The sequence below is a fragment of the Melanostigma gelatinosum genome (assembly GCF_949748355.1).
Source record: "Melanostigma gelatinosum genome assembly, chromosome: 1".
Taxonomy (NCBI): Eukaryota; Metazoa; Chordata; class Actinopteri; order Perciformes; family Zoarcidae; genus Melanostigma; species Melanostigma gelatinosum.
The window spans coordinates 30,417,973-30,489,531 of record NC_136634.1 but is presented as its reverse complement, the minus strand read 5'-3'; the positions used below and the strand labels follow the sequence as shown (position 1 = coordinate 30,489,531).

Below are 71,559 nucleotides of genomic sequence, written 5' to 3'. Positions count from 1 at the left end.
GAACGGGAGCCAAATCAAAATGCAGAGTCATGATGAACTAGAGATCGAGAGAGGGGTCACTATATAGACAATGATGAAGACCAACAGAGGAGCACATCTGTAATCACTTAGACATTGACATGGAGATACATTTTCTCTCTGCAAATTATAAAACCACTGAAAATGAATATTATGAATGCTTTGAAAAAGGTTTTCCAGGCTTTCAGGCCCTGCCTGATAATGAAAAGAAACCCTATTGACAGAGAAATAACAAATCAACATTTATCTCTAAAGACATAAACATGTATTATGTAGCAGTAGCCTATGCAATATATAATGTAAAGTAACCTTGCCTGCTACATTTTACTTCAACATAACAATCAAACATGGATTATGATCAAGTGCACTGTTAACAATTCTATACCTATAGCCAGATGGTAACATTAACACCTGAGTCATTGGCACTGCTTTGCAAGGAACAGGTGGGGTGTGATGGGTTGTTGGTGGACCAGCAGGTGGCGGGGTGATGCAGCAACAGACAACCCAGAGCGCAGAGCTCAGGTAGGTGGTGGCCGTCCAGGGTCAGTCATCAGAGAGCATGTGGAGCTGGTGGAATCAGTAGGCTTCTTCCAGGAGGAGTTAAGACGGGTTTAGCCTCTGTGCTGTCTGACTGCTGTACTGGCCGATACCATACACTTCATGTAGTACTTCTTATAATCCACATACACATGCAACCCCTGCCCTGCTGACAGATACACTGTATCGTGTAGTTGTGTCTAGCTTGTATTGTATTTAAGTGTGGAGTTGCCACACTGTGCGGTAGGCCTACACTGTTAATAATGTTGTAATGAATAGCATATTGCAATATTTGATGTAGTACAGTACTGTACAGTTATGTTCTGCATAACATAGAATATGCGGGTGCTTGTATTTCAAATGAATTGACCCTCGAGGACAAAACCTTATACCTGAAATGAAACTATTGAAACACAATTGGTGGATTTCAATACCCATACCGCCGCACTAGGCAAGTTAAACCATTTAGCCCAAATGAAACCGGAGGTTTACTGTTTTACCTTCAGAATAAAGCAGAGACGTGTCTCACTAAAAAAGAATAATCAAGTGTTATGCATTTTCTTGCGTTTCTTGATTATTTTTTTTTACCTTTACCTTTCCTCTTGTTTCCTGAAAGCACAACTGACATCCCCTCTGTCTTTCCCCATTTCCCTGCCTTTTCTCTGTTCAATGGATAGAGAAAATAATCAATACAATGAAGACCATTCAGTGTAACCAGCCGCAAAGGAAGATCAAATTGCATGTTGTTAATAGTGAGTATGTTTGTTTTTATGTTGTTTGTATTGGCTAATTCTACTGGGTGTTTTCTGTCTGAAAACAGATCACTGTAGCTGTAGTACATTCATGAAACAAAACTGGATCACAATATCATGTAAAACAAATCATTTCTCCACTTTCATCTCCCTAACAGATCAAATATATAGCAAATGTAACAAAATTAGAAATGGCTTGTGAGGATAATACGCTGTTTAAGTCATGAGAAGCCCTATTTTTAAAAGGAAATTGAAAGTCACTGCTGGTGAAGAAAATAATGACATACATGTCTGACTACGAAATGTATCCTTGGATTTATATACATTTTTGTGAATAAATATGATATCACAACATTGTTTTAGCTGCAGCCGTTCCCTTCAATACGTGTTTTACTTTATTTTGAAAGTCCTTACCGGAAAATGTAGTCGTTCGCTGTGTGTGCCTTGACAGAGGCCCTCATACCATTGACCATTGACAGGGAGAAGGTGAATCCAGCGTTTGAGGGACTACTCTGCTGGCAACCTGATCGACGAGCATCACCAACGCCCATAAAGTAGCGATATACAGGAAATAAACCTCGCTGCTAGAAGAAGAGCCGTCTCTCTCCGCTACATCCTACCGGCTCAGTCGTTCCAGGGGGTGGTCGTGATTTTGGAGTGAAGGCTATCGTATACCGTTATCAGTTATAGTACTCTGATGTTCAGCATCAACTGCACAAGTTAGCTGCTTTTTAATCCTGTGCTAGCTAGCTCTCCCTGGTTTGGACTGATACAACGGCGACTTCGACTGTTTTGACTCCTGTTTAACACTATACGAAAAATGGCAACCCAAATCGATAAAGAGGCTTGCAGAGAGGCTTACAACCAAGTCAGAGACGATAACTCGGACACCATTTGGTGAGTGCGCGGACATGGATACTTCTCCATACTCCGTTAAATAATGGGACTATTCTTAATTTCCTTGCTTTAAAAAAAAACAGTCACTCACTAGCGATTAGTTACTTCGGCAGACATTCAATACAATAATTAATCCGTTTAAAAAAAATCTAATCTCCGTTAGAATTTTAATTCGCACAGCCTGCTACCGCCCACTGCGCCTTCTTTTCGGTGGCGAAGGGTGCTGAAATAAGACGCGGATCTTTTTTTAAAATATTACTTTACATTATATGCTGAATAAGCACAGACTGGCGAGCCAAATACGCGCCGAATGGACGATAGATTCACAAAGACATAGAAAATGCAGTGCGCTGTTTTTTTGTCGTGTGAACGTTTGCATTTAACCAATGTAACTTAAAATTGCTCGATATTTTAAAGCAGTTCCACCCGCTCACTCCGCGGTAGAACGGCTCATCGGAGGGGGTTTGCCCCGCAACTCAAGCCTTCGCGAATTGTTTCAAACTGGAATCGACGCCATAATTCAAAACGGCTTAGGCTTGTAACAATATGTGGCTCAAACAGCATACAGTCAGCAATTATGGTCCCGTACTATATCGCTGATCCGATCTAGCTGATCTGTATTCAGTACTAGCGGCCACACACTGCACAGTTATCAGGCCCGGCGGGGCAGAAGTCATTTCCTTTGTCCTGTATTCTGAGAGGATAACGTTATAGTCGTGACACATGCACATGGCTGACACACAGCCCCCTCCACCACCACTACCCTGCATTGAGTGTATTTGGGGCAATCTGTGTGCATTGCTCCAGTCTGCAAAGAAAATGGGCCCCAATGTGCGCAACAATGTTGAGAATGAATAGATCGTGAGGCTGGATGGTGATAAATAACGCACGGTGTGTTGTGCATCCTCCAGGGCCGTGTTTAAATACGAGGGCACCAGGATCCTGCCTGCAGGACAAGGGACGGACTATGAGGACTTCAAGAGCATGTGCACAGGTAAGGAGGGGATCCTATTATCAATGGCCCACCCTAGTTGTCAACCAAGCATTGCCGGTGTAATGCGTCCTCCCTGCTGCTGGCTAGTGTTGTGGTGTGTGTGTGTGTGTGTGTGTGCGCGCGCGGCTTTGTCTCCGGACGGGTTAAACGGCCTGCTGGATGGGCCACACAGCTTGGCAGGACACTAATCTTTTAAGACTCTCTGTGCTCTGTCACCCATTGGCCTAACGACACTGTCAAAGCACTTAGCACTGTATGCGTTGCGTAATCTCTTCCATAATATCCTGCAGCTTTTTTTTTTTTTTTTTACAAGGTGAAACACTTAAGGTCATCTTTTTTACATTGTTTTCCTGAATTACTACAGAAAGACTTAGAAACTTTAAGTTTTCTAACTCGTCAGCGTTCATGTTCACCTGTCGCTGCTTTTGAGTTCAATAATGCTCCAAAATCATCTACATGCAGCTGAATGTAAAACAATGCATGATACAAAGTCGTTTTGAGTTATTTTCTGATTGTGTGTGTGCTTTGAATGAATGCTCAGTTATTACTAGTACCTCTGTCTGCATGGAGCCCATTTCTGTTCGTCACAAAAAAGCCTCTGGAGTAAAGCATCTGCTCTGATGTTGGGTGTGGCTGTTTCTGATGCTTGCTCGGGTTGTCTTTTAAAGATTACTGCTTCGGGGCTGTACTCCTTTTATTTATTGATTTATTTAGCTTCCTGGCATTTCAGAGCTAACATTCCTATGTTGAAATAACTAATTTATCACCACGCTTTACGACCGCTCCGCGTGTGCTGTCGGTTCCTGTTCGGAGATGACACACACACACACACACACACACACACACACACACACACACACACACACACACACACACACACACACACACATTATCAGACATCTTTCTGTCCGTGGGCTTGTTTTCCTTATTTAGCAGTGAAGTTGTAACTCTGCAGAAGAAAAAACAAAACAAGGCTCTGAGTGTAGGAGGAGCCGATGCCGAGGCTTGAAGAGGAGGGTCACTTTTGCATAGTGATCTTCAAGTCATCCAACTGCAGAAGGGAGAGGGAGGTGAATTCTGTTGTGCACAAGTTGAGTCAATGCAAGAAGACGGATAGGACTGCATGCAGGGCAGGGGAAGTTCTGAATCCTTACATTACATTAGAATTGCCACCAGGACTTTTAAAACACAATTTCTGCTGATAAAATGGAGCAACAACCAACAACTTCTTTAGTCACTGTCATGAATTATTCATTGTTGTCACGGGAGTTCACAGATAGGACCCAAACGCAAGACCACAGGAGACAGAAGTGAATGTTAAACAGGCTTTATTTATAGACAGGTGGGTGCAGGTGTGGAGCCCGTGGTCCGACACCCGAGTGGCAGATCGACAGTGTGATGTCCCGTGGCTCGACACTGGAGAGTTGACAGATCGATGGTGTGAGTCCCGTGGCTCGACACTGGAGGGCTGGTGAGTTGACGGCGTGAAGTCCCGTGGCTCGATACTGGAGTCGACAGAGTGTAATCCGTAGACCACAACGAGAGCAGAGCGGCAGAGCGCATCCACAAAACACAAGGAGGGCAGAGCGGCGAAGTGTAATCCACAGACACAAGGAGGGCAGAGGAGCGGAGTGTAATCCACAGACACAAGGCGGGCAGAGGAACCACGGGGTTTCAGCGGGAGAAGACGGTACGACCTGACACTCCCAGACTGCAGGGCCAGAGCTTATATAGTGGCAGGATACTCATTAAGGGGCCCTGAGTCTGGTGTGTCAGGCTGCAGGAGGTGATCAGCTTGAGTGTCCTCAGCCGTGCACGATTAAGGGTGCGGCCATGGGAGGTGTCTGGAGGCAGAGGACAAACACAGAGCACATGGCACACAATAACAGACAGGGGAATCCTGGATCCTGACAGTACCCCCCCCTTAAGGCACGGATTCCAGACGTAACACAAGACCCAACACAGGGCGGGCGGAGGGGGTCCGGAGGAGGGATGTCCCCACAGCTATAAGGCCGACTAGGGTGGGCGGCGGGGGTCCGGAGGAGGGGTGACAGGATCTGACCCGCCACGGGGCCGCCGAAGAGCGTCGGCCCCCGGTGCTCCGGCGGACGGCCGGGAGGGCAGAAGGCCTCCGGACACGGGTGCTCCGGCGGACGGCCGGGAGGGCAGAAGGGCTCCGGCCACGGGTGCTCCGGCGGACGGCCGGGCGGGCGGACGGGTTCTGGAGAATAGGATGCTGGTGCAGCAGGGGCAGGTCCTGGAGGTCTCTGCTGCTCCGCGACGGCAGCGGGCACTGGAGGTCGCTGCTGCTCAGAGACGGCAGCGGGCACTGGAGGTCGCTGCCGCTCAGAGACGGCAACTGGAGGTCGTTGCGCCTCTGGGACGGCGGCCGGGTGTGGGAGAGGCTGCGGCACGGAGGCGGCGACAGGAACTGGAGCGGACTGCGGCGCTGAGGCGGCAGGAACTGGAGCGGGCTGCGGCGCTGAGGCGGCAGGAACTGAAGCGGGCTGCGGCGTAGAGGCGGCAGTGGCAGGAACTGGCGTAGAGGTGGCAGCGGCAGGAACTGGAGCTGGCGCTGCGGCGGCAGGAACTGGAGCGGGCTGCGGCGTAGAGGCGGCAGCAACTGGAGCTGGCGCTGCGGCGGCAGGAACTGGCGTAGAGGCGGCCGCGGCAGGAACTGGAGCTGGCGCTGCGGCGGGAACTGGGACTGCGGCGGCAGGAACTGGAGCTGCGGCGGCAGGAACTGGAGCTGCGGCGGTAGGAACTGGAGCTGGCCCTGCGGCGGCAGGAACTGGAGCTGCGGCGGCAGGAACTGGAGGTTGCTGCTGCTCCGGGATGACAGCGGCGGGAACTGGAGGTCGCTGCTGCTCCGGGATGACAGCGGCGGGAACTGGAGGTCGCTGCTGCTCCGGGACGGCAGCGGCGGGAACTGGCGGTCGCTGCTCTGGGACGGCAGCGGCGGGAGCTGGAGGTCGCTGCTGATCTGGGACGGCAGCGGCGGGAACTGGAGGTCGCTGCTGCTCCGGGATGACAGCGGCGGGAACTGGAGGTCGCTGCTGCTCCGGGACGGCAGCGGCGGGAACTGGCGGTCGCTGCTGCTCCGGGATGACAGCGGCGGGAACTGGAGGTCGCTGCTGCACTGCGACTGCCGGGACTGGAGGTCGCCACGGTATGGAGACAGCGGCGGCCGGGACTGGAGGTCGCCGCGGTACGGAGACGGCGGCGGCCGGGACTGGCGAAAGCTGTGCCGCAGAGGCGGTAGGAACCGGAGCTAGCTGCGGCGAAGAGGTGACAGGAACAGGAGCCGGCTGCAATACAGTCTGACTACGGGGAGCCGGAGTCGACCGGGCCACTGAGTGTTCCGCTACCCTTGCATGGCTCAGTCTCCGGCTGAGAAGGCGCTTGACCATATACTCAGAGTTCCCCAGAGGGTCAAAAACTCTCATCAGAGCAGTCACAAAGTCCACATACCCCACAGTATTAGGCTGGTCGCTGCTCACTGTGTACATGGCCCAGTCCAAAGCCCTTCCCCGCAGTAAGCAGACCACGTAAGACACCTTGGACCTGTCTGAGGCGAAAGTCAGGGGCTGTCGGTCAAACACCCGTTGGCATAGCAACAGGAAGCCTTGACACCTCCCCAGTGTTCCATCATAGGGACTCGGAGCCGGCACGGGGGATTCCCAGACCGGCGGAGCGAGGACAGGAGAGGGGAGTGCAGGTGATGGGTCCGGTGCTGGAGCCGGCTGAAGCTGGCCTGTCCGAACCAGTCCCTGCAAGATGCGGCCAACCCCAGAGACCTCAGCTTCCATGGATTGCAGGGCTTGACGCATCTCCATGAGCATCTGCTGGGGTGCCTCCAGCTGCGTGCTATGTCCGGCCAGCGTAGCTGCTCCTGTGGTTGCTGGGTCCATTATGGTGTCAGGTCGTTCTGTCACGGGAGTTCACAGATAGGACCCAAACGCAAGACCACAGGAGACAGAAGTGAATGTTAAACAGGCTTTATTTATAGACAGGTGGGTGCAGGTGTGGAGCCCGTGGTCCGACACCCGAGTGGCAGATCGACAGTGTGATGTCCCGTGGCTCGACACTGGAGAGTTGACAGATCGATGGTGTGAGTCCCGTGGCTCGACACTGGAGGGCTGGTGAGTTGACGGCGTGAAGTCCCGTGGCTCGATACTGGAGTCGACAGAGTGTAATCCGTAGACCACAACGAGAGCAGAGCGGCAGAGCGCATCCACAAAACACAAGGAGGGCAGAGCGGCGAAGTGTAATCCACAGACACAAGGAGGGCAGAGGAGCGGAGTGTAATCCACAGACACAAGGCGGGCAGAGGAACCACGGGGTTTCAGCGGGAGAAGACGGTACGACCTGACACTCCCAGACTGCAGGGCCAGAGCTTATATAGTGGCAGGATACTCATTAAGGGGCCCTGAGTCTGGTGTGTCAGGCTGCAGGAGGTGATCAGCTTGAGTGTCCTCAGCCGTGCACGATTAAGGGTGCGGCCATGGGAGGTGTCTGGAGGCAGAGGACAAACACAGAGCACATGGCACACAATAACAGACAGGGGAATCCTGGATCCTGACAATTGTAGGTCACCAAACTATCAGCTTATGGGAAATCCCGTCCTGAATGTCTCCTGACGGGACGGCACGGCTCTAGGGACGGCAGTGTTCGGTCCGTTTGTCGAGGCTGAATTTGCTCGACAAATATTGGATGTGCTGTCACTACTGAATTTGTTTCATTATCCTCATAGGATGAATCCTAATTACTTCGATGAGCCCCTGACTTTTCCTCTAGCGCCACCAGCAGGTAGAGGTTCCCACTAATATCCAGTGGATGGATTGGGGCAGAATCTGATTCGTAGATGTCTTGTGTACAGATTTGACATTTTGTCCTGAGGTTGGCTAAAAAGAGAAGCTGGTGAAGTGTTCAAAATACAAATTCTCTATTCTCTGGGGAGCATGAATCGCTCTGTAGCTTTAATGGTTATATCTGGTTGTTAGAATTTTTTTGTGTACAAGTGAAAATCTTGGCCCAATGGTGTAACTACAGGAACGGTCAGAAGGTCACCCAAAACAGTGGAACTCCTCTACTAAGGACCCTAGATATAAAAGAGCTGGGCGTCAACAAAGTGATTAGGATTCATCCTTTGGGAACTCTGCACCAAATGATGACTGGCTTCACCGTCCTCGGGCGCTGCTCTTAAGCGAAGATCAAAAGCAAGACCAAATTTGGACTCAGTTGACATGTTGGTAACACCACTCCTCTCCGTACCCACCTGACACTGTCCACAGGAGACAGCTCTAGTTTCCTGGCTGTGTCGCAGAGGGACCGAGCGTGGGCTCAGAGAGCGAACACAGGAAGACACGGTGTCACCCGCCCAACCTTCGGTGTGCCAAAATGAGGTCATTTTATGCAGCGCAACGTGTCTGCCGACAAGTCTTTTTTTGCTGTCTCGTTATTGTTCTCGTTTCAGTGCAGTTTTCTCTGCAGCAGGAGGTGGGGGGGGGGGGGTGGGAGAAGCTGACTGCAGAGAAAACTGCAGAGTCAGCATGGCTTCGAAGGAAAGACAAACCAGGAAACAAGAGTGAGGAAGTGTATGTTTGCATCTCAAATGGTGACAATGACAGTTAAGACAAAGGGTCACGGAATTGACTTAGCTGAATCAGGTGTGTGTGTGTGTGTGTGTGTGTGTGTGTGTGTGTGTGTGTGTGTGTGTGTGTGTGTGTGTGTGTGTGTGTGTGTGTGTGTGTGTGTGTGTGTGTGTGTGTGTGTGTGTGTGTGTGTGTGTGTGTGTTGCTCTGGGCAAGGTGTGGAAACTAGCGGCATCCTTTGTGGCCGCACTGATACGACTCTTTTATAGCGGCTGCTCCTGTTAATGTGCAGCCGGTCCGATCACAACAGTGCGACTGAGGCTCTGCCAAGAAAGTCTCAAATCAGCGGCTTCAATCGGGACATAAAGACAGTACAGGTCGCACTGTGTCAACTCTGTGTGGCATCCATGTAAAATCAACTGAGCGTTTTAGTGGAACTTCATTTCAAATCAAATCTTGGCCTTTCGTTGCCATCAGTGGCAACCACTTTTTTATTTGTTGCATGCGATATTTCAATATTGCTGGTACAGTCAGAACCAGATAACGCTGCACAATGGTGAATTGAGTTGTTTCAATCAATTGAACAATCAATCAAGTTTTATTTATATAGCACCTTTCAAACTATTGAAATGCAATTCAAAGTGCTTTACACATGATTGACAAGAGGAAAACAAGATACTGACAAGACTACATACCACACCAAATTAAGGATGATTTGTGAAGTCTTGGGAGGTGAAGTTTCCCTCCATCTTAGAGATGGGCGGAGAATTATACTACAAAGCATGTTCAACACCTCGATAAGCCATGCATTGACAGGCCGATGAACACCGCCATTAGCAAGACTTTCATTATAACAGACGTATAACTGTATAGTGTTTTAATAACTGAAAATAGAAGATGACTGAAAATTGTAACCATACTTTCAGTTTCAGCAACTAAAAGCTAAGGAGAAGTTAAGTTGAGCCCTGCCTCCAGCTGATGTGTGATGCTGACTGTCCCAGTCCGGGGGATGGGACGCTCTTCACTGTTGCTGCTCCAGGATGATGTTTCATAAATGCTGCCTGGTGGGACCACAGACGATGTAAGAAGTGGACGTCGTCATCGTGACGTCACCCTTTGGTTTGTGGACTGATGTTTTCAAGCTTCGAATTCTGCGTTTTTCGCCGTCGGAATCTTGGATTACGGCCGGCGCCATGTTGTATTTTTGTACCAATGAACAGAAGTGACCATATTTGGGCTGTGGAGGGGTGACTTGGAGACGCCGTATACGTCTCTGATAGCGACAGCGACCTGTCATTCACAGTAAGCCCGCCCCTAAAACATAACTCTAAATTGGACCATCATTTAATAAATGAACATCATAATGTATTGAAGAAGACTCAAAACTAGCAGTTGAGATTACATTTCCTCATTGGCTTCACTCTGAAGAACCGGAGGGTGGGACGACCAAGTGAACAGTTTCTGCTTGTTTTCTGTCAGCCAGCGGTGCACTACAGAGGGGTAAGTGCAGGGAAGTCAACGTTTGGTAATTTATTGATAAAGGCACATGCTTGTATCAGTCATTGGCCTTTATAGATCTTCAGTGCATCATAAATCGATTCACTTCCAGAATTTGTGTGTTGTTTATCCAGTAAGGATGTTAATTCCAGATGGAAACTGTCATGGCTGATGCAGGCGGCACGAGCAGGGAGCTTCAGAGCGGCAGATTCAATGAAGATACCCTGAATCAAACAGAAGTCTTCCAGCTTTCTACCAGGCAGGTAGATAATGGATGAACGAAACTCCGTTCGGCAACCCAGCTGAGCCCCTCTAGTCTGAGTCCTGTTAACTTACTGATGATGAAAACCCAACATTTCTTGATTTTGTTGCTTCAAAATAATAGCTTTTTAAATAACGACATAACGGGGGACTTTTATTGCGAAGAATTTGTAGGAAAATGCGTTCATCATCAAATTAGCTGAGCTTTGTTAGCGGCTATCTCACCTCGAACGAATTTCTTCAAATTTGGCACACATGTGCACCTGGACTCAGGGAATAAACCATTAGAATTTGATGGTCAAAGGTCACTGTGTCCCCACAAAACACCCTTCTGGACAAACATGGATGTAAACTGCAACTTGACTGGTTGACGGAGGCATTTGTACCTCTGTGTTTAGACCGTGTCCGACACAGTGGAAGTTTTTCATTTGAACTTAGACTGTCGGACGTGGAACTTGCTGCCTCAGCAATTATCTGCCAGCAGGACAGAGTAGTGCGTTCTCTGCCTCTGTTAGATCATGGGACGTCGAATGCAGGACCTAAATAGAGGGCTTATTCCATGTACGTCGTTAGCCATTATGCAGAAAGCAACTGTGCCCTGCTGGTTACTGCTGCGGAATGTTTTTTTCCGGAATCGTTGGAATGTTGAATTTGTTGGCAATTTGTTGCCAGCAGCATAGATTAGTGGCTTCACAAACACGGGGAAAGCCAGCATCACTACTAATAGAACGTAAAGTGCTGTTTGTTAGCATTGAAGATGTTTTTTATTACTTGGTATAAAACACTACTAATGACGGATGTAAAGAGTCCCAGAGGTAACTGTAGGCAAATGTTATAACAGATATTTAGGCTTTCTCTTTGTTCTGGGGGCCATTGCCTTGACATGAAGACCACTTTTTTATTGTATGAACCAATGTTCAATATTTTCAAAAACCTCTTAAAACACAAAAGTTTAATTTGTCTTCAAATACCGGGACATTATTAATATTTGTTCCTTAAGTGTACTGAAGGAGCATATCACATGACATTGTTAGGATACTTTTGAGACTGAGAACATGACCACAAATATACTGATATACTAAATATCTTGTAAACCAATTTAATCCCATTTGAAAATATCTTTTACACAACAGGTAGATTTCCTCATGTTTGTGATGCATTTACAAATTAATTTAAAAAAAAGAATTGTATTTTAAGTAGTCTCCCCTCACATTTTTACAGCCGATCCTTTTTGTATAATTATTTAGTTTATTTCACTTCCCAATTTAAATGATTTGCTTTTATCAGTGTGCCTTTTTGTGGCATGTCATGTTCTTAGATGTATTACAATAAGCTTTTATAAATATCGTCCAGCCATAAACAGACAGGCTCTTTTCTTCCTCTTTGACAGTTCTGCTTCACTGTTCTGATTGTACAAATGACCGAAATCCACGAGTGCAACTCTTGTTAAAAATATCTTTTCTGTCAAGACACCCGTCAGAGTTTTGCCGAGAGCTGAAAGGCGGGACAAGGTTTGATCACCTCTCAATTCTGTGTGCAGGAATCATAACACATACAGGGAATACAGTCTTTGCAGTTTGAGATGTTCATATTGATATGCAGCAGAAAGAATGCAATGATTTAATGCAAAACAGCTGACAAGCTTGATTCCAAAAAAAAGCAACATAACTCAGGATAACTGAGGACAAACTGACAAAGAACAAAAGAAGTGTGCATGTATTAATAAGGACTGAGTTAATGGGGAAGTGGGAACAGGTGAGCAGAGCACAGGTGACCACAGGCCTGACGAGAGACAGGTGAACCTAATGGGACAATGAGTTAACTTCAAAATAAAAGCAGGAAACACTAAACCTGAAGGAAACCAGGCGGCAACCTCCGGTTCTGCCAAGTGAAGCCCACGTGGAAGTGTCTTAAAACCTGCGTTCTCTCTAGTGTCCACCAGGGGGCGACTCCTCTGGTTGTATAGAAGTCTATGAGAAAATGACTCTACTTCTCTCTTGATTTATTACCTCAGTAAACATTGTAAACATGAGTTTATGTCTCAATCTCTAGTTTCAAGTCTTCTTCAAAACAGCATGATGTTCATTTAGTACATTATGGTCCATTTAGAGTCACACAGACCATAAAGCAGGGGATGCTTTAGGGCGGGCTTACTGTGATTGACAGGTCGCTGCCGCTACCAGAGCCGTATACTGTGTCTCTACGTCACTCCTCCGCATTCCAAATATGGTCACGTCTGTTCATTGGCTGCAAAAAACACAACATGGCGACGGCCGTAATCCAAGATGGCGACGGCAAAATCGCCGAACTCAAGGCTTCATAACATCAGTCCACAAACCAATGAGTGACGTCACGATGACTACGTCCACTTCTTATATAGAGTTAACTTCAAGATAGAGGAAGGAAACACAAGAAACAAGGGAGACCAAAACACAAATTTCTCTGAAAAACAGAAAGATGCAACACAGTCCAGTCTCCACATATAAAGTGTGACAACAGACTGTGACAACAGTAGCATCAACAGCCAAATTAAATCAGTGCTGATATAAATCTGGGCTGAATGTGGCTCAGTTATAATCTGAGGCTCCGCTAGTCCTTGTTGATGCGTCCTTGGGCAAGACACTTAACCCCAAGTTGCTCCTGTAGCTGTGCCTACGTTGTGTAAATGTTGTGTGACTGTTAGTCCTGATGGGCAGGTGGCACCTTGAATGGTAGCTCCTGTCAGTAATGGGTGTGAATGGGTGAATGATGACATGTAGGGTCGTGTTAAAACACTTTTCAAGTCCATTCACCATTATTAGGCTGTATAAATATATTTAAAATCATATTCTATCTATCAAATAAGATCATTTCAACATAATTATGAACTGTCATTTATTTTTGCTTCAAAGTTCTGAAATATACAATCCATTATTGAAAACTTAGGTTTGGATAATAGCTGGACCAATCGTAAAATGTGTTTGTACCCAAGACAAAATCCCAAATAAAAGGAAATTGGGGAACGTGGCAAGTTTTCCTAAATCACTCGTACAAGCCCCTTAAGAACCAATCCTTTCGTAGCAGTGCTTCTTGCATAAGGCCCATTGTTTCGGTTGAATAGGATTTAGAGGCCCGAAGAGGTACAAGTCGGGAAGAGAAAGCAGCACAAATGTGTTCGCGTTTGCTGCACGTTCTTCACGTGCTTCTGCAGTGGACCACCGTGACAGTGACGGCCGTGGTCACTGGGACACAACTGCAAGGCTCACAAAAGATTTTACTCATTTAGTCTGTTGACCTGAATATTTCCTCAGTGCATACACACACACACACACACACACACACACTTCACTCAGTTTGGGGCTGTTGGGACTCCGCCAGTGCAGTGGAATTACAAAAAAGCAGAACCTTTGTATTCATCTGCACTGCAACACTGCAACTCTTTTTGCTCACTCTCTTTGTCTGTCCTACACACACACACACACACACACAGGACGTACAAACACTGTCCCACTGGGGTGTGATGAGAGTGTGTCACATTTTAAAAATATCAATTGTAATGTTGAGTGTTAACACGGCCCTGTTCCATCTCCTCCCTCAGATGACGCCCGTCTGTTCGCCTTCGTCCGGATCACGATGGGGGACGCCATGAGCAAACGGGCCAAGTTCACCCTCATCACCTGGATCGGGGAGAACATCGGCGGGCTGCAGCGCGCCAAGATCAGCACCGACAAGGCGCTGGTCAAAGAGATCGTGCAGGTCAGAGACTCCGCGGGTGTCGCATGTGGAGGAAGTGGCAATTACAGTAATGGCTGTTATCATGAGAGGAGCTGTAATGGTTCCCTTTTGGTAAACCGGTCGGTTACAGAGGCAAAATGACAACAGAGGGCTGCATAAAGTTGCAAAAAATATATTTTTTTTAATTGAAACTCTAGATAATAGTGAAAAGTCCAAAATATTGAGAAACATTTTGCAGCTATGTGCGCTTTATATTTACTTGTTAAAGCTACACATTGACATTGGAGGGGAAAAAAGTGAGAGTCAATGTTGTCCTTGCAGTCATCAGGTGGAAACCCGATTCCAAATGAATGCTAATGTTGCTCTGTGTCAGCTGGACATGTAAACAACATGAAAAGATGCAGCACAATGCAGCTCTACCCTGTGGAGGACTGCTGCGTCGTGCTGCCAGTGCTCAAACGCTCCACGTGGTTCCTTTAATGTGTTGACTTGTGCTCAACTAAGCAGCCATGCTGTTATACCCTGGCCTGGAGGACAAGGAACAGTTTCTTTGTCCTCCGGAATTTATTGCCAAAGAATTGTCTCAAGAAGATCAGATCCTTTTAATAATAATAATATATGTGAAGAGACTGTCTGATCACATGTTTATGTTAATTATTCCTAACAATAATTATTAACAATTATTTCCACAACAATGATGGGAGGAAACAGATATATTTAAACATGCAACATGTATTTGTTAATCTCTTTCAACATTTGAAAGTCAGACTGTAACATTTTTGAACAAATCATGAACTCCCATGTTTATACAAATGATCAGTTATGTAAGATAAAAACTCTTTCACATTTTTAAATGAATCCTATTACATGAGTACTAATGCAATTACATTCGTATTAATCACCAAATCTGTAGCATTTTTAACAAATAAAAGATTTTGAACACTTTTTGAACATATTTGTTTTCACATTTTTGTACAATATTTGAGTTTAATGTTGTCATGGTGTTTTCAATGAAAACATTGTTATATATATATATAACATAATGTATAATATAATATATATATATATATATATATAAGCCTGGCACTGCATACCGTTTACCAACGTCATCTGGTGTATAATGAGACACGGCAGCTGTGAGTGAGTCTTGTAGATGTGCATCAGTGAGGCGTGTTCTGTGTTTGTTCTTGATGAAGTTCATGTCAGAAAAGGCTGATTCCAGAGAGGTTGAACCAAAAAGGCAGCAACTTTCATAGCTGCTGTGCATACACCTTTGTATTTGTCTGTGTCCACAAGGCACCAACAGTTTGGTGCAGACTGATGGGCTTTGAGGTGGAGGTCATTTTGAAACGTTATGATTTCAATCTCCACCTGTCCAGCCCCCAAGTTGAAAGTAGCACTTAGTTGCTCAGCAATGCATGTCATGTCCACTTGCATGAAAGGATTTGAAACGAATGACACACATGGCTCAAGTTGATCAAAGTCACAAAACCTGTTCTCAAACTCTTGCCCGAGTCTGTTTATGACTTGAGAGGACTTTTCTACTGCTTTGTCAAAAGCCACAGATGCTGAAGCATCGTCATTCAACACTGACTGTACGGAGGGAAAGTGCAGCACTTTTTTTCTCTATTCATCTTAGCTTTAAATGCGTTTACAGCACTTATCATGTCAGCAACAGTTTTACCGTTGCCTTGCAGCTCACAGTTCAGATGGTTCAGTTTCCCAGTGATGTCCGTTAAAAAGGAAAGGTCAAGGATCCACTCAGGGTCCTCGAGCAGCAAGTAGTCTTCCCCTTTGGATTGCATGAACTCCTTGATTTCGCCCCAAAAGTGCCAAAAAATGCTGCAAAATCCGTACCCTGCTGAGCCATCGGATTTCTGTGCGTAGTAACAGGTCACCATATTCAGCTGACAGCTCCTCCAATAGCACCTTGCATGTCCTGTGTTGTTTGGCTTTTTATGATCTTCATTTATGCCATTTATGATCTTCACGACAGGAGTCATAACATGATCAAAGCCGGTCACTTTTGCACACAGCGCCTGCTGGTGAATGATGCAGTGGTAATGGATACATTTTGGGAAGTCTGGGTCACCTTTGCATTGTACAATGAAGCCGACATGCCGGCCCGTCATGGCGGGAGCCCCGTCTGTTGTCACAGACACCAGCTTTTCTAACGGGACATTTTTTCTCCACAAAGAAACTCTTCACCGCGTTGTAGATGTCGATTCCCCTCGTTGTTGTCTTCAGGGGCAGAAGTGTCAGGACTTCTTCTTTTGTGGAGAAATCATCGAACACCATTCGGATAAACATCATCAGCTGAGCTGTACTGGTGCTGTCCACGGACTCGTCGCACCGGATGCTAAACCACCTGCACTGAACCAGATCCCGGTCCAGTTGCTCCGTTAAGTTTTCGGATATAGCCGACACTCTTCTTACCATCGTACTCGCCCCCAGTTGCACATCAAAGAAAGCGGAGATGGCATCGGGACCATTCTTCTCGTCTTTGAGCACAGTGTTTGCAACAACTATCATCATTGCTTCTTTCAAGACCTCCCTGTCCGAAAAGGCTTTCTTGTTCTTCATCAAAATGTGCAACTCTAAACGAAGCTTCAGTTGTTTTTTGTGATTTTATGACCGGCCTCGTGAAAGAAGACTGTTGTTTGCCCAAAGCTGCCTTTTAGTCACACGCTTTTTCTGTCCGTAGTGCGCCGCCAGGTGGGTAGTTAGCATGGAAGCTATTGTGACACGTACTGAAGTGTCTCTCCACATTGTGCCGCTTTACCGTCGCAACAGTTTCCCCGCAAATGAGACACACACATTTGTCTTTCACTGTCGTAAAAAAGAACTCTTCCTCCCAATCATTGTGGAAGTAGTATGTTTTCTTTCGCTTTTCTGCCATGTTTTCTTTAGTTTGGGGGGTAAGAACCACATCTAGCGTCGTAGCTTCCCATCGTAGCTGAGCCTGCTTCCTTGTCTCAGCAAAGAGTGAGATGGCCATTTGACATGCGCACAATATTGAACTTTGACTTCAGACAAGGTCAGAGTTCATATACATAAAACATTTTAGTTTTTAAAATGTTGTATTAAATATTGTGATATTACATGAATTACATTAATGCAAGCATTTTTGATTAAAAAAAGAAGAGCGACTAAAACTTTTCAGACGGCGCTCCATGGTGACTCGTGCTATTTTTAGAACATGCCTTGCGGGCGACTCGCGTGGTCCTTGCGGGCGACCAGGCGCCCGCGGGCACCGTGTTGGCTACCTCCGCGTTGGAGTTTAGTACAAGCCATTTAAAAGAGTAATGGCTATCATGAACAATAATTTAAAAACAATCAAATCTGACTCAATGTTAAAGTAACATAGACCAAGCCCAGCAGTTCATGTGGTGCTATGTTCTGTTGGGAACTAAAGGAGCGTGGTTGGGTTATCAGCATTTAAGAAACTGAATTCTTGACATCAATAGAATTATTGATGTATGTAACAATTATTAATGATTATTAATATAAACGGGGCACCACCCTGCGAACAGGGACCAATAACCAAACGATAAAACTAAGTCTCATAATTAGTAGTCACTCATAATGTCAATAGTCTGCGTATGACTATACATTCAGTGACAGTGAAGGTTTTTAAGTTCGAGCACAGGCCACTACATACAGTCTTATCAAATACATATGCACAAGTAATCACAGACGACTGCTCCTGAAAGTATAACAGAGTTTATTGAATCAAAATAATAAATGATCAAATCAATTAATATTGCAACCAACAAACGTTATCATACAATTTTATATGCCTAAACTAAAGAATGAATAAAGTGGATGAGGGTGTATGTGTGTGTGTGGGTCTGTGGGTGAACAGGAAGGAGTCTTACAGCTACGCTAAAGACTACAAAGATGGCGGCGTCGAGTGACGCTGGCCAAAGGGGAGGGGCCTTAAGAACTACAGCTAGAAACTACAAAGATGGCGGAGTCGAGGGACCCGGACAAAATGGCAGAATGGGGCTGCTGTACGTAATTCACGTTTGCCTGGGCAGCACGTGATGTGAGGCGCTCGTTTGAACGAGGTTCCCCAGGGGTAGAATTAGGAGCTGTGTGTGTGTGTGTTTCGTGAAAGGAGGAAAGAGAAAAAAGGTGGGGGCTCATGAATCAGACTTCTGCGCGCGGTGCGCGTTGTAGTGAGCCTGAGTTGGCTGGCTCTATCACGCATAAATATACCGCTGTCGTCTTGAGAACTGCCGGTAACTTATGCCGTGATAAACCACGCACCTCAGCTCACTCACCGAGTCGAGTTAATGAAAAGAGAACTTCCACACGGAGTGGAAGACAATGAATGAAATTAATCCCAAAGAAACAGTCATAGTTGATACACAAATACAGCGGCGCTTCTCTGCGCCGTAATGATTGCGTAATACCTCAATATCACGCGACAGTCTTAAACACACAAAAACACGGGAATATCAACATATAAATGAATGGCCTGAATTAAACTTAAGTTAATTTAAGCTAAGCTATGCCCAAATGCCAAGAATCTTACTTGTAGATGCTTCGTTGCAACGTGGAAGTGTTTGTGGCAAAGCTGTCCGTTTTCCTCGTCGGGAAGGGGGACAGGGGGGAGCTTGCGGGTCGGCGCGGCTTTGCAGCGGGCGCTGTGTGTCGCGCGGCGGTGAGCTGGCGCGGCTTCGGTCCGTTAGCGTGGCTCTGGAGCAAACGCAGGTCCGGTCTGTACTCGCTGCAGGGAGAACAGTTAACTTCGGATGAGACGACGTGTCTGCGCGTCTTGCCGGGAATCCTCGGTCACGAGAGGAGCGAGGCTTCGTCGGGCTCCTCTGTGCCGGTTTGTGCACAAAATAAAAAGAAACAAAAAGCAGAGAACGGATCGCTGATGCGGATTCGTTTCGCGGGCTGTTTCGTCCAGCGAAATGGCTCGTGACCTGTCAGGGTTTGAGGGTTTGAGTAGGGTTGAAGGGCCGTTGCTTCCTCGTGGCCTCGTCGTGCTGGAGGGGGGGGAGGAGAGGCCGATGTGTCTTCATGCGTCCAGGACGAAGGTCCGGGCGAAGAGAGCGGTTGTGTGCCTCCTAACTCAACCGAGGTCGAAGGGGGAAAGCTGGATTCTCTGTGGCCTGGACAGCGGGGGGGGGTCCGGGCGAGGAGAGCGGTGTGTGCCTCCTAACTCAACCGAGGTCGAAGGGGGAAAGCTGGATTCTCTGTGGCCTGGACAGGGGGGGGGTCCGGGCGAGGAGAGCGGTGTGTGCCTCCTGTTACCCCCGGAGGGAGAGTTGGAAAAAGCTGGATTCTCTGTGGCCTGGACGGGGGGGGGGGGTCCGGGCGAAGAGAGCGGTTGTGCCTCCTGTTAACCCCGGAGGGAGAGTCGGAAAAAGCTGGATTCTCTGTGGCCTGGACGGGGGGGGGGGTCCGGGCGAAGAGAGCGGTTGTGTGCCTCCTAACTCAACCGAGGTCGAAGGGGGAAAGCATAGAAGTGTGAACTAAAAACAGTTTTATAGAACATCGGCTGAACCACAGGGGTCCTGGGTTCTCTTGGCTCTCGGCCAATGAGATTGCCGCGGTTACCATGGTTATTTGGGGGGGGGGGAATTCACACCTGAGTGTGAAATCCCTTTGCTCTCCTCAAACTACAAATCAGGATGAGACCTTTGCTTGACAAAGTGAAGGCCTGATTTCTTTGTCCACAGCACATGTTTAAGCCACATGGTCAGAGCCCAACATCCCCCCTTTGTTCTGAAGAGCGAGGTGTTGGCTTCGGTCTTTAGAGCAAACCAAGGGCTGGCATGTGCATCCATGTGGTGAGGAAACCTGAAGAGGTGAGACAGTCCAAGTGTTCCTGAGACCAAAAGCAGTGGTTAAAACAGGCAGTGTTCAAGGTTCATAGTGGTCAAGTTCATGGTGTTCAAGTTCAGAGTTCATTGGCATCTGGGCAGATGACTAAGGTGGCATCTGGGCAGATGACTTTAACTACTTCTACCTACATCTACTATCATACACAATTCAAATCATAGGTGAGCAAAACATTATTCCCAAATAATTCAATCGCTATTATGATGTTGTGATAATCTAGCATTGCGGCACAGTGTCAAAGAAAGTAACAACCCAAATAAACAAAACAAAAGAGAGAGAAGGAAAGAATAGAAAGACAAGAAGCAGGTGAGGGGCAAACAGTGGTTACTGGTTCAACTCCTAGACAGGACTGGAGTCCGTCGGCGGAGCAGTCGTAGGTTGGCTACGTGGTGTTATGAATAGGAGGGAATCCAGTTAGTCTGTCGCTTCTGGATCTATTAGTACATGATATGTGCGTCTACCTCTCTCTGATCGGTAGATTTAGAGCGAGTCCTGTGTCTAAGTTTTAGAATCTATCGATATTGGAGTTGCGTTGCCAAGACTATAGGCCAGAGGTACCTGTGAGGGTTGCATAACAGTAGTGGTAGCAGATTTACAGATTTCGTTAGCACGGCTAGTGTGACTAGCTAGGCTGGTCTCTCGCTGCTCCAGCTGTTGACAGCTGAGCCTTCTCGGATGAGGTCCTGGGTTAAATCTGGCTGCTACGGCAGAGGGTATGTCTTCTCTGGTTACTTCTGGTAGAGTCTATAAAGCATGCAAAGGGTTCTCTATGAGAGTGGAGCATCAGTTTACAGTCACAATGGTTTGTCAGGTCATGCAACTGTTCTGGTTGTGTTGTAGGCTGTGTTAGCGGTTAGTGCATGTCTACAGGGTGAGTTGAAGCATGCAGTTAAACGTCAGTAGTCAATAGTAAGCTGCCATTCTGCCGGTTGGTTTCGGCACTGGCGAGATTAGAGTGTACTTCCTGTGAAGTACATCTCTCTAAGTTTCTGTTGTCAGAGAGCCCACCCCCCTCGCGCTGTTTGAGTGGCGAGGGCAGATATCCCACGTTACCGTCAGCACTCAGGGAAACGTCGCGAACAGTTTCACTCTGGAGTGTGTCATGACGGGCTGGTGATATCTCCCTCCCCCCACCCTCCTAATTAGAGATGGAGACAGGTCCGGCGCACAGGTCAAGTTCAGTTACCTACGGCACTGGCGACTTGACAGGCCCGGGCGATGACTCGGCTGAAAGAAGGCGGTGGCTTCGTTGAACAAGCTGGAGGTGGCTCATGCTGACAGAGCAGGAGAAGAAGGCTTAGTTGACGAAAGATCTTACGAGCTTGGGTGCTCGAAGGGCCTCTAAGGTTGTGGCACCCTAGAGGTGTATGCAAAAAGGTGGGGGAACACATGAGGCTCGTTTCTGACCCGGAGTCGGGTAGAGCAAGAGTGTTATGACCCCCCAGTTAGACTGAAAAATATGTATAGATTTATACATACCGGGCATTGCCTTTGCGAACAAGGTCGCCCAAGAAGGTTGAAGAACGAGGTGCGAAATGGGAGTGGTCGTTTCCGGAAGTGTGCTGAGTTCTCTTCCCCCCCCCCTACCATGTCGACTTGGCAGCAGGGGGAAAGGTCACTTGGCTTAGTCAGGTGGGCTGCGAGTCAGCGTTACCTGATGTGTTGCCCTTGAGGGCGTCTTTCACCCGCCTGGTTCCGTTGGTCTTTCGACCGCCAGGGTCGTCTGTTCCTCGGGGGTGACCAGGGCTCGCTAGGCCAAGTCCTCTCGTCGTCTTCCAACGCTAGGTCGGAGTCGCTCGACTGTTGGATGCCTAAGACTATGGCGGTGTCTTCGTACCGATTTGTCGGCCGTCCGCGTGTCTCCCATGCAAGTTGCGCGTATTTCCTAATCTCTGGCATGGTGAGGTTACTCGTTCTGCAGTGCATGGTAACATCGTATCTCACGTTGTCGTGGAGATTGTGCAAGAATAGCGACTTGAAGGCATGGTCTTCTTCTAGACCTGGGGCGTTACGTCCTTGGAAGTACGCAGATCTCAAGCGCCTGAAGTAGTCTCTCGGAGACTCTAGCCTTTCCTGGGAAATGGCAAAGGCGCAGAGGGTGGCAGAAGCTGGGTCGTTGTACAAGGAGTACTCCTCCCTAAGGGCGTGACAAAGGGATGAATAGCAGTCGCGGATGCTCGGCTGGAGCGTTTCCACGAAAGCGTGGACGCTTCGCGCAGTGGTTTTCCACACTAGCTTTAGCTTTTCGCGCGATGAGGGGCGCGATAGGTCGAGGAGGCAGCGATCGATCTCCCTTAGGTAGTCATCGATGCTCGAGTCGTAATTATCGGGATTAAAGCGCCCTACGTCTTTTACCAGAGACTCAATCTGTCGAGTACGCAGGCCTCCAAGGTTGATGGGGCCTGGGCCGTCCGAGTCGTCTGAGTCTCCATACTCGCGATGGTGGTAACGACGATCATCCTCCCTCCCTGAGGGGGATGGGGTCAGTTCTTGTCGCGCGCGTGAACTGCGTGGAGGATTGCGTTCGCCTGAGGTGGTTTTGAAGCCACCTGGGCCGACTAGGACCTGGTGTTGGTCCTCTCTCCTCCTGGTTGGGGATGTCGCCTTCAAGAAATGCAAGGTGGTTCGGGTCTCGGGGAATGAAGGAGCCGAGACCAAGAAATGACTGGGCTGAAAGGCTCGGTAGGGGGTAGCAGTACCTACCGGGGTTGCTGGAACACCTTGAAGCGCTTTCAGTTTGTCATCACTCTCTGATGCTTTAGAGAGTTCTAGGTTGACCTCTCTGAGGTCACTGCGCAGGCTACTATTTTCTGACTGTAGGGCTCTACAGTCACGTGACAACTCCTGAACCTCTGTTCGGAGTGTCCAGATCTCGCGTTGCTGCTCGTCGCTCTGTGCCCGGGTTCGGGCAGCTTGCAGCTGCATTTTCTGATGGTAGATGAGCAGTATTTCGCCGATTACGTCCTGAATCAGGCGCTCTCTGTTACCTGCTGGGTTATTTACATAAGCCACCAGCTGCTCTAATTGCTCGTCGCATAGGACAGCAGTGTATTTTGCAAAGTACTCTCTTTCCTTTGCTGTGAGTCCGAGGACATCAGCCACGGCATCTCGTAATGCGGTGTCTTCTGGAGCTACAGCTCCAGGAATGGGGGATTTCTCGTTGCTCATTCTCTCTAATGAGCACGACTCCCAGTAGTTGTTAATTCCCTAGTGTTAGAACGGAAACTGTTAGTGTTACGGTTCATGCAGGCGCACAGTGAAATGTCTAGCTCTGTGACTTACGTTTCTACTGTTGCTTCTCTGAGGTATCACTACTGCTTTGCAGCCAGAGGTGCGAAAATGCTAATGTGGTTTAGCACTTTGGGCCTGTGACAGCTGTGTGTAACTTCTTTGAGGGATTTAAGAAAGCAAGCAAGGTATTACAAATAAACGATCAAATCTACTACACAGCTGGCTGTTAGTTTTAAGAAATGAAACAAATAATTAAACCTGGAAACGAAATAAAATTTCGAGAAGGGAATTAAAGATTAAGATTAAAAATCAAAATTTAAAATCAAAAATTTAATTACAATAAGACAAGATTTTGAAGATCAAAGCCTACCTATTTTGGGAAATAAGTTTCAGGAATTTGGATCATTCAAAAGAAGAAAAAAAAATAATTTTTCGGAAAAAATATTTTTTGGAAAATTAATTATTCAAAAATAATTATGGATTAATGTGCATATATACTGTAACAAAACTGGAATAACGTAGCCTCACACGGGGCACCATTATGTTGGGAACTAAAGGAGCGTGGTTGGGTTATCAGCATTTAAGAAACTGAATTCTTGACATCAATAGAATTATTGATGTATGTAACAATTATTAATGATTATTAATATAAACGGGGCACCACCCTGCGAACAGGGACCAATAACCAAACGATAAAACTAAGTCTCATAATTAGTAGTCACTCATAATGTCAATAGTCTGCGTATGACTATACATTCAGTGACAGTGAAGGTTTTTAAGTTCGAGCACAGGCCACTACATACAGTCTTATCAAATACATATGCACAAGTAATCACAGACGACTGCTCCTGAAAGTATAACAGAGTTTATTGAATCAAAATAATAAATGATCAAATCAATTAATATTGCAACCAACAAACGTTATCATACAATTTTATATGCCTAAACTAAAGAATGAATAAAGTGGATGAGGGTGTATGTGTGTGTGTGGGTCTGTGGGTGAACAGGAAGGAGTCTTACAGCTACGCTAAAGACTACAAAGATGGCGGCGTCGAGTGACGCTGGCCAAAGGGGAGGGGCCTTAAGAACTACAGCTAGAAACTACAAAGATGGCGGAGTCGAGGGACCCGGACAAAATGGCAGAATGGGGCTGCTGTACGTAATTCACGTTTGCCTGGGCAGCACGTGATGTGAGGCGCTCGTTTGAACGAGGTTCCCCAGGGGTAGAATTAGGAGCTGTGTGTGTGTGTGTTTCGTGAAAGGAGGAAAGAGAAAAAAGGTGGGGGCTCATGAATCAGACTTCTGCGCGCGGTGCGCGTTGTAGTGAGCCTGAGTTGGCTGGCTCTATCACGCATAAATATACCGCTGTCGTCTTGAGAACTGCCGGTAACTTATGCCGTGATAAACCACGCACCTCAGCTCACTCACCGAGTCGAGTTAATGAAAAGAGAACTTCCACACGGAGTGGAAGACAATGAATGAAATTAATCCCAAAGAAACAGTCATAGTTGATACACAAATACAGCGGCGCTTCTCTGCGCCGTAATGATTGCGTAATACCTCAATATCACGCGACAGTCTTAAACACACAAAAACACGGGAATATCAACATATAAATGAATGGCCTGAATTAAACTTAAGTTAATTTAAGCTAAGCTATGCCCAAATGCCAAGAATCTTACTTGTAGATGCTTCGTTGCAACGTGGAAGTGTTTGTGGCAAAGCTGTCCGTTTTCCTCGTCGGGAAGGGGGACAGGGGGGAGCTTGCGGGTCGGCGCGGCTTTGCAGCGGGCGCTGTGTGTCGCGCGGCGGTGAGCTGGCGCGGCTTCGGTCCGTTAGCGTGGCTCTGGAGCAAACGCAGGTCCGGTCTGTACTCGCTGCAGGGAGAACAGTTAACTTCGGATGAGACGACGTGTCTGCGCGTCTTGCCGGGAATCCTCGGTCACGAGAGGAGCGAGGCTTCGTCGGGCTCCTCTGTGCCGGTTTGTGCACAAAATAAAAAGAAACAAAAAGCAGAGAACGGATCGCTGATGCGGATTCGTTTCGCGGGCTGTTTCGTCCAGCGAAATGGCTCGTGACCTGTCAGGGTTTGAGGGTTTGAGTAGGGTTGAAGGGCCGTTGCTTCCTCGTGGCCTCGTCGTGCTGGAGGGGGGGGAGGAGAGGCCGATGTGTCTTCATGCGTCCAGGACGAAGGTCCGGGCGAAGAGAGCGGTTGTGTGCCTCCTAACTCAACCGAGGTCGAAGGGGGAAAGCTGGATTCTCTGTGGCCTGGACAGCGGGGGGGGGTCCGGGCGAGGAGAGCGGTGTGTGCCTCCTAACTCAACCGAGGTCGAAGGGGGAAAGCTGGATTCTCTGTGGCCTGGACAGGGGGGGGGTCCGGGCGAGGAGAGCGGTGTGTGCCTCCTGTTACCCCCGGAGGGAGAGTTGGAAAAAGCTGGATTCTCTGTGGCCTGGACGGGGGGGGGGGGTCCGGGCGAAGAGAGCGGTTGTGCCTCCTGTTAACCCCGGAGGGAGAGTCGGAAAAAGCTGGATTCTCTGTGGCCTGGACGGGGGGGGGGGTCCGGGCGAAGAGAGCGGTTGTGTGCCTCCTAACTCAACCGAGGTCGAAGGGGGAAAGCATAGAAGTGTGAACTAAAAACAGTTTTATAGAACATCGGCTGAACCACAGGGGTCCTGGGTTCTCTTGGCTCTCGGCCAATGAGATTGCCGCGGTTACCATGGTTATTTGGGGGGGGGGAATTCACACCTGAGTGTGAAATCCCTTTGCTCTCCTCAAACTACAAATCAGGATGAGACCTTTGCTTGACAAAGTGAAGGCCTGATTTCTTTGTCCACAGCACATGTTTAAGCCACATGGTCAGAGCCCAACAGTTCTGTAACTGTAGCATGAAATCATGGTGACGGTATTAGCATGCTAGCTAGCTAACAACCCCGCCACTAATATAACAATGTATGTCTTCGTCTCCACACTCTTGTCACAGCGTAGGAAAGCACATTGCTATCGCCAAATAATTATTCACACCGATTCAAAAGATTTTGTAATGTGCCAATAGCACAATCTAAAGTCAACAGAAAGGAGATAAAAGGCTGAATGATACACTGGTCACAGAAAATGAGCCAACGATAGACGATTCCTGACTGATGCACTCAGAAGTTTGTCATGATTTTCCAGAAAAAATTTTAATATTTTTCGAAGCAATTAAAAGTATTGTTTTGCTATCGGTACAAAAATACTCATTGAAAAATATAAAACATCAGCCAGCCCTAATTAGTTTGGGTTGTTCCCATTCTGCTAAAAGTAACTTTGGGTTTTCTGAACTCTTTTGTGTCCACAGAACTTTGCCAAGGAGTTCATGTTCAGTGACCCGAGGGAACTGGATGCAGACAACATCCGTACAGAGCTGAAGAAGGCCGGTGGAGCCAACTATGACGCTCAGGCCGAGTAGAGAAGTGCCATGGTCCACTGGAAGGGTTGGGGGGGGGTCAGGGTGGGGGGTGGAGTAAGTGGGGGTGGAGGGGGGTTGGGGCAGGGGCCACTACCTCTTGGGGAGAGGGCGAGGCGGGATGGAGAGGGCGCTCGACGAAAGGGAAATGCACACACAAACGAATCGGATGTGCACCAGGAGCAGTCTGTTGGACCAGTGTAAGTCTTTCTAATACTCAGCAAACGCCGTTCATGCTGCCTAATACCAGCTTATTAGAAACAGTAGTCCCTTTTTTCCACAAATTGAACAGCTTACTAATTTACTCCCAACAACAGCTTCAGAACACCTCAGTGGGACTGTGGCTGCTGAGTGTATTTGCACAGTTCAGATGTTGTTGGTGCACCTCTAAATTATATGCATCAGGGAATTTATATACTGGATTTTAACAGCGTATGTAATCGGTATGTACCTGAGATGTGAAAAAAAGCTTCCACCGCACATCTGGGGGCAGATCGGGGCCAAATTGTCCCCCGGCCGACACTGGAATATATTCCTTGACATTTTGCACACGTAAAGATACCTTAACATGGTGACACTCAAGGATGTTTCCAAATTCATGAATGAAATTATGGTCTTTACACGCCGGGGGCTTGACCAATAAACAACACAAAAATTGAAAAGGTGTCATAAAATTGTCCACCTCGTTTTGGATTACGGAGCCACCATGTTGTTGCATAAATAGAGGAACTCGTTCCGCACAACGTGATTTATTTGTCTGCGGTGCGAAAGCTTAGAAAAATCGCCCTCCTTCCGTCAACAAATTATGCCAATTTTACACTTTGGTTTTTGTACCAATTAAACAAATGAGATGCAATGTGTTAATTAGTGCGCATTAGAGGTGTTTGTAGGTTTTATGTCAGAGCCAGGCTAGCTTCTTCCCCCTATTTTTAGTCTTTGTGCTAAGCTAAGCTAACTGGAAGTTGTAGCTTCATGTTGAACGGACAGATATGTGAGTGGTATCTACCTTCCCATCTACCCACAAGAAACAGCAAGAAAGCAAAGAAGCCAATTGTGTCCACTGACGAGTCCACACTGACATGTAACACTCATTGCTGAGGATTCGCTCAACCAACACTCGCAGAACATGACCTCACAAACGTGTCGGCGCTCTTACTGTCACAAACTGGCACTCTCCACTCCCAGCCCGGCCCTCTCCCCAGTCAGCTCAATGTTGGTTATCTACTGTGCTGTGCATCAACATCTCACACTCATCCTCATCTCAGCTGGGCTGCAGTTGAGCAACAGGAAGTTGCATTAAAAGGCTTCAGCGCTGTTTGCTATGTAACAAGGATGAGTCCATTGACGAGGACCGAAGTCTCATTTTTGGAAGGAAGCTCTTTACTTGCAGGCATGTGTCTGACAGCGGAGCATGCTCTTAGTCATGATACACTGTACCTCCAGGAGGAAAAGATCTCCACTCTAACAATATCCTTGACGATGGTCGGTGGCTGCTTTGAGGAATCCTGAGTCATGCCGCTAAGTACACATTTAGCTACCACTTCATCTCCAGCCAGACAGCTGTGTTTGGATTGCAGCCTCAAAGTCGACCATTACGGACTGTAATTCACCCTCCTGTCTTCATACTTGTGCTTAGTGCTATGAATCCCTCCTTATCACTCGTCCAAATGTGTCTTTTTTTCGTGAGTGATCATTTCCGGACCTGATTTCGATGCACTTTTTACTTTCTCATTCCAGTTTTTGTTGGACGTGATCAATGTTAGCTCGGGCAGAATTAGTAGAAGAGTACATGGCAAAGAATGGTCTGACTGGAAGCTTTCTGCCTGTCGATATTATGCCATAGGAATACAGAGAAACAGCTAATATATTGAGTCCTCGGCAGCAGTTATAGTCAAGTATTGAATGTTTTCCTAAAATCTCAAAGAATGGAGATCTTTTCCTCTGGTGTTTCATCTCACGATCTACCACTCAAAGGTGTCCATGCCTACTGTAACCTACTGTGTTTGACTGCCTTAGCCTCCCAGGGAGAGAGGGGCATCATGGGAGCTTGTGAACACTACACTGTGATTGGCTGTCGTTCTCACATGGGGGCGGGACTTTGATGTGCACATGGCTCATTGCAATGTGAGCCTGGGCTCATCAACCCGACCCAGGAGCAGCCATTTCTCGGTTGTAGCATCTCTTGTTTATTTGGTTTCAACCCTCTCTTCCCCCCTGCAAAAAAAATAAAAAATGGATGTTTTTCTTGTACCTTTTTTTGTTTTTGAGATGAATTTTATTTTCTCTGAAGAGTTTTACCTTTTGATTTCATTTTTAAGAGCATTGTTTTTGGTCATTGGCGGAAGAGATTTTCAACAAAAAAAATTATGTGAAAAAAAAACGAAGAAAGAAAACTGAGTGGGCACAAGATCAGTCATTTCAAAATAAAATTGATGTTTTTTCCAAAACCTGCTTCTCCAAGTGTCTTTTGTGTGTCTATGGAGCTTACATTACCATGAATAGTAGGTAAGGTCCTGAATTGGGTTGTTTTTCAGTTGGCTTTGGTCAACATGTCATCTGTCATGTTAGAAGACATTGTAGAGCAGTCAATGATCCCTCTGATTCGTTTGAAAATAAAAGGTGAATCTAAATAAATAACCCGTCTTGTAATCCTTACAAGGTTTTCTACAACTGATTTCAAACTAAAATGAAAAACTAATACATGCAGAAATCATTTGTAAAATTTACTTTTTTCTGAAGGAAATCATACATGGAAAGGAATTTTCAGCAGCTTGATGGGGGGGGGGGGGGGTGCTGGCTGTTTATGACTAGTTGCAGCTACAGTGGTGTGTGTGTGGGGGGGGGTGATGGAGCTCACAGCTCTAGGGAAGAAGCTGTTCCTCAGTTTGTACGTGTTTGTATTGTTGTGTACCTTCTCAAGCGACAAACAGACTGCCCTGGCTGAGTTGGGTCCTTGCTGATGTTGCTAGCCTTCTTGTGTTAACACCGTGTCCAGAGTCGGGAGCTTGGTTCCTACGATCCTCTGTGCTGTCATTCAGTGTGCCGGTCCTCAGCCCTCTGTTGTAGCCTAACCATTACTCCAGATATCAGCTGTCATTTTGTTAGACCTCAATAAATGAACACGTCACTGATTAAATGTTAGTCATTTCAGAAGCAACGCTATTACGTTACTTCTTACTGTAATAATCAGAAGCTCTGGTGCAGTTTAGTTCTGTGTTTCTGCTCCGCCGACATCCCAGTCTTCCTTTCTGAAATTCAATTGTGGTGCGAATGATCGGATTAGTTGCACTCAGAGGATATTTCCCTTCACTGCCTTGTATTTATTCTCTGTATTCACCAAGATAGGTAATATGTCGCTGATAAGTGTGTTACCATTGAACACTGTTTCCTAACGAATGAATCCACAGGCAGTAAGACTTCACATGCGCGGCGAGTCAGTCTGTCCACAGAGGACGGGCCCAGTGAGTCAGAAATCAAAGGCTGGACACTGATTTCCAATGAAGAAGGCCCGATTCGCTTGTTCCCCTGTCGGCCTCGATGCCGGTATGAGTGACGGCTGCTGGTCTGTATCGGGTCAGTCGATGGCCGCCAGCTGTTCAAACCCACACGCCATCGGCATGTGTGTGTTGTTCTGCTACAGCTGTCGGATGAATGCATTCATGGTTTTGTCGGCATGACTCAGCTATGATCAAACATGGCTTCTGCTGAGGCAGTGTGTGTGTGTGTGTGTGTGTGTGTGTGTGTGTCTGACTGGGTGGCTGCAGTGATCTATGAGGACTAATAGCAGGTTGCATAATGACAGAGCTCTGGTATCGCTCGCTGTGGCTTTAAGTAAGCTGTGAAGAAGTGAGGAGTTGAAGGGTTTGAGTTTAAGCTCATGGGAATTAAAGATATGTGTTTTAAGGGGTCATGTTAATGAGGTTCATTTTCTGTTTGGGGCATGGAGAAATAATTGAGCGTGCATCATTCCCTCTTTCATTTTGTTGTGCTCATGCTCCAAAGAATGAGGAACTACTTGGTACTGGATTTCAAAATCCACCTCCGAATATACACACAGTATACTTTTTTTTCATTGATAAGAAACTACTCTCCAATTTGCTAAATCAAAGTGAGACAATGAGTGAACAGCCATGCTAAGTGCTCCACGAGGCTGTGCTTAATGAAGCAGACGGTGCTTTGAGCTGACTGCACACATTCATGTAGCCATTGATGTAGCAGTGAGAAGTCGGATCATGACATTGGATAAAGATCACAGTGTACAGGAAACCCACTCGCACAGGCCGGTATCTCAGTGGGTTTTTCTTAAGCCTAAGCACTACTTTACAACTTAAAACATCCGCCCTCTGCACAGAGCAACATCTGGTCAGTGAGGGGTGGTTAGTGAGCATGAGGAGGGGGATGATGAGAATGCAATCTAGACTTAAGACCAGGATGAACACTGCTAACTCAACTGGACCCCCAGGAGCATTCCGGTGGGTCTCCCTCCTGGGGCTTGGGCTGCCGGAAACATCTGGATCTGAAACAGCTGATGGCAATCAGATAATGTGAGCACAACTTCAGTGCTCTGACTTGGATCCCAGCTTGCTCTGACGACATGCACGTGGCTGGCGTCGATAACCTCATGAGATCGAGGTGCAGACGGAGCTTTTAGAGCCGAGTGCCGCAGTTGCTCTCCACCGACTGCAAGGCCCAGGGCATGATGGGAAATGCCTGGCTGTCGCCCGATCCAACTGATTGGCTCCTCATTTCATAGATAATCCTAATTGTTTGTGTAATATTCAACGCTAGGATGTTAAATATTAGTCTCATGTTGTGCAATGAAGATTTCATTTGTTACCGATCGAGAATGCGCACGCTATCTCTTCATAGCTATCCAAACGTGGTCTGAAAATTACGGGTGGCCTACATATCGGATCGAACAGGATGTAAACATTTCTGTGACTTCCTGTATGTTTCTTTAAAGGCTGCTGGAAAATGTTCAACAAGCTAGCTAACTTGCTAATTCCACCATGCTCTCATGCTACGCTGGTTACAGAAAATCAGCCGGGTCAAAGTAATCAGATGAGCAATTAGCTGTGACAAGACTGTGTGTGGGAAAGATTAAACTGTGAAATTCCTACTCGTATAGCTGCTTGCTATAGCTAGCTGGCTCGCTAATTTCACCATACCAAGATGCCTTTGACTTTTAATGGCATCTTCACCATCTTATAGGTGCACTACTGCCATATACTGGACCGGAGTGTGGAGCAGTAGATTGGTAGGGGGAAAAAACACCAAAATTCTCTATATTCTATTATTTCTGCACTCTTAAGCAATTTATTAAGAGATTGTCAACGTCAACAATTAGTCCTGATATTCATTCCCTCCTTCATCATACCTGTCGCAATCTATCAGTACATGTTTGACAGTTTCCGCTTCATTGCCGTGTGTGCATAGTAAAGAATGGTACTTGCATATTGCATATACATATACAGAAATTATTATTATAATTATTAAGAAAGAGGAAGGGAGAACTAAAACTTGAAGAGGCCACAGATTCATACTTTAGGTCTTCCAGCCTCGTCTAGCCTCTCAATAACCCTTCTGAAAACCTCACCAACCTCAGTGTCACGCGTATGGGTCGACCCTTAAGACACCCCAACGCCATCATTTACCGTCTCAAGGGTCAAGAATCAACTTCCATGATCAGGTCTTATAGTGGTAAGACCTTAGCATATTACAGTTATTCATTTTCTAATATTTTTGTACAGGGACACTCATGTGGTACCTACACTGTGTGGAATTAAAACATCTCACAAGGAATTTCACAATTCAGTTGAGATCAACCATATTGTTGTAAGTTTCATATATTATTTTAGATCCATTTGATTACAATATGATTCATCTTTAGGCATCTTGATTCCTATAAAGGTATTAATGCAGAAATGAGCTATAGCTTACTTCGACTTAAAGAATGTGTTTTTATCATCACATAGACATCGACAACATTTTTTCGTTCATATTCCCGATTCATAACATCACAACTTCCCTTAATCGTTTTCAATTCTATATTTCCCAGCTTTGTTCAATTGTTTTTGCTTGTTAAAATGCAGCAGTGACATTTTTAGATCCTTTTGACTAAATCACAGTTGTGTCAAGTTTAACCGTGACTAGTGCAACTTCCTGTGACTTCAACTAGACTGAACTTGGGATTAGTCACCCCGATTGTATCATAGTTTCCATGTTTCTAGCACATAGAACTTAACCAGTGTTTGTGTGTGATGGTGAGTGCAAGAGAGAGAGAGAGAGAGAGAGAGAGAGAGAGAGAGAGAGAGAGGTTGACATACAGGACCTGGAGTGTCCAAACAAGGACTGTCAGATTGGTTCCTGCAGGACGATACCACTCAGATCCTTCCTGCATTCCTCAGACCTCCTCAACACAGCAGCATAGTTTAAAGCCCACAGAAAGTCATGTGCTCTGTCCAAGCATGTGTGTGAGAGAGAGAGAGAGAAAAAGGCAAGAATTGTCTTTTGGCCACCCAACTTCCCCACATGCTTGTGTGATGACGATCTTCTTTTGTTTTTTTATCCACATAAAGAATCAAAGTGCCCTCACAGAGACGTGATGGTAATAGGCTGTTTTGGGGTTGAGGGTTGAGATTGGGATTTGTTTTTTTAAATGTGGTTAATTGTTGAATGTCGTAGTGTAGTCTTGGTGTTGAGAACGCTTTTCTAAGGTCACTGAATCAACAGCATTTCTACTCAGACAAAGAGGATTATTTCTGTGGTTGTATCACTGCCTGTGCATTGTCTGTTTGATTTGTTAACATCATTACTGTGAATGCACATAGAAAACAACGGAAAATTCATACACATACAATTCGGTCTTGACCTTGACTTGGTCTCATCCCCTAAAGTCTTGGTCTTGTCTAGGTCTTAATACTCTCTTTTCATGGTCTTGACTCGGCCTCGCCCTGCAATGGTCTTGGTCTTTTCTCAGCCTTGATACACTCTGGCCTTGGTCTTCACTCAGTCTCGTCCTGGCTTGGATTGGACTTGGCCTTGATTCACTCTGGTATTGGTCTTAACTTGGTCTCTTCCTCTCCAGGTCTTGGCTTGGTCTCATCCTGTCTTGGTCTTGGTCTTTTCCCCAAAAACCGAAAGGCTGAAATACTTTATGTCTGTATAATTCTCAGCAGTGGATACACAATGTAAGACATTTAGTTTGGAGTTTGGAGAAATAAAAGCCTTTCAAACTTGGTCAGTTGTTTCTTTTCACTTTCGATCTTCGTCTCGGTCGCCGCTGTTTGACTCATTCAACATTTGGTTAGACACAGCTCAGCAGGGGACCCACATCCAAACGGACCAGTGTGCTCTGAGACGTCTGTGTTCGAATGAATTGTGGGAATGAGCTCATAACGTCTCCAAGAAAGAGACGGGCAGCGGCCCTGTGTGTGTATGAGCCCTGTGTGTGTGTGTGTGTGTGTGTGTGTGTGTGTGTGTGTGTGTGTGTGTGTGTTTTGGGAGGGCGGATCTCTTCCCACGTCATGAATTAATTTATAAGAAATATTTCCCTTATATTTACTCCCACTGCATATGTCTTTCGTACAGCAATACATTTTTTCCTGCATTTATAAGTGATTGTTGTACTTTGTCTGTTGTAAAATGAATAGTGAACAAGTGTACAGTGATAGCTCTTATTACCAGCAGTCTAGATAGCGCTGCAGCTTGCATCACTTGAAAGAATGTGTTATTCCCTCTCTTTAGGCGTTTCTGCTCAAAATCCTGAATTTATGTTTAGCGTCTTTGGGTATTTTGAAAAGCATTAAAATTGATGTATTTTTATTATTATTATTATTATTAAACCTGTCACAGTCAATATTTTCATATGGATGACATAATGTTGGTGTGATATGAAAGGGGTCACTCTTTGTGGCAAACCAACAGAGAGGGTCTAGGAATGGCACTGCTACTTAATTTCAATGTGATAGTCAGTCTAAATAAAATGTAAATTGGGAAGGTGTTGAAAGCCTGACTGATGAGGGAGAGAGAGAGCGAGAGAGCGCGCGAGAGAGAGAGAGAGAGAGAGAGAGAGAGAGAGAGAGAGAGCGCGAGAGAGAGAGAGAGAGAGAGAGAGAGAGCGAGAGAGCGCGAGAGAGAGAGAGAGAGAGAGAGAGAGAGCGCGAGAGAGAGCGAGAGAGCGCGAGAGAGAGCGAGAGAGCGCGAGAGAGAGCGAGAGAGAGCGAGAGAGAGAGAGCGCGAGAGAGAGCGAGAGAGAGCAAGAGAGAGAGAGCGAGAGAGAGAGAGAGAGAGAGAGAGAGAGAGAGAGAGAGAGATAATGGTTGGCGGGAGGACGAAGGGGGGGTGCTTGGAAATTAAAATTTGCGCAACTGAGCAAAGCGAATGGGGGTGGGGTGGGTCTCTTTTCAGATTGTTCCAGGCCATGTGAAAAGGGAAGACAGAGTGACAGGGAGGGAATGCGAGTGTGAACGGGTCAGTTCTCAGAGCTCCTGTGTGCCAGCGCTGCACAGTGTTGGCACAGAGGTGCCTTTGTCGGAGACTAACGAGCCCGGGGCCACTTCATTCTCCCGCTCCGAATGAGCATCTGTTTACCGAGTTTACTGAGTCCGTTTACACTCTGGCCACAAGCTGACAGTGGGGTGTCTGTTTGCTGTGATGTCACTGTTTTTATTCTTTTTTTGTATCACTACAGATGATCAGCCCCTCTGAGTTAATCACCTCACAAATGAAAGATACTAATGATTTAATGATGTAATCTGTATTGCAATGTTAGTCCGGTGTTATTGAATATATTTTCTGGAGTTCAAACTCGGCAAGATGAATGGCAGTGGGAACATGTTACAGGCTAATTTACAGCAAACACCATGATAAATAAGTATCTGCATGTTGGCAACGAAAGCGATGTTTTTGCCCCAGTCATCCAGATGAGTTAGCACGCTTTTAACATTGAAGTCAAACTACTACTAGCTGACTGTATCATCTGTTTTAAAAGTGAATAAAGCAGTGGTAGGCCGTCAGGGCCAGCAAAGCCTTCTCTGCTGGCCTAAACAGAATCACAAAATTATAGCTATTTTATAATTTTTCACAAATACACTACATGTATTATAATTATTTTTTCCATTGTCTTATTTTCTCATTGCACAGCTACTGTCTTCCTCAGTTGCTCTGCTTCCAGCACAGCTTGTTTTAAGTAGAGCTTTTATCCAATCAGATCTCACCTCTGTTTCTCCTGGTAAGAAGAGGTAGACTTTGTAGTTTAAGTAAATGGGAACGATATTGTCATCGTGTTCAACCAATCAGATCTTTAGTTTGACATGTTGCGCGTATTCTTTGACATGCCGAGGTAGTCTACAACAGAGGTCTTCAACAGGGGATCCGCGGAGGTACTGCAGGGGGTCCGCGCAATGTTTTGGTTGATTAGACAATTTTAAAAAAATAAAAATTGTTTTATCCCATTGTGTTGTACCATATTGTTTGGCATCACATCGTACTGTCATACTTATAATCTGACATACACTACTGTACATACGTTTTATACTCGTACAGTATGTCATATATGACACCATGTCAGTGATCCTACAGAACATTTTCACATCCACTTAATAAGCCAGGAGGATTGTTTCTTGGCCGTGTCTTTAATTGTCTTTAACAGCTGCACTCACCCTCATCTCAATGTTCTACCTTAAGGCCACACCCTTTACATTCTCTCTGTCTGTCTCCGTCAGACCAGCAATATCTTACATAATTCTGCTTTCTGACCCCCTTTTCTCCAACAATTACTGTGCTTTTTTATCTTTCTCTTTCCATTCAACTTTGCCCCCTCCCCCGTATTACACTGCGCTCATCTATTTCCTGCTGAAGACTCTGCTCCGCTTTTAATTAAACTATAACTCTCTGCTCTGCATGGATCAGTGATACCCAGTAAAGTTATTAATTTATTGAACCTTCTGTAGCCATGAGGTTACAGTGAAAGGTCAATGGTTGTGCATATAAATGGCACTCTGAATGACTCCAAGACCAGTTTTTGTAATCTCACTGTAAATCAAGGCATGGGTCAACTGGAGGGGGAATCGAGCTCTGACCTGTAAGCTATGGCGACATTTGTTTGATTCACGATGTAGAAAACTCAAACTGGATACACACAAACATCTTTTATCTTAATGTCATTAAGTGTAATCGGGTAATTGTGTTAAAAAAAATAAATACAATTGTAATCAAACAGCAGTTTAATTTGATTTTGATCCTGTCAGCAGATTTTACTTAGCTGCTTACTTGCAGCAAGATTATCCTCAAACAGCTATAGCTCAACATGCGTGAGAGATACACAGAAACATGTCAGTGACATGGGTGGATCATGGGACAATGCAAAAGGCCCTACCACTTCCTCTACATAGGAGCCAGACACACATACTTTATAGTTGTTGAGCCTCTTCTCTCATTTTGCATCTCCTTGTAGTCTTTTTGGGTCTCTTTGTGGTTGTTTTGCGTCTCGTTGTTCTGCATCTCTTTGTAGTCGCTTTATGTCTCTTTGTGGTTGTTTTCCATCTCGTTGTAGTCGCTTTATGTCTCTTCATAGTTATTTTGCATCTCGTTGTTCTGCATCTCTTTGTCGTCGCTTTATGTCTCTTTGTGGTTGTTTTGCATCTCGTTGTAGTCGCTTTATGTCTCTTCATAGTTGTTTTGCATCTCGTTGTTCTGCATCTCTTTGTCGTCGCTTTATGTCTCTTCGTAGTTGTTTTGCATCTCGTTGTTCTGCATCTCTTTGTAGTCACTTTATGTCTCTTCATAGTTGTTTTGCATCTCGTTGTTCTGCATCTCTTTGTAGTCGCTTTAGGTCTCTTCCTAGTTGTTTTGCGTCTCGTTGTTCTGCATCTCTTTGTAGTCGCTTCATGTCTCTTTGTGGTTGTTTTGCATATCGTTGTTCTGCATCTCTTTGTAGTCGCTTTGTGTTTCTTTGTGGTTGTTGTTTTGTGTCTCGTCCTAGTTGTTACAAAGGAGGAGGGATGTCATGGCTTCATATTACATCATTGGGGTAGAACACATGCGGAATAAAATCTGGTCTGCACTGCTGAATGGCTCACTAGCTGGCACCCGTTCACTGAACATCGGGATGATTCATTCGTATTGCTGAGGCGCCCGCAGGGACGGTGTCATAGTAGCCTATTTTATGGGTAAGAATTACAATTCTGCAATTATTGAAAAGAACTTCAATAAAGAACATAAACAACTGCTTTTGTTGTGAGAAAAAACTTTATCTCCCACACTCAGAGCGGATTTAAGAGGATAATGAAAGCTCTCAAGAGGCGTTTAGTTATATCAAAAGCAATAGGTTTATTATCAACAGAGTTATTCAGCCCAGCAGTTATACGTGCACGGGTCACTAATAGCTTCACTCTCAGAGATCCACCATAAGCACACACTTCAACATAGCAGCGTGATGCTTTATGTAGGGTTCCTCTTATGGAAGCCCATTGGTCAAAGTCAAAGATGCAGGTGGAGCGTGTTTGTACACGTAAGACACCTGGGTGGAGCCTGGACAAATCCGTCCACACTGGCCCGTCCCAGAAGCCGTCGTCATCTGTCAGTGTGTGGTGGAATGTTGTAGAGTGCGGGGGGGAAAGTGGAAAGTGGAGACTGCTAGGGCGTTGTCCCTTTCCTGTATCTCACTCGTCTATTGTTTCTACCTTATCTAAGATGGCGGCCTATTCCTTGTGATGCAGTTAAATCAGTAATCTCCCTCTTGCTTCTCCCTTGCCCTAGCGTGTACTGTGTGTATTGCGTGAGTGGTTAATAAAGCTGCATAAGCTAATGGTTATTAAAGCTGCATATAAGCTAGTTTTATCAATAAATTGTAAACAGTAGAAGGTGTAAACTATTACACCTTAAAAGAAATAATTTTCTCAACACTTTCTGTTTCGGGATGCTGTTAAGTGTGTTTTGTTTGGACAAAGCCAGGCTAACGGTTTCCCCATGCTTCTGAGACTTTCTGCTAAGCTAAGCTAAACGACTCCTGGCTTTAGTTTCCCATTTAGCGTACAGATATGAGAGTGGTATTAATCTTCTCGTCTAACTCACGGCAAGAATAAGAATAATTAAAGCTGCGAGCAGCGATGAACGGGCCCTCGCCATGCGCGCGTCGGCGTGCTGGCGGGCCTCCGGCCTGCGCGGCCGAGAACGTCCGCGACCGTTGGACGGCGCGTCCGCGAGCGAGACGTGTTTAATCCCGCGTGGACCGCCTGGTGCCGGAAATGACGCTTTGCAAACAGTCTGACGGTTCCTGCGTCCTCTGCCTGGCGCTACAGAACGCGTGCGTCGTGTTGCTCTGTGTCAAGTGTGAACCACGTAGTGTAAAAGTCACGTAAATCGGATGCAGTTTGTCAGAAAACGCAGATTTCCTTTCGCAAGCAGGTGTCGCTGTAAGTACTAGTGAAAATAAGCTTGTAGACATCCTCAGGCCGTGAGTGTTATCATGCATGTGAAGTTTGAGACCGTTTGGAACAAGTGCAGCTGAGTTACATCAGCTTTTTTCACGGGGAATCACGTAAAGTAAGTAGCTATGGCTAAACGATTCCGTCAAACGTAAAGCTTTGAGTAACTTTTAATCACAATGGTCTTGACATGGTACTGGCAAAATTTAAAGTGGATCTGATGAAGTCCCTAGGAGGAGTTCGTTAAAGTATAGCGACTAGAAATAGGCCAAAATCTATGGAAAAATGACACAAATATCAAAATGGCCGACTTCCGGTCGGGTTTAGAGCATGGTCTCAAGAGACTTATTTTTAAGTCTCCATAGGATACATGTGCTTACCAACTTTCATATATGTAGCTGAAACGTAGCGCTACGGCTGCTGTTTTGAAATATTGTAGGGGGCGCTATAGAGGCAATTTAAAACGGCCAAGCCAAAAAACCATACACACTATGTCTTCCTATGACCTACGACACACTCAACCATCAGCTTCCTTTTTCATGAATACGATGCGTCGCCACGGCAACAGTGTTCAACGAACGCGCACAATATTCATGATCATGCATCATCAATGTCTTAAGGCAGGGGTGTCCAAACTACGGCCCGCGGTCCATTAAAAATGGACCGCGGGCCGTACTTGGCCCGCGGTCCATTTTTAATTGGCCCGCAGCAACTTCTAAAAATATAATGTCATATGGCCCACACTTGAAACTTGCGCTTGACTGTATTGTACTTCTTAGTTTCACCACTAGGTGGAGATACTGTGTTGAACAAGGCAGCTTTTCCACAAAATAAGAGCAATCAAAGAAACGTTTAGCCCTGGATGATGACACGTCCTACACTGGTGCCGAGCGAGAACAGAAAGTTAAATGGCAGTTAGCTCAATAAGAGTGTTTTTTTCCGTGCAAACAAAACATAAGAAAAAGTCACAATAGCAGCCACGAGGTAGCTCAACTCATTGCCCGCCACGGGAAACCTTTCTCAGATGGTGACTTCATAAAACAGTGCCTCACTAAAGTCGCAAGTGCCCGGAATAAATGCAGGAATTCAACAACGTTAGCGTGTCCAGAAACACAGTTGTGCGGCGAATCGAAGACTTGTCAGCTAACCTAAACCATCAAGTGTCAGATAAAGCTCGTGCTTTTGCGTTTTACTCCATTGCATATGATGAGAGCACAGATGCCACAGACACCGCACAGCTGTTCATTTGTTTGCGGGGAGTTGACGATCATTTCTGCATTCGGAGCTGCTTGATTTTAGGAGTCTAAAGAGCACAACAACAGGTAAGGACATGTTTGAAGCTGTGTCAGATGCAATCCGACAGGTCTCTACACGAGTCTACAGGCGGGCGCGAGCTCCAGCGCGAGCACTACTCCTCCAAGACCCGTTTGAGAGGAGAACTTTGAGGAGAAACTGCAGAGCTGATATCAGATCAGCCTGACCTCACAATCAGACAGCAGACTAGCAGGAAAGGGAAGCAGTACATGCGAAGCTACCAGCTGTAAATAAGATGTCCTGACGTGTTTGTCAAAGTGTTATTTTCTGCTTTTTTTCATGTTGGAATGAATGTTAAATATTTAACTGCAAAGTAGCAATACGTGTTTGATACCTTAATTTATTTAGCATTAAATCATACTGGGATGTTTGCTGAAATTGATTGGATGTGGCACAGCCCTACCTAGAACATGTTCCACCAGCTGCCATGGCTTTCAATATGTTTCTCTCATTGAGAGAGACATCGAGCTGTTCTCAACTGCCTTCTATTTGAATAATGAGTCTGTTCGGCTCAACATACGTGAGCAAACATCTCTGTTAAATCTGAACAAAAGCACATTGAGAACCAAATTTGATTGATTTTGCTCACTTTAACACACTAGGGGTGAGGCGATCGGACCTGAGTGGCCCAGCCCTTGGTATATTTTTCTGTATGTGGCCCTCAGTGAAAAAAGTTTGGACACCCCTGTCTTAAGGCTATCCTTAACAAATTTGAAAGTAATCAGGTCACCTGGCTAGGAGGTATAAAGAAAAGTATAAAATATGACATTTCCTTTAGCCAGTAGGCGGCGCTATGAGGTATTGAATTGTTTTCAATTGACATATGTTCCAGCTTGAAGTAGCATCATGCATAAGACGTTTTGTGCCGATTGGAGAATGTACCTTGGAGTTATAAGAACTTACAAGAATGTATTTTTTCAAAAACAATGAGGCAAAATGGCCGGCACGCCACATCAAGGTTCTTCGATGAAAGCGCGAGATTTGAGTAATTTTTAATCACAAAGGTCTTAAGAACATCCTGACCAAAGGAGAAGTTGATCGCATAAATTCTCTAGGAGGAGTTCGTTAAAATGCGAAGGCTGAAATCTGCAAAAAGTGGCAAAAATGCCAACTTCGCGGGTTTGCTGTAGCGCCCCCCTAGTGGTCGAATGAAAAACAATTCGCAGGGTATGTTACAGCATGCGATGTGCACATATTTTGCAAGTTTTGGAATTTTAGGACAAACGGTTGAGAAGTTATGTGAATTGATATTTAGCCACGCCCCTAAGAAGTGTGTTGGTCCATATCTTCTAAACGCTAAGAGGTATCAAAAAGCTTTGAGTAACTTTAGATGAGGTAGATCCAATAATGATCCACAGAAAATTTGGTAGCAATCGGACCCAGCATGTAGGAGGAGATAGCAAAAATGGGTTTCACACTAAATTCAAAATGGCGGAAAATCTAAGTAGGCGGAGCTTAGGGGTCTGAGAGGCTTTTTTTTAGATCTAGCGGATTGGGACATGTGGGTCAAATTTCAAGTCAATCGGACATACTGGCCGAGGGGGCTCACCGGTACGATATGTAGGGGGCGCTAGAGAGCCATTATTTTACACACATATGCAAATTTGGGCAGCAGAGTGGCTCGGGCCCTAATAATAATAAACATTACAATTTCAAGAGGGCCTTCGCAGGCCCGACGTTGTCGGCGGCTCGGGCCCTAATAATACCCCATACAATTTCAATAGGGCCTTCGCCAGGCCGACGTTGTCGGCGGCTCGGACCCTAATAATAACCCCTACAATTTCAATAGGCCCTTCGCGGCCCGACGTTCGGGCCCTCTGGCCCTTATAAATGTCGAACTATTCCTTCAATACATTTTGTGGAGTACAATTTCAATCTCACAAAAATTGTATTCCATTACCAGTAATAGATACAAGTTGAGCAGAGTGATCACAGAATATAAACGGTGCATGAGAGCGATGCTGCTGTTTGAAGTCTGGTATAGTGTTGTACAAAGCACTGAGATGGCACATTCCTAGAATAATGTCATCTTCATTTCCAAACACTATGCATCCGCGTTTCCAATAGATGTGTCAAACACGCAAATTTGCAGGGCAAAGTTGAACGAGGGCTAACTCTGAGCCTGCAGGAGCCAGCCAGGAGTGGGCACCAACAAATGAAAAAGTGCACTTGAAATCTTTAGTTGAATGAGCTTCAATTGAAGTTCGAAGGAAGCAGAGCAAGTATTCACAGAACGGAAGTGTAATAAGACTGTTCCTTTGTCCTGGAAGGAAGCAGGTGTTACTAATAGCATGGCTCTGGTCTAGTGCATTAGGATGCACAATACCAAGACCCTGGAACTGACACGCCGAAGTGGAATGCAGCCATTATATTATCAAATTGATGAAATGTGGTGCCTCCCTATCTTTGTAATGTGACACAATTATTTAGCATTTTCAAGCAATACACTTATTTGTATGTCCGTTCAATTGTGTGTGCCTCCAGATGTTAAAAGATATTGTTCTCACCTGGCTGAACAAATGTCAGACAGATAACTTTTCTGAGATATGAAAGTGATCTAAGCTCCTGTACTTCTGGGCGTACTGGGGCTGCATTCTGTGACAGGTTTGTTTTACAAGGTTGCACTTTACAGTCAAACCGGCAAGAAGAAGTCCCAAGAACACCCACATGAAAGCTGTGATGACACCCTGGACTGTTCTGCAGATGAATCAGCTGACGTCACTGTGACCAGAATGAGGAAGCTGTCTTTGTATGGTTGCTCACTCTCATGCAAGTATTTCCAGTTGCCTTAAACAAGTAAGTTTCACAATAATGATTTCATAAAAGGTTCCAAGTCCAGTTGTCATGAAGCTTAGAAGGTGAAGTTCCTTGTGGCCAATAGTTTCTGCATCATGTGTCATCAGAAGTTTTTGGGTCTCAAGTCAATACACTCAAGGCCCAAGTCAAGAAGACAGGCACGTCCAGAGTCAGGACAGGTAAGTCACAAATCAAGTCCCAAGTTATGTCCCAAGTCAAGCTTGGGGGGAGGTATCAAGTATTTTCAAGTCAAAAGGATCAAACCCAATTTAAGTCACAACTCTTTCTTTATAAAGTCCATGTTGAGCTGCTAGTCTTTTTAGATTTTGTTAAGTAGAGTCTAAAGTCATCGAATTTGTGACTCGAGTCAAAGTCACGTGACTCCAGTCCACACCTCTGCGAATGAGTATCTGCTGGCAGCTGTGGTTCAGGGGACGGAGCAGTTGCCCACTTTTCAGATGGTTCAGATGGTGGTTTGATCCCTGACCCCTGCAGGCCGTAGTGTCCCTGGGCTACCCCAAAATGAGTGTGCGTGTAAATGTTTGTCGCAACTCGTATGGCAGCCTCTGCCACCAGTTTGCGTGAATGCTGTCATGGTGTACAGCACTTCAAGTGATCGCTAAGACTAGAAAGGCGGCATATAAATGCAGCCCATTTGCCTTATTGAAATCCTTCAGTAGACACATGCAAAGCCCTTAGGCACTCAACACAAATGGTTAAAGATGTAAATGTGTTTTGTTGTTTTACTGTGAGATATTGGTAACACAGCCCCCCTTGTGACAGGCCTCATATGCCATTTGTGTTAAAACATCAACAGAAAAAATGCTTCAGGTCAAGATCATTTTTAATGCATGTCATTGTGTCTTTCTTTTATTTTCAAATGAATAAAAATGTCATGTGATCATGTTCATGATCTTTACCACTGGACCGAGAACACAAACAAAACTCGGAAAGTACAAGTGACTACAATTACACGGCAAGCCAGCGCAGAATAGCCTTTCTTGAAATGGATATGCAAGAACACTTTGAAGTCAGGTGACAATTTCTGTCTATTAAAGTGTGTGTGTGGTGTGTGGCGTTTTTTCTCTTCTTCTTTTCAAACGTGGCATTCAAATGATGGATTTCCTGTGCAGTCACCACGCAGTGAAACTTTTACCATATAGGGATGCAACTGAGAGGAGGGTTGGTGGGCAAAGGGAAGAGAAAAGAAGAACTGACAAGGCTCACTTCTCAAGTCTCAGCTTGCAGACAGCAGCTGAATCATAGGAGCATACACAGTTTAGTTCATAGTAATCAAGCCAAGTCTCTCTTTTATTGGAACGTGTGCACATATGCAATCATGTATCAGTGAACATGTGTATCGCCTGGTTCTGTCTGTGCCGGCTTGAAACACCAATGGAGAAATAAAAACAGCAAAGAGAAATAGCTCGATGGAGACTGGTCTAAATGGTAAACTGGTCTGATTACACCTACAGGTTTATGCAACTTTTAACTCAGAATGGATATTGTCTTTTTTTCGTGGGAATTTGCCCATTGACGTCAACAGCCACCTACCTTTCGCTATCATCCTGCACAGAGGAGGATTAGGCCCTTGTGAAAAATGCATTGACTTCGGGCCTCAAGTGAAAAATCATTTTAATAATATTTTAAGTCATAATTCTGAAAATAATGTCAGAAGTCGAAGTTTAAGGTCAGAAATCTGAGAAGAAAGTCATAATTCTGAGTTTTAAAGTAATTATTTTGAGCATTAAGTCTTCTGAATTTTGAAATAAATTCTGAATTCTAAATAATAAAATCTGAATTCTGGGTTAGAATTCTGTATTCAGATTTTTCAATTTTTAATTCTGAGTTTGAATTTAGAATTAAAGTCAGTTCAAAGTCAGAATTCTTAGAACAAAGTCAGAATTATGAGTTTGAAATCAAAATTCAGATTTTAAAGTCAGACTTCGTAGAACAAAGTGAGAATAATGAGTTTTAAAGTCAGAACTCAGGAATAAAATAAACTTCTTAAAAAGAAACACATTCTCCCTCATACAAATTTCAATTAATAAGTAATTAAACTACTTACGTGATTAAGCTATACTTACACTATACTGTTGCAACCCCCCCCCCCCACTCCACTACCCCCGCAGTTTAAATTTATGACTACTATTCAGCAAAAGTTTCTCATGAGTAACCAAGTTTTCTATTATCATTCCCTTCTTTTCGTACAAAACATTTAAGGCCTGTATGGATATATAAGAAAAGTGTACAAACTTGAAGCATGCCCAATGAAGCCCAATGCAAACTGCCTTTAACAGTCTTATTTAAATATCTCTCCATCAACTCATTTTGTCAAATCAAATTAAGCAAAAAATATGCACCAAAAAGTGTGTTTTTTTGTGCTCTTATAACATGAAAAAATCTCTATTACGATTTATCAACACACACACACACACACGCACACACACACACACACACACACACACACACACACACACACACACACACACACACACACTGAACATCTTGCATCGTGTTCAGATGCAGCTTGTAGAGCTGGAGAGCTGGAGACTCTGAAAGAACAAGTAGCCATCAGCTAAGCTACTTCCTATCAACATGGTTATACCTAGGAAGTGGGCAAAAGGTTATCGCGTTGGTGATTCCACACGGATAAAACTAATGCGCACTATGCGTGGTGGGGTGTTACTTTAGGTAGGTTATAACAAGCTACAAGGTCACACATGACCTGGTTATCAACTTTGGAATTAGTTTGTCCAGCAAATGCACTCCAGAAGACTCAGAAATGATCTTCTAGGTCTGTTTCATCTCATGATGCACATCTTATGTCTGTGCACTTGGAGGTGGCAGATGGCTGCACGTCACCTTCACATTCAGCCGTGCCGACGTGGGTGCTTCCACTGTTCTACAATACCTCATTACAATGCAACACACCCAGCCCAGCGAACTCACATAGTAAATCACATGCCCTTAAAAGGCGCTTTTCAGCCTGCTGTTTCTGCAAAGGACTCAGTGTGTCTTCAGCTACTCCTGTGCAGACTCTACTGGTGAAAGATGGGACAGGACTGCAGTTCCTCCTCATGTTGCTGTAAATTATCAGATTTTTGTGTGGGTTTACAAAATGTTTTGGGGGGTGGAAGGGGGGGGGGGAGGGGGGCGGTTTATAAAGTGTGAGTTTGCATGTGAAGGAAATTCTGGGTTGAAAGATCAAATTGGGTAAGGGAACATCAGAGATGCCGTCAGATCCAAACTCACAATCTGGATTTACTATTTATTTCCTGGAAAAATACATTAATGATTAAAAACAATTGAGAGTAAACCACACTTCCCTACAGTTTGATTCATGCCTTTTAAAAAAATTATGTAATCACACAAATCTTTCCCTTTTACTTTTACAACAAAACAAATGATTTTATCAATGTTATTTCAAATCTTTTGAAGTATCAGTGCCTTTTACTTTAGTGAGATATTGGTAACACAAGAGAGCTTAGTTGCATTTGCTGTGATCTGGTCGTAAACTTGTAGGCTCATTATATTTATTTGACCATGTCACTGTCACTGAGTATGTGTGTCTAATACACAGACGTCATAGATTATTATTATACTTAATTTTACAAACCGTTGAATATTTTTGCCCAAAATAAAGCGCTCCATTGTGTTACTGAACATAACCCTAATAAACACCGGCCAATTCTCCCCGCCTTCCGACATCATGGACCAGTCACAGCGAAGCAGGTGTGACATTTGGCTCGTTTGATTGGCTACAGTTAATGGACTGCAATGAGTCCTAAAACCAAGAAGAGTTGAAGTCGGGAGATGTCATGGCTTCATATCGCGTCATATTTTTGGGAGTACAACACATGCGCAGTAAAAGCTGGTCACAAAACATGATTGATATGCGTAACAGAGGCGTGTTTATGGAGTGTGTTATAGTAGGGTATTTTATGGGTGAGAATTACAATTCTACAATTATTGCATTTTTTTAAATTAAAGACCGTAAACAAATGTGTACTATTTGGAAACGTGTTATTGTATATCAGCCTACATCCACAAAACAAAAAAGTTCTGTCACCACGAGCTCCCTAAAGAGCCCCTGAGCGGACACCATCCCTTTATATCTAGCGCCCTCTGCTGGAACCCTCCAACATCGCAGCTCCAGTTACACTGCGCATGTGTCATTCAATAGCCTCGCTCAGCACCAGTAAGTTCGCAGTTTGTGCAGGATGGAAAGCTTAAGCTGCTGTGCTTTAACAGGTTAGCGACGCATTTAGCGTTCGTTTTGCTTAGTTTGAGAACATGACGCATGAGAACATTGCCTTTAATTTTGAAGCGTTAATGCAGTTGTGTAGAGGGAGACAAGTGAAGTATTGTTAATGCTGTGCTTTGCTAGCTAGCGCTAGCTAAGTTACTGTTAATTATTAAGGTCCAAGATGAGATGTGTAACGTTATGTCATTTAAACACGGAGACGGCGGTCTGTGCTATTATGGCTGTGGATGAAGAGCCTGCTGCTTTAGTTAGATGTGTCGTGACGTATGTCAGAGCAATGTTGAATTTGCGGGGCTGAAATTAAGTTTGACGATACAGTTTCATAGCTTTAACGTTATGTGAAAACGGTCCACACAGTACTCTGGTTATGGGTCAGCCCTAGAATAGAGTTGAGATACATCTTAATAACTTTAATATTACACAATCAAGCTTTAGCACACAGACTTTGAAACATGGGGGGTTGGGACCTCTCAGGGGTTGTCACAAATGTAAGCTTAAGAAGTAAAAAAGAATAACTAAAAAATGATTAAAATATGTTGTCTTGTGAAACACTGGCATCCTCTCTCTCTTCAATGATGAATCAGCTGAATAAGGACAACAGCAGTCTTGGTGATTTCGCTGGGATATGGTGACATTTTACAACTGACAACAATTTGCCAAATTCAATTGGAACTGATATTATTGGCACATGTCAAACTTCTATGAGGATACAGAGTCAGTGGTTAATCCAGTGTCAAACTCCAAAAAACGATTCATGACATCATCACTTTAACTCCTGACAACGTCGTGATTAAACGTAGCCAGCTCGATGTTATTTAGATATATACAATACAATACATGACTTTACTGAAATCGATATAACACGGTATCTGTTTTAGGGTGGATTTAAAAAACTAAAAATTGTACCCTACTGTATGTCAACATAATGTGCGTGTGTTCCGCCACACTGTGTTGCTATGCAGGGCATCATGGGTAACACGGAGAGCGTGGTGGTGCAGAAGCGGCTGGCCCGCTTCCGCCCCGAAGAGCGGCCGGTGGTCGAGGGGGTCTTCGACAGGCTCCTGGGCGCTGCCGGGGGCCCTTCAGCACCCCCCAGGAGAACGCCAGCGGGGACAACTCTAACTCTTGAGATGCTGCAGGTGAGGCTGTTAAAGCAGTAAACTGACTTTACCATCAGTGTATCTGTCAGGAATAAGTTTCTACCAGTGTGTGGCCTGTGTATAATCAACCCCTCCTTTCGTCTGTCCCAAGTCCTCAATGGGCAGCCTGGCACCAGACTCCATGGTGAGGAGGGTCTACCAGTCCATGTGCAGTATTGACCCCGGACCGGCAGCTTCTGGGAAAACCAGCACCTCTGCAGCCTCCGGAGTCGGTCGAGAGCAATTGGTCGTCTTCCTAGCAGACACCCTGCGAGGCACCGCAGAAGAGCGGGCTCCTCTCGTCATGGCCATGTCCCAGAGCGGAGACAAGGCAGCGGTGGCTGTAACGTGCAGGCAGCTAGCAGAGGTGAGCAGAGGGTAACATTACATAGCAAATAATGTCTCATTTCTCTAGTATTTATTTTCTGCTCTTCTTTTTCTTTTATTTTAACCCTCCTTCCTCACTTCTTTAGTTCCTCCAGGACCTGATATCTGCTGTAGTTCGGATTCTGGTCCACAGAGGGCGCCTGCAGGCCTGGCAGCCAGAGAGAATGGGTGACAGCTCCCTGGGTGTCCAACTCCTGGCAGAGCAGATGTGTTCTGAACTCAAACCCTCAGGTACACAGAGAAATGTGAATCTCCTCACCGCTTCTCACCTCCCTGCTCTTTTCATCTCCTAATGTCTGCTTTCCTCTCCTCTGCACTCCTATCCTCTCTCCTCCTCTCCTCACCTCTCCTCTCTTCACCTCTCTTCACCTCTCCTCTCTTCACCTCTCCTCTCTTCACCTCTCCTCTCTCCTCTTCACCTCTCCTCTCCTATCCTCTCCTCTCTTCACCTCTCCTCTCTTCACCTCTCCTCTCTTCACCTCTCCTCTCCTCTCTTCACCTCTCCTCTTTACCTCTCCTCTTCACCTCTCCTATCCTCTCCTCTCTTCACGTCTCCTCTTTACCTCTCCTCTCTCCTCTTCACCTCTCCTCTCCTATCCTCTCGTCTCCTCTCCTCTCATCTCTTCTCTTCACCTCTCCTCTTCACCTCTCCTATCCTCTCCTCTCTTCACCTCTCCTCTTTACCTCTCCTCTCTCCTCTTCACCTCTCCTCTCCTATCCTCTCTTCTCCTCTCCTCTCATCTCTTCTCTTCACCTCTCCTCTTCACCTCTCCTCTCTTCACCTCTCCTCTCTTCACCTCTCCTCTCCTCTCCTCTCTGTTTCCGTTTCCGGTTGCGTGTGAGTGGTGGACGTGTGAGCGGCGCGGAGGTTTGATTGTTTTTTCACTGCTTTGGGATTTGTTCCTCTGTCTCTGCACATGATCAGGTAAGATATAAGCGGTGTATTTATCGGTAGAACGTGTGGTTAGTGGTGTTGTTTGGCGTTGTTCGGGAGGATGGCGTCCTCCGAGACGCCGCGCCCGTCAATCCGGCATGGAGTCCGGGTAGTTCCACCGGACAGCAGCGTGTCAGTAGAGGAGGTGCTGCTGGCTGTGGGACATGACAAACTTTCCTTCGCGTCTCGGATGAATAAAGCTGTGGTTGTGTTCGTGGCGAGCGAGGCTTACGTCCACAAGCTGATAGAGAGCGGCGTGTTTATCAGGGACAGCTTCGTGCAGGTCTCTCCGCTCTCGGTGCGTCTACGCGGATCACCGTTTATACCGGACAAGCTGTTAGGGAATGAGCTGCGCAGGTTTGGAAAGTTTGCCAGCGGATTTAGAACAGTTAATTTGGGGTGTAAGGATCCCAAGCTGAAGCACGTGCTGTTTCTTAGGCGGCAGGTCTTCATGTTCCTGGAGTCACCGACACAAACACTGGAGGTGTCCTTCAGGGTTAAACACGGGGAGGGTTCATACATGGTGTAGGGCACAAACGCTTCGCGTGTCCGCACAAGCAGCGGGGAGGCGCGGAGGCAGAGCCTCCGGCTGCTCCGGCGGCGGCCGCTCCGGCACCGGACGCGGAGCCTCCGGCTGCGGCGGTACCGACCGCTCCTGCACCGGCTGTGGAGCCTCCGGCTGCGGAGCCGACCGCAGCGGCCGTGCCGGGACCCGCTGGTGTGGCTGCGGCTGCCGCCGGTGCGGTCGGCGGCGTTTCTTCGTCTTCTGCTGATGACAAGAATGTCGATAAGGAGGATCAGGGCCAGTCTTACAACCAGCAGGCTTCTGTGGTGGCGCAGAACCTCACTACATCTGGTACCGAAGCACCACCACAGTCTGTGGAAGTCTGTGAAGAGGCAGCTACAGGTTCTGCAGGTGGAGATCTCAGCGCAGCCTTAGATGACGCACAGAGTGTAGGGTCTGTGTCCAACAGCCAGCTGTCTTGTGAAGGAGAGGACATGGACTATGAGAGTGAATCAGATCTTGCATCTAATTCTGAAACGTGCATTAAAAGCACTGATCTGTATTCACTTGAGGAAATAAACTCGTTTTTGGATGTAACTTTTAAAAGATCTGTAAAAGTGAGTGATTATTTCCCTGACACAGAGAAGTTCATCCGATCGGTGGGGGTGGTGCAGAGAAAGGTGGGTTTGGACCTTTTAGATGGGAAAAAGCGCTTCCGCCTAAAGAAACACGTCACAACCCTGAGGAAAGTGAGGAAAAGTAAAAGGGTTCAAACTAAGACAGTTTAACATGATCATGTGCCACACGGGGTTTTCCACTTTCCACTGCTTACTTCTCATCTTGTCTTACCTCCTTCCATCCTCTGACCTTTCCATGCAGAGCTTCAATTTAGGGTCTTTAAACATCAATGGTGGGAGGGACGGGCATAAAAGAGCATTAATACAGGAGGTTGTAAATCAAAAAAGGTTGGACATCCTCTTTTTGCAAGAAACTCACACCATTCCATCAGATGAAGTAGACTGGGGTTTATGGTGGGAGGGCTCATGCACCCTGAGCCACGGAACCAATCTTAGTGCCGGGGTAGCCGTGCTGTTTAGAACAGCAGCTAATGCAACCGTCCTGTCAGTCACTGAGGTGGTGAAGGGTCGTTTGCTGATGGTGAGGGCAGAGATAGAGAGCTCGCTTTACTGCTTCGTCAACATATATGCACCGAATCAGGGGCCAGAGAGAGCACGCTTCTTCACTACGCTGCAAAACGAACTGCAGAGCTGCCTTCAGGAGCAGCTGATCATCGGAGGGGATTTTAACTGTACTCTAGACCAGTTATTCTTAACCATAGGGCCGCGGCCCATGATTGGACCGCGAGCGCCACCTAGAGGGCCGCGAAAAACTTTCAGTTTTGCACCTGTGGGCCGCGAGGGCCGCGGGACCGCATAGGTTATCAATTGAAGACACCAGAGATATTACTGTTATCCATGAGACGCTCAGTTACGATACAGCTTCCCACCACCTGGTGGCGGTAATGCGTCAGTCAGTTGTTTCACAAGCTGCAATAAGCAGAAGAAGACACTCAGCTAGCCGCTAGCCAAAGTTATGGATAAGTTATTAAAAAGAAAAAATGAAGACGACAGTGGTGCCATACCCCCCAAAAGTCTAAATGTGTGCGCAAGTACAACCCTGACTTTCTTAAGTACGGCTTTGTGAACGGAGGCAACGAGGCAGAGCCGAGGGCTCAGTGTGTGGAATGTGAGCTAATGCTGTCAAACGAAGCTCTGAAGCCTTCAGAAATAAAGAGACACGTAGCGACGAAACATCCAACGCTCGTGGGAAAGTCTGTTGGGCTTCTTGTTGTGTATGCAGGTTTCCATACACATGATAATAAATGTCTTTGTGATCATCACATTCTATCATCTCATTTATTTAACAAGGGTTTTGACTGTTCAACACCGGCATCCTCGATCCCCTCCCCTTCCGGTCCTACGGCTTGTTTGCGCAAATACGTCACAAAACATGTGCGTGTTTGGTATCCCAGCATGCCCAAAATCCTCATCTTTGCAAAGAAATCATCGATTTTCTTTCATTTCTTATGGTTTCTCCACAAAAGGAGCCCACACACACACTGTCCAAAGTCGCCATAACCGCTGCAAGTCGTATCTTGCAGCATTTCGACGGAAAAAGACACATTACAGACCCGACAACGTGCTAGCGGATGTTACCATGGAGCTACTGCCTTCAGAAAACGCTGGTACTTATAGTACAAACCTTATGCTCCTCTTCCATAAGCCGTCAACCAACGTTTGCGTAACTGAGCTATTCTCATTCTCGTTCGTGCGCTCGGTCGCAGCCATTAAGCACAGCAAGTCCGCTACTCACACACCATGTCTTCCACCATATATACATAGTTTTTGCAATTTGCAAAGGCTAAAAATAAAAGGAAAATAATATAAAATCACAATATAAAGGGAGAAACACCTTTAGTGTGTCAGAATATCATGTGGGTACCATGTGTCCATTTGGGTCTCCAAATGTCCTTTTAGAGCTCCGCCTGGATCTCTTCATGGAAGAAACTCTGTAGAATGGTCATACTTTGTCCAATCTTCTTCAAATTTGAGGCAGTTGTACACTGATAGTGTAGTTACAGCCCAATACTGTCCTTTACCTGTACAGATACAGCCACCGGCAGTTATTTATGCTGAAAGATACTTTTTTATTTTATGCGGACAAAAATCTTAAATTTTTACTGACTCCAAAGGCCCACTGCTCTGTTTCTGTATGACCTACAGGTTGTCTGACACTTTTGATGCATATAGTCAGAGTGGGCCCCGGGACACTTTGTCCTTGAACAGTTGGGCCCCGGGGTCAAAAAGGTTAAGAACCCCTGGCATAGGTTATCAATTGAAGACACCAGAGATATCACTGTTATCCATGAGACGCTCAGTTACAATACAGCTTCCCACCACCTGGTGGCGGTAATGCGTCAGTCAGTTGTTTAACAAGCTGCAATAAGCAGAAGAAGACACTCAGCTAGCCGCTAGCCTGTAGCGAAAGTTATGGATAAGTTATTAAAAAGAAAAAATGAAGACGACAGTGGTGCCATACCCCCCAAAAGTCTAAATGTGCGCAAGTAGAACCCTGACTTTCTTAAGTACGGCTTTGTGAACGGAGGCAACGAGGCAGAGCCGAGGGCTCAGTGTGTGGAATGTGAGCTAATGCTATCAAACGAAGCTCTGAAGCCTTCAGAAATAAAGAGACACGTAGCGACGAAACATCCAACGCTCGTGGGAAAGTCTGTTGGGCTTCTTGTTGTGTATGCAGGTTTCCATACACATGATAATAAATGTCTTTGTGATCATCACATTCTATCATCTCATTTATTTAACAAGGGTTTTGACTGTTCAACACCGGCATCCTCGATCCCCTCCCCTTCCGGTCCTACGGCTTGTTTGCGCAAATACGTCACAAAACATGTCCGTGTTTGGTATCCCAGCATGCCCAAAATCCTCATCTTTGCAAAGAAATCATCGATTTTCTTTCATTTCTTATGGTTTCTCCACAAAAGGAGCCCACACACACACTGTCCAAAGTCGCCATAACCGCTGCAAGTCGTATCTTGCAGCATTTCGACGGAAAAAGACACATTACAGACCCGACAACGTGCTAGCGGATGTTACCATGGAGCTACTGCCTTCAGAAAACGCTGGTACTTATAGTACAAACCTTATGCTCCTCTTCCATAAGCCGTCAACCAACGTTTGCGTAACTGAGCTATTCTCATACTCGTTCGTGCGCTCGGTCGCAGCCATTAAGCACAGCAAGTCCGCTACTCACACACCACGTCTTCCACCATATATACATAGTTTTTGCAATTTGCAAAGGCTAAAAATAAAAGGAAAATAATATAAAATCACAATATAAAGGGAGAAACACCTTTAGTGTGTCAGAATATCATGTGGGTACCATGTGTCCATTTGGGTCTCCAAATGTCCTTTTAGAGCTCCGCCTGGATCTCTTCATGAAGAAACTCTGTAGAATGGTCATACTTTGTCCAATCTTCTTCAAATTTGAGGCAGTTGTTCACTGATAGTGTAGTTACAGCCCTATACTGTCCTTTACCTGTACAGATACAGCCACCGGCAGTTATTTATACTGAAAGATACTTTTTTATTTTATGCGGACAAAAATCTTAAATTTTTACTGACTCCAAAGGCCCACTGCTCTGTTTCTGTATGACCTACAGGTTGTCTGACACTTGTGATGCATATAGTCAGAGTGGGCCCCGGGACACTTTGTCCTTGAAAAGTTGGGCCCCGAGGTCAAAAAGGTTAAGAACCCCTGCTCTAGACTTCACCATGGACCGAAATAGTGAGGAACCACACCCACAGTCAGCTCAGAGTCTCCACAACGTCATCTCACACTTAGATCTGTTGGACACTTGGAGAGTAAAACACCCACTAAGCAGACAGTACACCTGGGTTAGAGTCAGCAATGACAGGATTAGTGCAGCCAGGCTGGACAGAGTTTACATCTCTCGCAGTCTCAGTTCCAGACTGAAGAGCAGCACAATCAGTCCAGTTGGGTTCAGCGATCACCACCTCGTCAGTTTAGGCTTGATAACCTCACCGGGTGAAAGGGTTAACTCCTACTGGCATTTTAATAATAAACTTTTACAGGACACCACTTTTTGTCAGAGCTTTGGGGTTCTTTGGCAGCAGTGGAAAACTGAAAAAACTCGTTTCAGTTCTCTGAAGCAGTGGTGGGAGGTCGGGAAAGCACAGATTCGTGTGTTCTGCCAGCAGTACACCTCAAACGCCACCGCTAAAATCAAGTCTGCTGTCAAAGACCTTGAAGCCAACATAAAGATCATTGAGGAGGGCTTCCAGAGAGACCCAGATCCCGGTGTGGGCCAACTGCTGAAGGAGAGGAGGTTGGAGTTGAGCTCATTCCTGCAAGAGAGAGTGAAAGGAGCTCTGGTCAGGTCCCGTTTCCTTCAGTTGAAGGACATGGATGCCCCAAGTTCGTTTTTCTTCAACCTGGAGAGATCGGTGGCGCAGAGGAAGCGGATGACCTGCCTAATGCTCCCGGGAGGCAGGATAACCACTGACCAGAGGGAGATGAGGACCCATGCCGTGGGCTTCTACACTGCTCTTTTTGGGGAAGAGCCGTCCTGTATAGACAGCAGTAAGGAGCTCCTGGTGGGTCTTCCCCAGCTCAGTCCAGCAGAGAGGGCCACGCTGGACAGAGAGCTGACGCTGGAGGAGCTTTCAACTGCAGTGAACCAGATGGCTTCAGGAAAGACTCCGGGAATCGACGGCCTCTCCTCGGACTTCTTTAAGACATTCTGGAACATTATCGGTTCTGACTTACACTCTGTTTTGATGGAATGTTTTAAAACAGGAACACTTCCTGTTTCGTGCCAGCGGGCAGTACTCTCCCTGCTGCCCAAGAAGGGCGACTTGGCCCTTCTGAAGAACTGGAGGCCAGTGGCCCTGCTTTGCACGGACTATAAGGTGCTTTCCAGAGCCTTGTCCAACAGACTAAGAGACTACCTGGAAGTGGTTGTAAATAGCGACCAAACGTACTGTATCCCAGACAGGACAGTTATGGACAATATCTTTCTCATCCGTGATGTGCTTGATGTGTGTAAATGTCACGATGTAGATGTAGGTATTGTCTCACTAGACCAGGAGAAGGCTTTTGACAGGGTGGGTCACGCATATCTGTTTTCTGCACTCAGGGCTTTCGGGCTTGGTGATGGGTTTTTGGCTTGGGTGGGTTTGCTCTACAGTGGTGCTGAATGCATGGTCAAAATGGGAGCTGGCCTGAGTCGACCGATCCCTGTACGGCGAGGGATAAGGCAGGGTTGTCCTATCTCGGGGCAACTCTACAGCCTCGCTTTTGAGCCTCTGTTGTGCAGGCTGAGAAGTCGGCTCAGTGGTCTGTCACTACCGGGGTCCTCTAGTCTTTGTAGTCCCCTCACTGTGTCTGCGTATGCTGATGACGTAAACATCTTCATCAGGGACCAGGGAGATGTTCGTTGTCTACAGGATACTTTGTCTCTTTATGAGAGGGCTTCATCTGCACGGGTGAACTGGGAAAAGTCTGAAGCCTTATTGGTGGGACAGTGGAGACACCAGACAGATCTGCCTGGAGGTCTTCAGTGGGGAAAAGAAGGTCTAAAGGTGCTGGGTGTGTTTTTGGGCTCTGAGGATTTTGAGAAAAAGAACTGGGACGGAGTTAAGGAGAAGGTGTGTGCTCGGTTCTCTAGGTGGAGATGGTTACTACCCCAGTTGTCATATAGGGGAAGAGTTCTGGTTGCTAATAACTTAGTTGCCTCGACTCTATGGCACAGACTCATCGCTCTGACGCCACCTGGAGGCCTCATAGCAGAGATACAGAGGTCTGTCGTGGACTTCTTCTGGTCCGGCCGGCACTGGGTTCGTGCAGCAGCGCTCTATCTGCCTGTGGCAGAGGGGGGGCAGGGTCTCATCGACATCCAGTCCAGGATCGCCTCGTTCAGACTCCGGACTGCACAGAGGCTGCTCTATGGCTGTGGCCCCAGCTGGATGGACACGGCTCGACTGCTGCTGAGGAGAGCTGGGCGGTTGGGTTATGACAAGCAGCTCGTTCTCCTACAACCTGAGGAAGTGGACTTGGCCGGGCTGACGCCGTTCTACAGCTCTGTTCTGCAGGCGTGGCAGATTTTTAACATTTCATGTAAAGCTGATGAGACTCCGGGCGCTTGGCTGCTGGAGGAACCTCTGTTCTTTAACAGCTTCATCAGAACCCAAACGCTGCAGTCTGCCAGCCTGAGAACGCGTCTGAGAGAAGCCGGCTGCACTAAACTGGGACATTTGGTGAAGATGTCATCAACCGCAGCATCCATGGCCACCTTCAGGCAGAACACTAACATCACGTCTGTCAGGTTGACCAGCAGGATCGTGGAGGAGGTCTGTGCCGCCCTGCCACAACGCCTGAGAGCAGTTGCAGGAAACCGTACTCTGCTCATTGCCCCAGTGGTGGGGGACTGGCAGGGGGGAGGAAACAAGCTGCTGACGTTCACAACCCCTCACCTGGACAAGTTTCAGGCAGCAGAGAAAAAAGCCATCTATGAAATCTGTGTAAAGGTTGTGAACCTCTGCTCTCTGGCAGGGTTGACAGAGTCGAGGTGGACCGGGTTCTTTGGCCCAGGTTCCTCCCCGAGAGGCAGCTGGAGGTGCATGTACAAGCTGCCTGTTGAAAAAACGGACAGCAGACCTCCAGTGGAGGGTTGTACATGGAGCTATAGCCACCAATAGATACCGGGCACACCTGGATCCACAAATTGGGGAGGAGTGTTGTTTTTGCGGGCAGACTGAGACCCTGGAACATTTGTTTGTTCAGTGTCTGCGGCTCTCAGGGCTCTTTAAGCGGCTAAAAAGATGGTTTCAGGGTCTTGGACAGGTTTTTTCTTTCATGTTGTTCATCTTCGGTCCAAAATACTGCTCAAAACAGAAGGCTGTCCACACAATGGTGAACTTTTTATCTGGTTCTGCCAAGTTGGCCATCTGGCTGACACGTAAGAATCGGGCACGGGGTGCCGGTAGTGAGGATCCGGTGAAGGTTCTGGAGGGACTGTTGAAAGCCAGACTCAGGGTGGAACACACCTACTATCAGACAGTGGACGATTTACAGGCTTTCAGGGACAGATGGACTACTTGGAGCATTTTATGCTCAGTGGGTGCTGGTGGAGAGCTGGTGGTGAACTTCTGAATGTATTGATTGTTGTAATTGATTAATTTTTCTTTGGTGCTTTATTTTGGTTATTTGTTTTTTATTTCATTGATTTTCTGATTATTAAGTGATGTTTTAGTGTTTCTGGTTTCACTGTAACAGTGAAATAAAGACATTTTTAAAAACCAAAAAAAACCTCTCCTATCCTCTCCTCACCTCTCCTCTCTTCACCTCTCCTCTCTTCACCTCTCCTCTCTTTGCACCGGCCGCGGAGCCTCCGGCTGCAGCGGTACCGACCGCTCCTGCACCGGCTGCGGAGCCTCCGGCTGCGGCGGTACCGACCACTCCTGCACCGGCCGCAGAGCCTCCGGCTGCAGCGGTACCGACCGCTCCTGCACCGGCTGCGGAGCCTCCGGCTGCGGCGGTACCGACCGCTCCTGCACCGGCTGCGGAGCCTCCGGCTGCGGCGGTACCGACCGCTCCTGCACCGGCTGCGGAGCCTCCGGCTGCGGCGGTACCGACCGCTCCTGCACCGGCTGCGGAGCCTCCGGCTGCGGCGGTACCGACCGCTCCGGCACCGGCCGCAGAGCCTCCGGCTGCGGCGGTACCGACCGCTCCGGCCGCGCCGGGTCCCGCTGGTGTGGCTGCGGCTGCCGCCGGTGCGGCCGGCGGCGTTTCTTCGTCTTCTGCTGATGACAAGAATGTCGATAAGGAGGATCAGGGCCAGTCTTACAACCAGCACGCTTCTGTGGTGGCGCAGAACCTCACTACATCTGGTACCGAAGCACCACCACAGTCTGTAGAAGTCTGTGAAGAGGCAGCTACAGGTTCTGCAGGTGGAGATCTCAGCGCAGCCTTAGATGACGCACAGAGTGTAGGGTCTGTGTCCAACAGCCAGCTGTCTTGTGAAGGAGAGGACATGGACTATGAGAGTGAATCAGATGTTGCATCTAATTCTGAAACGTGCATTAAAAGCACTGATCTGTATTCACTTGAGGAAATAAACTCGTTTTTGGATGTAACTTTCAAAAGATCTGCAAAAGTGAGTGATTATTTCCCTGACATGGAGAAGTTCATCCGATCTATTGGGGTGGTGCAGAGAAAGGTGGGTTTGGACCTTTTAGATGGGAAAAAGCGCTTCCGCCTAAAGAAACACATCACAACCCTGAGGAAAGTGAGGAAAAGTAAAAGGGTTCAAACTAAGACAGTTTAACATGATCATGTGTCACACGGGGTTTTCCACTTTCCACTGCTTACTTCTTATCTTGTTTTACCTCCTTCCATCCTCTGACCTTTCCATGCAGAGCTTCAATTTAGGGTCTTTAAACATCAATGGTCAAAGACGGGCATAAAAGAGATTTTGCAATGCACAAGGTGAGGGTTGGCTCTTTAAATATGAATGGTGGGAGGGACCGACAGAAGAGGGCGGTCACTGCAGACATGATCACACAGAAACAATTAGACATCGTCTTCCTGCAGGAAACGCACAGCGACCCACACAATGAGGTAGACTGGGGTTTGTGGTCGAAGGGCCAGTATGTCCTGTCTCATGGGACCAACCTGTCTGCAGGCGTAGCTGTTCTGTTCTCACCTGGGCTGGATGTTAACATCATCTCCTCCACAGAGATAGTGACAGGCAGGGCTTTAGTGGTCAGAGCATCTATACAAAACATTATTTTTGTTTTTATCAACATTTATGCTCCAAACCAGGGCTCACACAGAACAGACATCTTCCACAAACTCAGAGATGTCCTGCAGGAGTGTGATCACAACGACTGTGTAGTGATGGGGGGGACTGGAATTGCACCATAAACTCCTTATTGGATAGAACAGTAGAGGAACCTCATTTATCCGCCATCTTATCGCAGGTGATTGCAGAGTCAGGTGTGGTGGATGTATGGAGGGTGAAACATCCCCGGGCTAGACAGTACACATGGGTGAAGGTGTTGGATGGGAACATTAGGGCAGCCAGGCTGGACAGGGTTTACATATCTCATAGTTTTAGTAACCGGTTATTGAACAGTCACATTTACCCAGTAGGTTTCACCGATCATCACCTCGTCACTTTAGATGTTCACACCTCACCAACCACCAAATGCAGCTCTTACTGGCACTTTAACATTAAGTTGCTTCAGGACAGTGACTTCTGTGAAAAGTTTGAGACTTTCTGGGGAATCTGGAGAGAAATGAAGAGCGACTTTGAGTCCCTGAGTCAGTGGTGGGTTGTAGGAAAGACACATATACGTGTCTTTGTTCAACAATATACAAGTCACTCCACGGTAAAAGTCAAAAGGGTCATTGAGGATCTAGAAAATGAAATCAGGGATTTGGAGCACAGTGTATTCACTCACACCAGCACAGACACTCACAGGCTTCAACAGAAGAAGCAGAAACTAGGTTCCTTTCTACAGGAGCGAGCTAAGGGAGCTTTGGTCAGGTCAAGGTTCACCAGCGTTAGGGACATGGATGCTCCTACCTCATACTTCTTCAATCTGGAGAAGTCCGTCTCTCGAACCAAACAGATGGTGTGTCTCCGCCTTCCTGATGGTGAGATGACGACTGACCCGATGGAAATGAGACAACATGCTGTAAGCTTCTACAGCGCCCTCTTCAGGAAGGAGGACAACCACAAAGAGAGTGTTGACGAGCTGCTTCAGGGCCTTCCTCAGCTGGGCCCCGAGGACAGAGTTGTCCTGGACGCCAACATCTCCCTGGAGGAGCTGACCGCTGCTGTGGGTCAGATGGCTGCTGGGAGAGCTCCTGGACTGGACGGGCTGCCTGCGGACTTCTATAAACACTTCTGGACGTGTTTGGGAGCCGACCTGTGGCAGGTGCTGCAGGAGTGTTCACAGGCAGGCCTGTTACCGACGACATGTCGGCATGCAGTGCTATCACTGTGACCCAAAAAGGAGATTTGTCCTTACTGAAGAACTGGAGACCGGTGGCGTTGTTATGCACAGACTATAAACTTCTTTCCAAGGTGCTCGCCAACCGGCTTAAGAACTTTATGGAGTCTATAATCCACAGAGACCAGTCTTACTGCGTACCGGACAGATCCATCATGGATAACATTTTTCTCATGAGGGACTTGTTGGATCTCTGTAAACTGTATAAAATTGATGTTGGGGTTATATCATTAGACCAGGAGAAGGCTTTTGATAGGGTTGATCATAGTTTTCTTTTTTCCACTTTAAGAGCTTTTGGTTTTGGGGAAGGGTTTGTGTCACTGTTGGGTTTGATGTACAAGGAGGCTGCTTGTCTGGTGACGGTGGAGGGCGGTTTAAGCTGTCCAGTTCAGGTCCAGAGAGGCATCGGACAGGGATGTCCTATCTCTGGACAGCTATATTCCATTGCCATTGAGCCTCTTCTGAATAGGTTGAGATCCCATCTATCAGGACTAATGTTACCTGGGCTGCGTCAGCGGCCCTCGCTGGTGGTGTCAGCATATGATGATGATGTTTATGTGTTCGTCAAAGACCAGAGGGATATCCAGGTCCTAGGTGACAGTTTAGCCTTGTTTGAGGGGGCATCTTCAGCGAAGGTAAACTGGGGAAAAAGTGAAGCTTTGCAGGTTGGGCAGTGGGCAGACAAAGAAATACCAAAGCTACCAGGAAGCATAAGATGGGGAAGGCAGGGCTTGAAGGTTTTGGGTGTTTTTTTGGGAACAGAAAAGTTTCAAAAACAACTGGGAGGGTGCTATGGAGAGAGTGTGTACCAGATTGTCTAAATGGAAATGGCTGCTACCTCAGCTCTCTTACAGGGGGAGGGTCCTAATTGTCAATAACTTGGTTGCCTCGACCCTTTGGCACAGGCTGGTAGTCCTGCCTCCACCACAGGGCCTGATTAAAGACATCCAGAGGGCAGTTGTGGACTTCTTCTGGTCAGGGCTTCACTGGCTGAGATCTGCGGTGCTGTACCTGCCGGTCCAGGAGGGAGGGCAGGACCTGGTGGACATCGCATCACGAATCACAGCCTTCAGACTTCAGACGGCTCAGAGACTGCTGTACAGTTTCGGCCTGCCATGGACGGATACTGCCTGTGTGCTACTGAGGAGCGCCGGACGCTTAGGTTACGACAAACACCTGTTCCTGCTCCAGCCCCAGTCAGTGGATCTAACTGGTCTGACACCGTTCTATCAATCCGTCCTACAGGCGTGGCAGGTTTTTACAGTCCATCGGAGAGCTGTGGCGACACCAGGAATGTGGCTCTTTGAGGAGCCGCTGTTTGGAAGCAGCTATATCACGTCCCAGGTCCTGACGTCCGTCAGCCTGAGATCCAGACTGAGAGAGGCCGGCTGTGTGAAGCTGGGTCATCTGATGAAGACCTCCATCCCTCAACTTGCGGAGCTGATCAACATCCGGTCCAGCAGGCTGCTGCTCGGGCTGGTGGAGGAGGTCTGTGCGTCCCTGCCAGAAGTCCTCAGAGCGTTTGTTGGAGACCGTGCAATATCTGACCAATGGGACGATGAGTGTGAGTATGTCTTCCCACCCCTGGCTGTCTGTCCTGCTGTGGGACAGTGGGAGGATGAGGAGGACATCCTGCTGTCTCTAAAGACACCCCAGTTGGGGGACTTTGAGACTCTGGGGAGGAAAGCAGCGTATCAGGTCAGTGTGAAAGTCTCTAACTTGCGCTCTCTGGCAGGAGTGAGGGTGTCGAGGTGGACCGAGTTTTTTGGCAGGGGATCCTCCCCAAGGGGCTGTTGGCGGTCCCTGTACAAACCTCCTGTAGACAAACGGACAGGAGACCTCCAGTGGAGGATTGTACATGGGGCCATAGCTACAAACAGGTATCTGGTGCACCTCGACCCTGGCTCAGGGGACAGCTGTCCTTTTTGCTCGCAGACAGAATCTATCCACCATCTGTTCGTTGAGTGTTCCAGGCTGGTGAGACTCTTCAGCCGCCTGAAGGCGTGGTTTCAGGGCTTAGGAGAACACTTTTCTTTCTGTCTGTTTATCTATGGTCCAAACTACTCTGCCAAAAAGAAATCTGTTCACACACTAGTGAATTTCCTTTCAGGACTGGCTAAACTAGCAATTTGGAAAACAAGGAAAAACCGGGTGAGGGGTGTAGGGTCAGAGGACGTGAGCTTGATGCTGACCGGACTGCTGGCTGCTCGGCTCAGGGTGGAGTTTGGTTTCTACAGTCTGACAAAGAAAACTGAACTCTTTGTGAACATTTGGGCTCTGAACGACGTTCTGTGTTCAGTCAGAGATAATGCTCTGTTTCTGAACCTATGAGTTTGTGTTTTTTTTAGGTTTTTGTTGTGTTTGCGTGAATTAAGTTTGGTCTGAGAAACAGTAAAACTCTGTAAATGGAATTTAAAAAAAATGAATAAAGATACATTTTAAACCTCTCTTCACCTCTCCTCTCCTCTCTTCACCCCTGCTCTCCTCTCTTCACCTCTCCTCTCTTCACCTCTCCTCTCTTCACCTCTCCTCTCCTCTCTTCACCCCTGCTCTCCTCTCTTCATCTCTCCTCTCTTCACCTCTCCTCTCTTCACCTCTCCTCACCTCTCCTCTCTTCACCTCTCCTCTCGTCACCTCTCATCGCCTATCCTCACCTCTTCTCCTCTCTTCACCCCTCCTCTCCTCTTCACCTCTCCTCTCCTCACCTCTCCTCTCTTCACCCCTGCTCTCCTCTCTTCACCTCTCCTCTCCTCTCTTCACCCCTGCTCTCCTCTCTTCACCCCTCCTCTCTTCTCCTCTCCTCTCTTCACCCCTGCTCTCCTCTCCTCACCTCTCCTCTCCTCTCTTCACCCCTGCTCTCCTCTCTTCACCTCTCCTCTCCTCTCTTCACCCCTCCTCTCCTCTCTTCTCCTCTCCTCTCCTCTCTTCACCCCTGCTCTCCTCACCTCTCCTCTCCTCTCTTCACCCCTGCTCTCCTCTCTTCACCTCTCCTCTCTTCACCCCTCCTCTCCTCTCTTCTCCTCTCCTCTCCTCTCTTCACCTCTCCTCTCCTCTCTTCACCTCTCCTCTCATCCCTTCTCCACAGATGAGGGAGGTTGTGATGTTTCCTGTCTGGAGGACTGGATCTTCAGGGTCTCCCAGGTATCGCTGTACCTGGAGATGCTGGTAGCTGAGGGCCTAAAAGTGTCCCTGAGCGGCCGGCCGGCCCCCACCCTGCTGCCCCCCTGCAGGGACACGCCCTGGAAAGAGCTGAGGTGTCTGCTGCTGGACATTCCCACCCTCATGTTTCTGGCACCACAGGTCAGAACGCAAACTTATTCAGCATCATATTGGTCGATTCTGACCAAAATGTCTTGACTTTGAGCTAAAAATGCAACAATCAAACAGCATGGCTAGTCCACTTGGTATTTCAGCTCAACAGTCACTTGCTGTCACGGCGACGGATGACAAATATGACTTGTTTAGAATCAGCTTTGCTGTTTTGTAGCATCTAACAAAATAAAAATCACTATTTGTTCTTTGGAACCATTTGCTCGTTGCCACGGCTGCTAACGTTAGCATTGCTAATTTGCTGTCATGTGTGCTCTCTGAGTTTGACCTCTGACCCTTAAAGTTCCAATATAATTCAAGTGGGCAGAGTAGCCAAAAACTGTGCTCAAGTTGGAGCACTGTTACTTTGCAAAAGAAAGTACTCGGGTAGAAGTGATTTTAGGTTGTTGAATATGGAGAATCATTTCTAGAACATTCTGTCATAAGACAAACATTGAACTCCTATTTTGTGCTCGTGAGAGATCAACGTTGTGAATTTGTTCACAGAAATGTAATTTAGTTTGTTGTGCGCAAATATTCGGACCCAAGTTAAACAGTCCCGAAACCTTATTCACGTTTCTGAGAACACGTGTAAGTTATATCTGCATTACTTTTCCATCCCTGCGCTGCTTTATCCTGTTAGTGCAAAGATCAGCCACATTTAATATCACGTGTGATTATGTCCCTCAGAATTCGCTCAAACGCCTTTGACTGCACCGAGGCGGGGCTATAGTCCTCTAGTTATCACTACTCATATATGTGAGCTGTGCTATTTCTATAACAGGAACTAACAGCACTGAGTCCGGTAGAGTGGCAACGTATTATTGTGTAGCAGTAATGTGCTCAGTTCCACCTTATTGTCATGTCGTTTTTTTATCGCTTCAAACAATTCATCCAACGTCAAGTCTTAAACTTTAGCTTTGCATATCATGTCATAATAGAAATGTTTCTCCCATCATTTAGCAATTTTATCTGCCCCTCTCCTCCGTTATTATCAGATGGCAGATTCATAGTTTTGAATCACTGCAGATATTACTTTACCTGGCAAACAGATCAGCAGTTCTGGTTTACTCATTTCCTTCAGTTCGATTTTGAATTGGTCATTTTGTTTAAATTCAAAGAAAAGTCCATGCTACCATACTAATTAGTATGCCAGAAACAGATTTAGCATGGCCCAATACAATGCATTTCAAATGATACCAGGATGTTCTCCTACATCCGGTCACATTTTACCGTATGCAATCTAGCATGCTTTTCTGGCTATTCTAACCCACAATCCTTTGCGCAGCAGATGTATGAGCAAGAGCTTCAAAGTTCAAGGTGCCATGTTATGAGGAAGTAGTAATTCCTAATTGAATGCATACTGCATGCAACGGTGTGCACTTTGTAAGGGCATCGTAACCCAGAAGCAGGCATTAAGAATAACAATACTGAAATAGCCGATCTTCTCGCTGAAGGTTTTGTCTTTCGTATTTAGGTCCTTCGCCTCCTTTTCCACAGGAACTTGACCCAGGGCACTAGGAACCTTTTGACAAACTCATCGCGTGTCAACCTCAGTGACAAGGGCCTGAATTCTGTTCTGGGGACATTTTACCCCCCAAAAAGGCACGTGTTGGGTGGGTACTACTTTCTTAAAGTACAGGTGCTTTTTGGGTTAGGTTTGCAGGGATGACCGTCACCGATTGGTCAAACACACATGGCGCCTCTACTTCAGCTCGTTTACTGTTTCATTCATAAAAAAAGGAAGCACTGTAGTATCGAGGGGAGTGCATTTCTCTTTGTTCGATAGCACTAAAAGTAAAGTTAGTCTTTGCTGTCGGTTTCCTGACTCCTGACTCCTGCACAGCAAAACTGAGGGAGAGAGATTTCGTGACCATGAAACGCTTAACGGATGATTTACTGTGGAGTCGGACGCTCTCCTCTGCATTTCATTCATTACAACAGACATCAGTAAATACTAAGACACAACCTTTTAGTTACTTGGAAAATAGTCAAAATCACAGGGAACTTCATGGTGGATAGAGGAATCAGTATTATATGAATTCATAACCACTTCTTGGAGAAGCTTTAAGTAATGACAAGGGATAGGTCCTGTAAACGATCACATGAAAATAGACTCATTCATCATTGGTGTTCTAGAATGCTACTTATCTACATTCATCTCTCCAGTTGCCGGACAGCTACAGCGCCCCCTGGAAACTTGTGTTTTCCACGCGGCTACACGGGGAGAGCTTCAGCCGGATGGTGGGCGGCCTGACAAAGTGCGGGCCCACGCTGCTGCTCATCAAAGACACAAAGGGCCACGTTTTTGGGGGCTTCGCCTCCCACGCCTGGGAGACCAAACCTCAGTTCCAGGGTGAGAGAGGAGACTACGATGCTATTTGAGGAATAGCTTCTCTAGCTCATTACCTGCCTTCCAACAACTTCATGGAGAACACGAGCCTACATGACTTGCTCTCTCGTGTTAGCAAGTGAACCAGTGCTGCAAAGCTTTGCATAAGGAATAGTATGCTTGATATTGAATATAACTGTATCTCAGGTTCTTGTCATTATTGATATAACTGATAACAAATGCTGTGATTAGCTTCCCTCAACATAAAGTATGGTTTTGCAGCTAACCAGTAATAGCATGAGCTGTCAAACTTGCATAGTATATTAGAAACCTGATAAAAGTGCACTTTCATATTTTTCACTTTTACATAATTATTGCTCAGTATTTTCCTCAGTATGATCCTGGTAGTTGGTCCTCTGCCTGCGCCACTCTATTGGAACCTTTTCTTGATAAAAATGTGCAACTGTCGCATATTCGCATCTCTGTTTCAAAAAATGTGACGTGCAATATTATCGTCGAACTTGACAAACATCAGGTGTATTGCTTGGCACAATTCAAACGGGATAGGAAAAACAAATTGTCTCTCGCTGTATATATTTTTTAATTCTATAAAATAAGTTCCCATGGTGGTCCACAGGAAAGGGAGGGGCCTCTCTATAGACCTGTTTCACAGTAGATCATGTCAATTACATTGTAGGTGCATCAGTATGCCAGCGTGCACATTCTTGGTGCACTGGAACTTGGCTCGTCTTTAAGGTGCTGCTCTAGATGTCTAGACCCTGGTTCATGAGAGGTGAGATGTCTCTGATAGATAGCAGTGAATTTCAGCTTCCAAATAGTAGAAACCGTACGATCACGTTAGTGTGGACCAGACCCCGCATGAGGACAGATATTAAAGCGCTGAGAAGGAACCATTGAGGAAGTAATACTACTTGTTTGAATACTGTGGACTGTCACTTGAGTTTTCTGTCAGATCTTAATACTTTGTATGTGTGTGTAGGTGACTCCAGATGCTTCCTGTTCACCATATTCCCCAGACTGAGAGTTTATACAGCAACAGGATACAACCAGCACTTCATGTACCTCAACCAGAACCAGCAGACCATGCCCAACGGACTGGTGAGGCTGCACTAGTTTAACGGAGAGGGACTTCTGTTGCTCATAGCCTGTAATTATCACATTGAGCTTAAAATGTAATTACCTTCATGTAGCCAGTAAATATTGTTTTTCAGATATAAGTTTTCTGATTTAGGGGACAAAAACCTTTAATAGGTCAAACTGACTTATGGATACAATACAATGCTCTATGAAATACTGTATTTATTGTTTGACCAATCTCTGCATTCAAATACAGAATCTGTTTATAAAGATGATTGTATAACTTATTGTGTTTATCACATTGGTAGAACACAGCCCGATGTTTTTAGCAAGCTAAAGGCATTCTGTAAGCGTTTCCGCCCTTGTTTTCCCCTCTGGTGTGCGTGGTTTTCACAGTATGACACGTTGAATTATCACCTAAGAGCTGTTTTCAGAGAAAAAACTCTGTTGAACCCACTGTACACCACCTGCCCAACACTAAGCAGTAGACAGGAGCCAAAACAGAGCTAAAAGGAGAGTGACTATCCTCAATATATGTCAATTTTGTGTTTTCAGCATTTTCCTCCAAGTGGCTTAAAACAATATATGAATGCAGCTTTGTAACATAAAAAAGTCAATGTGTTCCGATGCAGTATTACTGTTGGTTTTATTTTCATCGTCATCATGAGTTTCAATTTAACTCTTCCATCAAAATACTTTTTTGGACAATGGTCCCATTTTACTGAAATTAGATTTCACACAACAGTTAGTTGAATTCCAGATAAATTGTTCCCACTTTAGGATAGAACAAAAAAAGACTTCAATGAATGAAATAAGAAGAATTGACTTCATTCTTATGTTTTGCGGTCTTCATTAGGGTATGGGCGGTCAGCACGGCTACTTCGGCCTGTGGCTGGACAGTGATTTTGGCCGTGGTCATAGCCGGGCGCGGCCCAAGTGCACCACCTACGGAAGCCCTCAGCTATCCGGAGAGGAGGAATTCACCCTGGACTCAGTGGAGGCGTGGGCGGTCGGAAAACCCCCCGAACCAGAGGAGGTCGGCGTACTTGGTTTTTTTGCCTTTATTTAATAGCAGTCACAATACAGGCAGGAAACAAGGGGGGGGGGGGGGGGTCACATGTAGCAAAGGTCCCTAGCTGCAGTTGAACTGGTGACGTGGTTCTGCAGTATGCAAACCATTTAGCAAGCAGAATACTTGCTGTTCTCACAGGAGATCCCTTCTGACATATTTCCACACATTCCACTGGGACAAAGATGGCGGAATGAACGAGGGAGACGGACCTTACAAGTTCGTTTTTCAGGTCTACAAGTTGTCACACACTGAAATCTCTGAAAATACAGTAATTACAACAAAACTGGACCAACCTTTTTTTGTTTCATTCAAGCAGAGGAGAACATGCACATCGGGCATGTAATTATCTGCACCAGAAATAGAGAACCTCATTTACATTCCAGCTGTTTCCTTTTAGAATGTGAAGAATTAAACCTGTGCTATTTCTGTATGTCGTGTGTTTCAGGGCGAGGAGGGGAAGGGCAAGAAGAGCATCCTGGATGCGGATCTAGAGGTCCAGGCCATGATGGAGATGACAGGGAAGACTCTACACAGTCAGGGCCTCAGGGAGCCAGAGGAAGACCAGGAGCAGTGAGCGGCAACAGGGAGATAGACCCAAAACAATCTGAATCTCAACAAATTGGGATTTTATCATCTGTCACACCTGGTTAACATTTACTCCTGACTTTTAAGACATGTCTTCTGTATACGATATATAGGGATATGAGATTTCTGTTTCCCTGCCTTTAAGCTTGGACCTTTTAACCCACAAAATGCAGCTCTTTTGGATCACTGAACCCTGAGAGGCAAGTGAGGGACAATATCTGGTGATCCAAACTGATCTAAATTGTTTTCTCACCTGTGTTTATAACATTTAAAAAGTTTTGACAGGATAATCTTTCTAATTTGATGTCAGAAGATGATGTCAGAAGATGTCAGAAGTCATTACAACAAAAACCGGGCCAACTAGGTTGAAGTAGGTCTGAAGGCAGCTCATAATTGGTCTGTAAAGTCAAATCTAAGCCCTTCACTCACAACTGAGAGCTACCAGTGTGCATAAAGCCAGCTTCTGTCATCAGTGTGAAAGGGACCAATGTGTCATGGGTGTTCACTCTTACATCCCCCAAGCTCCAATGGTGTTAAATAGATAGAAGCAAACCTTTTTGAATACATATTGACTAGATACAGAGGAAAGACCTATCAGATAAGAGGCAGTAGAAGATGTGTTTTCCCCCAGCAGTGGCCTCAGGCAACCAGAATGCAATGCTTCCACATCATCTCGAATCAAACCACGAACTGAAGTACTAGGTTGAGGAAAGTGAGCACAATAAAACTAAATTACACCATTACAAGTTGTATACAGCAGTAAAATAATACATGGAATGTTCCTGAAGGTCTGGGTTTAAAGGAGGTAAGGATCTCCCTAAGCCCATTTTAAGAGAAGTCCAATTGTGAATTGCTATGTGACAGATCATTCTATTGCTACAGTAATAAACAACCTTTAGGTTTAAGAGACACAATCCGACTCTGGCCTGTTAGTCAGTCTCTATCGAGCTGGTTTACCGGAGCCATTATATGTAGATGTGAACATGTGACTGATGACAAGATGAGTGATTTAACCATCTGAGGAGCTTGGGAGTGATTCAGGGAATTTCTTGACTACAAGAGGAGAGATTGACTTTTTATTCTAATACCAGGGATTCTAAATACTTCCTCCCTTCTCAAACTGACAGTTGTGGATAAGCTTCTTGGATACAAGAGACAAAAGTACCTCTGAATTTTTTTGTGTTGAATTTTTATTTATTCAGCATTTTCTTTGTTCAAGGTCTATTGCTTGTCCACCCACATCATGGCCCACACATTAAATGGAATGTTGGATACGTTTTTTTTGTGTGTGGAGCAAATCTACGACATGGAGCAGCAGGTACAACAGTTTTAATACAAATTCCTGTAAAATGTACCATTATAAATAGACCTGTATTGTGCAAGCAGATGTGAAACTGCATTTTATTGTCTTATTGTATCGGGTACAACTGAGACTGAGGCACTGCATCCAAATCATCAGGTGTGTGGTAGAGCATATAATGGCAAGCAAAGTCTCAATCTTTTAAAGCTAGGGTCAGTAATGTTGAGCTGTACGAGTGTACGGTAGATTTCAAAGATGATTGAACATAAAAACCCAGCCCAGGATTGCCAACTCTTTTCCATTAACAGCTAGCAGCATTAGCTCCAGAGAACGCTAGATGTGTGGAGAAACTGGGCAAATCGGCAACACTGACAGCCCGCCCCTTTAGGCCTCACTCCAAAGCCATACCCCCACAATTATCATGATGAATGCAAACATGTCATAATGACACAAACGCATCATAACTAACCTAAGTGCATAATAATGAATGAAAACGCATCATGATGAAAGTAAACGCATCATAATGTAAACACATCATAGTGAAAGTAAACTCAATGATGTAAACACTGGTGATGGGCAACGCTTCAAATTTGTAATCGCGATTAATCGCATTGTTATGCGCAAAGTTCAATAATGAATTCAAAAGTAGTGTATTGCTCACTTTTATTTTAAAAGTACTG

The 71,559-nt window shown here is 46.1% G+C and overlaps 2 protein-coding genes across 3 annotated transcripts; both read left to right on the top strand.

The window, feature by feature from the left end:
• The first annotated feature begins 1,785 nt into the window (after nucleotides 1–1,785).
• cotl1 (coactosin-like F-actin binding protein 1) lies at nucleotides 1,786–26,827 on the top strand. The gene is made up of 4 exons (XM_079273023.1): nucleotides 1,786–2,204; nucleotides 3,116–3,198; nucleotides 14,128–14,285; nucleotides 26,690–26,827. Exons 1-4 carry the CDS (start codon nucleotides 2,128–2,130, stop codon nucleotides 26,798–26,800), a joined length of 429 nt encoding a protein of 142 aa, XP_079129149.1. The 5' UTR covers nucleotides 1,786–2,127; the 3' UTR covers nucleotides 26,801–26,827.
• A 20,689-nt stretch (nucleotides 26,828–47,516) lies between these two features.
• meak7 (MTOR associated protein, eak-7 homolog) lies at nucleotides 47,517–70,964 on the top strand. Of its 2 annotated transcripts, XM_079268822.1 has the most exons (9): nucleotides 47,517–47,589; nucleotides 48,565–48,741; nucleotides 48,854–49,108; nucleotides 49,215–49,359; nucleotides 64,269–64,483; nucleotides 66,662–66,848; nucleotides 67,825–67,943; nucleotides 68,779–68,958; nucleotides 69,440–70,964. In XM_079268822.1, the coding sequence occupies exons 2-9, from the start codon at nucleotides 48,571–48,573 to the stop codon at nucleotides 69,566–69,568; spliced, it is 1,401 nt and encodes a 466-aa protein (XP_079124948.1). In that variant the 5' UTR covers nucleotides 47,517–47,589; nucleotides 48,565–48,570; the 3' UTR covers nucleotides 69,569–70,964. The 2 variants fall into 2 exon arrangements, with proteins under 2 accessions (XP_079124948.1, XP_079124949.1); XM_079268823.1 differs by lacking the exon at nucleotides 68,779–68,958.
• Nucleotides 70,965–71,559: the final 595 nt, after the last annotated feature.

Excerpts from the sequence above, each read along its gene's own strand:
- cotl1 (XM_079273023.1), top strand. The coding sequence starts at position 2,128 with ATGGCAACCCAAATCGATAAAGAGGCTTGCAGAGAGGCTTACAACCAA. Across the intron at positions 3,199-14,127 it reads CTTCAAGAGCATGTGCACAG|ATGACGCCCGTCTGTTCGCC; the intron begins GTAAGGAGGGGA and ends CTCCTCCCTCAG. Across the intron at positions 14,286-26,689 it reads TGGTCAAAGAGATCGTGCAG|AACTTTGCCAAGGAGTTCAT; the intron begins GTCAGAGACTCC and ends TTGTGTCCACAG.
- meak7 (XM_079268822.1), top strand. The coding sequence starts at position 48,571 with ATGGGTAACACGGAGAGCGTGGTGGTGCAGAAGCGGCTGGCCCGCTTC. Across the intron at positions 49,109-49,214 it reads CGTGCAGGCAGCTAGCAGAG|TTCCTCCAGGACCTGATATC; the intron begins GTGAGCAGAGGG and ends TCACTTCTTTAG. Across the intron at positions 68,959-69,439 it reads AACCCCCCGAACCAGAGGAG|GGCGAGGAGGGGAAGGGCAA; the intron begins GTCGGCGTACTT and ends CGTGTGTTTCAG.